The following is a 72,089-nucleotide window of genomic DNA, read 5'->3' as shown; positions in this document are numbered from 1 at the left end:
ATCCTCCGCTTTCAAAGATAGAGATTGCAATTAATACAAGGGTGTTATTGGCTGACCAAATAAGAAGAAAAAGATTTCCTAATTGATGTGTTCTTTTTTTCATTTGTTAAAATTCTATATTGCGACTTGCGAGTAAATAGACATCTATATTTATTTATTAAGAACTTAACTAATTCAACCACCGATTTATTTCACGTGAAATAAGTTCTTATTACTGAATAAAGTAATATTTGAAGATGTACCGTTGAAATAAATAAACAAGTGAATTGATATAACTACCTAAGTTGATCAAAACAGCCTCTGCTTACAGCATGTTTGGCCAAGCTTTTCTTCGGCCAAAAATATATTTTTTTCCCCATAAAATTAAGGTGTTTGGCCAAGCTTTTGAAAGGAAAAAAAAGGTACTTTTAAAAAGAAGCAGAAGCAAAAAAAAAAAAAATAGTTTCTCTCCAAAAACAATTTTGAAAAAAATACACTTAGAATCAATTTTAAAAGCTTGGTCAAACACTAATCGCTACTCATAAGTGTTTTTTAAATTAGTTAGTCAAACACAAACTCCTTCTCACCAAAAGCACTTTTGAGAAAAACACTTTTGTAAAAAATACTTATCAAAATAAGCTCATTTTTGCAGTTTGGCCAAACAGGCTATTAATCACATATACTAGCAACATGTTTGGTCAAACGTCTCCAAATGTAGAAAAAAAATGCTTTTCTTTCGAAGTTGAAGTGTTTGGTCAAGCTTTTGGCTGGAAAAAAGTGCTTTTGAGGAGAAGTAGAAATATTTTTGGATAAGCAGAAAAGGTATGTTCTCCCCTAAAAGCACTTTTGAGAAAAATACACTTAGAAGTACTTTTTAAAAGTTTGGCCAAACACTAACAGCTGTTCGAAAGTATTTTTCAAATTAATTAGCCAAATACAAATAATTTCTCGCCAAAAATACTTTTGGAGAAAAAACACTTCGCCATATAGCCTGTTTGGCTAAGCTTCTTTTTGGCCAAAAATTGAGGTGTTTGGCCAAGCTTTTGGAAGGAAAAAAAGTACTTTTGAGGAGAAGCAGAAACAGTTTTGGAGAAGCAGAAAAAAGTAGCTTATTTCCGAAAGCACTTTTTTGAGAAACACTTTTGAGAAAAATACACTTAGAAGCAGATTTTTAAAGTTTGGTCAAACACTAATTGATGCTCAGAAGTGCTTTTCAAACTAATTAGCCAAACACAAACTACTTCTCACCAAAAGTACTTTTGAGAAAAGCACTTTTAAAAAAAACACTTCTTAAAATAAGCTAATTTTTGTAGCTTGGCCAAACAGTCTAATATACCAGATCTTGTTAAGCAAACCAAATCCGCAGGAGATACACTATATCATTAGGTGATGAGATTAGGGGCAATTCAAATTAAAGGCAGACAAGTGGAATATGGATAAGGTAACATACGTGGAAAAAATGGCCTTTAGGAGTGTCCAAAGGTCAGTTAGAAACAACAATTAAGGGCATGTTAATGGCCGTGGACTTGTGGTTATGTTGCGAATAAGCAAAAAAATTAGTAAACTAATGGAGCTGTTAGAATTTTAATTATCGATAATCGAGATTATAATAGATGATTGTTTTTTATGATTAAAAAATGCAATTATGAAAAGCTAGCGGCGTATGCCGCAAGTGGCTGATATGCAGAATTTCTCCGCCGGTCTGAGCGAGCTTTCACCAGTTCTCTCCTCCCTAAAATGCTATTGACAAATTAATTATACAGTATTCATTATTATTGTATATATATATTCTTGAATCCTTAAAAAGAATATTATCCTTTTGTCCTTCCTCGTTCCATGCGCGCTACTATCTTTCTTATAAACTATACCCCACAATATAAGACATTATCCTCTGAAGTGTAGATCAATGATTTTTTTAAATTTATAATCATGTGATATTTAGAACTTAATTAAAAGACAGTCTAGTGCATAAGATATTTCGTGTTCAGGCAAAATCGAGAGATGGGTTGCTACCCCAAAGGGTATAATATATACATGTGTATACTATCCTTATACAAGCATTAATGACGACTTCCACGGCTCGAACACGTGACCCTATAGGTTAGAGTTGTTCAAATGCTCCCTTTCATATTTTGAAACTAATTGGTCGGACTAATTCTAATTCGTATAGGTTTTATTATAGGGAGAAACACTCCAACAAGACATTCTATGTTCTCAAAACTCAAATCGAGACTTTTGATTAAGGTGAAGCAACCCCATGGAATCCCTTCATGGTATTGAAGTTTTCTTTTTATTTACACATCCATATTATACGTCTATAATTAAAATATTTCTTTGTTCAGGCAAAATATATAAAATGCCACCTCAATGGGTGGGGGAAGGGGGAGAGAAAATGACTAATTTTTTATAATAAAAAAAAGAAAACAAATATAGAACAATGTAGATTTAACGCGCTCAGCCTTTTGGTTCACCACGTGCGTGTTACCTAGCCAAAATGGTGTGTAAAAGACATACTTTTAAAAAGTTTTAGTATGTGAAAATATTTCTATTGACAACAAATGTGTAATAGGAATTTTGTTACAAGTCAAGTGACATTTTATGTATTTGGCTTTTGTTTATGATATAAATAAAAAATAAAAAACATAAATTATTAACATTTGCTGCCAAAGACTAAATTGGCCCCGAGAGGATTTTTTTCAAAAATATGGGCAGGAAGGAGAAGATCTAGGCGCGCTGCTGGTATTGCTTAGTGGAGTTATTGTCTAATTTAAGAGTTGGTAAACAATAAGCTGGCTGTGGAATACTCAGACATTACCACATTGTTACATTCAGTACTAAATTTTTAATGGAACCTTTTACTATTGTAGTATGTACGTAACCTAAAGCACCGATAATTGATGGTTTATGTTCTTTAATATTTTTGTAGCATATTTGCTAATCTTTCTTCTTCCTTTAAAAAAAAAAAAAATCAGAACACTGATTTCTATTTTCACGTAGAAAGGTACATTTTTCTATAATACTGCGCGTTATAATATTTACAAAGAACATCTTCTAGTATAACATTTTAACTGCAATAAAACCAAAAAAACAACTAGGACCACTTATTCTCTGATTGAGCATGAGAACAACATGTTTTTTTCCTTTTCGTTTTCTAATAGTTTCATACTATTGCTCTGTTTTCTTCTTTTTTTTGAAAAATATGGAAGTTTATAGATGAAGCATATATAATAAACTAAGAAATTATTATCTACATAAATCACCAGTGTGCATGGTAGAATTAAAGAATCTGAATGACTAAAATTTATGTTAGAATACCGTAAAATGATTTTAAGATATGGGTACATCAAAATGGATGGGAGTTTTTTTTTTGTTTTTTTTTTGACAAGAGTGAGAAGGGTGGTGGAGGGAGGGTCATTGTCAAATGTCAAATGTCTTACCCCAAATTCAAACCGCACTAGGAAAAAAATACATGTTTTTTTGGGTAAGACCCATCAAAAAATGACACATAATGCATTTCGTTCATTAATCTAGACCAAGAGTCCAAGATATTTTTAGGTATATCCACTCTCCAAACATGTGGGGGACCTGCTACTAGTCTTGGTTTTAGGGTTGCCCATATTTCATGGGACCTCTCTTTATTTTCTCATTAATTTGGTTTCAAGAAGAAAAGCTGTTAATCCTTGGTTTGTAGTACTGGTTGCAAGCCTCCTTATTAGGCTTTTGGGCTTGACATTGGAAGAGGCTTTGGTCCATTTGCTTTAATTTTGTTGAATTAACCCAAATAGCCGTTTATCTAATCTCTTAAATTATAAATAGCCGAAAAATATATAGGATATGTAAAATTTAAGTACAATATATGTATAATTATATATAATCAATGTATGATTTATGTATATCAGCTAGAAAAAATAAATATTAAATCTAGCTCAAATGTTATAGTCCATGCTCAAAATATCAGTGTTACCGGGGGGGGGGGGGGGTTGATGTTCCTTGTGAATGGGTAATTCATCTCTTTCTATGATTATTTTTGAAAATTCTAAATTGAAAAACTTTTGGGATTAAGTGATACTCCATATCCATTTCTTTACGTACACAATGCATATGTAAATTAATGTAAGCACGTGCGAATTTTTTCATTAATTTATGAGTATTAGATTTAGGATTTTTGGAACATGGGATGTGTACCACTAAAAAAAAGGTACAAAAAAAAGTATTAAGTGACAATCAACCCTGATCTTTTGAATTGCATCATTTAAACTTTTTGGAGCATGCTAATAAATAATATTAAATTAATTTTGAAAATATATACATAAAATACTTAATTTGACAAAACAAACATGAGTTCACGTGCACCATCAATAAGTCATCAAATATACACAAAGGGGCTGTAGATCAATTTCAGTGAGTGTAATCACATTCATTACCCTTTTAATATGCTTATAAATTGAGATGTTTTGACCCAAGAAAATATCGGGTGCAATGATATTCATTACCATTAATGATAAAATCTTGAAGTTATACCTATTTGCACGTTGCAACTCCTATCAAAATAAGTAGGGCTGCTTTATGAGAAATAATGTGATATATCGATAAAATTTAGGACCACCATGAGGCAGTACCATATTAGTGGATATAAATATAGAGGACCATAATTGCTATAGATAGATGTAATAGACGGATAGACCAATCAATGAACCAACTAAAAAGCACATTTTTTACACTTAGGGGCCATTTAACAAGGTATATAAGATCAACACTGAATATCGTATTAGTAATGCTGGAACTAGTAACATCGAGATTAGTTATGTTGAGTTATTTCTTATCGACTGTTTGGTTTGCTGTATTAAATATAATATGCGTTGCAATTTTTTTTTAAAACAATTATTTATTTACAAAAATACCCTCCATATTCTTTGGAAAAGAATTGAAAAAAAGGTTTAGAGCAGGCTGTTCTATTTTTATACATGCTTATTCATATATTAAAAATCATGGTATGGCTAATACCATAATTTGTTATGTATAAGAATAATACTGAATATTGTGTATAACTAAATAAAGATATGAGTTATTATACATAACTTGAAAAACACAACTAAATAAGAGATTAATAATATCAAAACTAATAAATATATTACGTCATACCAAACAACCCCTTAATATTAGTTTGTTCTTGTACAAAGAAAATTATTTTGATAAGGTAATGTGGTAGGTTGTATCGGGGCAACTAATTGGTGGATCTATTTTAGGTATCTTCCTCCCTATTTTAGTTCATATTTATCGCACCTTCGAAAAAGCAAGATTTTTTTTATAAGCAGAGAATTAACATGAAAAATATAAGGGTCAACACAAAATCTGAAAAGTAATACATACACATTTAGCATAAGAATAAAAAAACTAATCCAAAAACTTAAGAGGTCCTCCAAGTGTTCCCATAAGGAGAAAAAAGGGAAGAAGAAACATGTGAAATGTGGATGTTTTGACATATTAATACTGCTATATCTTTCGTGCTAGAGTTTTTTCTCTTTGTTTACACTGGACAGGTAACTAGTTATAATAATATTACATTGGTAATATATATGTACCATTTCCTTGTTGAGAATATTGAAAATGTTTTGCAGCACGGGAGCAAGAAAAAATATTAAATGGGATAATGATAAAACCTAAAATAAAAGTAAGTACTCTTTTGAACAACATTAAGACCAGAATGTCAAGAAGATAAGAACGAGTACGATTATTACATACATGATGTGGATGCCGTGCTAGATACGTGCCGCCATGTCAGCATATTTTTGTTTATCTAAATTAACATAATTAACTAAACAACACGTTGATTTGAAAACGCTAAAACAAATGAAGAAGAAGATTGTGATTGCTTTACTCAATATCGTTAGGCCGTCCCTTTTCCTTTTCCTTTTTGAAAAATGGCGTTCCATTACAACGCATGAAACTAATTAACGATGTTTATGCGACACAATAAATATATATATGGTAATTCAAATATATATATAATTTTTTTTAATACATATTTATAGAATCTAAACAAAAGCTATTAGGGATGTTCAAAACTGAACCGTAAAAGTGACATAATGGCTTATTGGTATCGGATTATCAAATTAACGGTTGGTAAATGGATTAAAATTCTATAATTAACGATTTTTTGGTTCATCATAACATATTTTGGGGTAGGACTAGGCAGATGTTAGATAGTTTAATATCTTTCTGCTGAAGTTAATCATTTAACTTGATAACTGAAGCAAAACTATATTCAAAATTTACGTTAACTGAACTTTAGATAGTTTAATATCTTTCTGCTCAAGTTAATATAAGCAAAACTATATTCAAAATTTACGTTAACTGAACTTCTATTACTGATTAAGGATCCCCAATTTGTATTTTAGCTTGTAAAAGAATTAAAAAAGAAGAAACTACTATTATCAATAAGAGCTTTATTAGCGTATTTGGAGTGTGACAAATAAGAGTGTGACAAATAATTGCTAATTCGATATAAATCACGCCCAACATTCACAAACCTATAACAAATAAGTCAAACGTTAAATGTAACTATTCACCCAATCCATCGCATAACGATTAAGTACTCCTAACAGTTTTGCACTATATCATCATTACAAATATTGAAACTTAGAGTTGTAGGGCTTAACCCTAGAAAGGGAGCCCTTGCAAAAATTCTCAACGGCCAAGGCAAAACCAAGGCCGAAGAGGGGGTTTGGAAATAGTTTTCAACCAGCAGTAGACGCGCCTCGGTTAGAACCTCACTAGCTGCGTCATTGCCCCAAGCGCAAAGATGCCTTACCTCTGCCATTGGCCTTGGCTTATATAGGCCTAGCTTCATCCATTTTCTTATACAATACCGATATGGGACGCTGGCAATTTCCCAGACAAATTCAGCATTATTAAATCTAAATCACTTCACCTAGTTGAAAAAGGAAAGTATATATGGTCTTTTAATTGCCAGAATTTCTATACTTTGCCTTCACGTTTTGGATTAACAGCAATGCTCTGAACAACTAAAAATCATCTTTTGCTTATGTTGATGTCAATAGCTTCAAATATTTCCTTAGCGTCTTGTAGCTCTATCATATTTAGATCTTACAAATCCTTTCTATACACACATAGAAACATTAAGTTTCAGTTTCATTTGGATTAAGAATTAAGTCTATTTTTTTCTTTAATCCAAGATAAGAAACATTTATTAAATTATTGTCAATCAGAATTCTCAATCAATTTTTAACAAACTCAATAGAAAGAATTGATTATGTTAAGTTTGGCTCGACTGTCCTCACACCTTAATCTACTCGGTCAAGGACAAGCATGGTGCAGCTCATACAATTATTTACGAGGTGGCCAATTTTCACCTTTCAATCTTTCCAAAGTATTTAACTCATAGCTGTTTGACTCAAAAGATATCGAAATCTTTTTGAACAAATTAATCAGAGAAGATGAAGGGGTAAATCTTAGTCAGACATAATTAATTCCATATCAAAGAGCTAGTAATATGGATCGCATACAGGATAAAAGAGATGTAAATGATCTTATTGAAATTTACTATTGTGTCTCCCATCGATCGATGGGGGATAACTTTACATGTTCTTCTATGGATTACTTCCTTCCTATCAAGAATACAAGAAGAGAGCTTCAGAGAGAGAAAGGAGGGAGCAACCCCCTTAATCGAAGGTTTTCCCCTACTATATATAGTCAAGTCACCCTTGTCCTTTACTTGGGCCGACGCCCTCTTGCCTCCAATATGTCTCGCTCGTCCCTTTAGGCGCTGTTTCTTCCGACTCGACGGATGTTGGGAAAGAGATGCAGAGTGGGCTACGCTATCTTTCACTGCCCAGTCACCTAGGCGGGACATTGGTTAGTTTAGTCGTGACGGTCAGATTTTGACCAATACAGTTAGTCCCTCCGTCTGTCGGGGTCGTCCCCTGTCGGGCTCGGCACACGGATCATGATTACTACGAGTTCGTGCGAAATCTGACTTCTGGCTTTTCATTCCTTAGTTACATTCCTTGGGATTTTGGAGGGGGGGCGGCGTTCTTTCGATACCCATGGACCGTTGCGGCGATTTTGGAATCGAAACGCTGTTTGGTATCAAAGCGTTATTTCGTGGTTACCGCCATTATGACATACGTTCCTGGGGAACTGAAACGTTTCGTTCCCTATCAGATTTGATTAGCGACTCTTGGGTTTCGTGCTCGGGGAATGTATGTCTCTTATAAATAGAGGGAGCTTATCATTCGATTGACACATATCTTTACCTTTTACTCGAGAAAATTCTGCAGATATTCCTTCTTTCTGACCCTCCAAGTTTTCGTTTACCCTTAGTTAACTGAAAATCTCCGTCCTTTCTTTACGTTGTCTTTCTGTCGCCTCATCTGGGCAAAAATGGCTGGTGATTCCCCTCGCACCGATCTTCCTGCCAGTGTTCCGGCACCGGAAAGTGTTGTTCAGGCCACCGGAGGGATAGATGCGGTGGAAGATGAGGAGGTCCCGTCGGTGGTTGAGATCCTGCCTCACCCTGGGAGGGAGTTGACCGACTTCGGTACTCGCGCCGGGGTGGAACTGGAACCTGTCCACTCCATTATGAGAGAAAGGGACATTGCAGAGTTGAAAGAAAGGTGGGGAATCCCTAATTACGTTGATATGCGGCCGGCGGTGGGGAACGACATAGTTCATTTCGACCGCCCCTAGTATTGTGTGTTCTACACCTACCCCTTTCTTATTAGGTATACACTTCCTCTTCCTTTGTTGGTGGTGGATTTTTGCCATTTTTACGAGGTATGCCCCCCCCCCCAACTTTAGCCATATTTGGACAAGTTATTCCTTATCCTGCTTAAGTTCGCGGAACTAGCCGATCGTGAGGTCACTTTGGGCCATATGCTCAGCATCTTCTCCCCTCAACTTATCCGCGGTTCGATCCATATGTACCCTCGAGGGTCAAAGAGTCTGGTGGTAAAGATGGATGACAGGACTAATCGTTGTTTCTACGAGAACTATTTTTACGTGCAGACTGAGCACATTGTGGTGGACCCAACGGGATTCCCTAAGAAGTGGAAATTTGCGCGTGAGTTTTTATATTTTTAGTCGGTGAGATGCCCGACTGTTTTCTGTTATGGTACTAAACTTTATCATGTCTGTGCAGCTGAGAAATTGCCCCATTCGCCTGTCGAAGGTATTCACGAATGGGTGAGTGCCATTCTTCCCCATACAGTGGGGGTTCGCACATGGTCGATCTTTTATGAAAGGTTCGGATGTAGGCTTCTTACAGGTGAGATGACGTTTCTGCTTGCTATTTTTCCTCTTTTTTTACTTAGCTCTTATGTGTCATTTGTCAATGTTAGGGAGAGTGCGGAGAGAAAGGGCTCCTCCGTTAGCTTTTCGTCAGCTGGCCTCATTTACTCACCCTGTTCCGGTACCTATCGCGTGATCTTTGTCGAGGGCTACTTCAGTTGAGTCTGCAGCCTTGGTTACTCCTGCGAGGGCTTCTCAGGCCGAAGTCCCGACCCGCATTGCTCATCCAAGGGGTGAATCTTCATCTATTGGGGAAGAGGAGGGGCCATAGAAGAGACAGCGAGTGGAGTTTGAAACTGCGCCCCCAACAGTGATTCATCTAGACGACTCTCATATGACGGGATCTGGAGAGAGGGTTGTCATGGCTTCCCCCACAGGGACGGAACCAGCCGTTACCTCGACTCAATCAGAGATTCCTACCATTGTTGGTGGTCAGCAACCTGTCATGGCGGAAGATCAGACTTCCAAGCCGCCGTTATAGTTTCAGACGTACCTTCCTCCTCTACAATTGGTCGTGTTTCCTCTTCGGCTGCCGAAAGAGGGAAAGACGTGGTGGTCGACGATTACGAATCCAAATTGGACCTCGACCCTGACGATGTCAGGATGTTTAAGGAGGGCCTTACTCACTCGGTGGTTCTTGCGAGAGGCTCGACTCGTATTCTTGAGATCCCTTCGGATACTAATCTTTTGGGGGACACAGAGGATCTGGTGCCGCAGTTCAGCATATTATTGTCACACCTCCTTTTTCGCCCGCGCCGCCCGCAAAGGGGCGCAGAAGGGAGTTTTTTCAATTAAAGGACAATCGAAACGGGATTTATTTATTTATTTCAGAGTCGCCACTTGGGAGATTTATGGTGTCCCAAGTCACCGGTTTAATCCCGAATCTAGGAAAAGAATGACTCTATTTAACAGTCCGCGAACCAAAAATCCGGATAAAGAATTCTGTTAACCCGGGAGAAGGTGTTAGGCATTCCCGAGTTCTGTGGTTCTAGCACGGTCGCTCAACTGTTATATTCGGCTTATTTATCTGATTTTATAAGTTATGCACTTATATGCAAGTTATAACTCTATTACCGCTTTTTTTTTTTTTTTATTATTATTATTATTATTATTATTATTTTTAACAAAAGAATTGCAACATTGTGAAAATGTATCTCGAACCACATCACAATCAATGTACCCGTGGTTATCGACATGTTTCGACTCCATCGAGATTTGGATTTGGGTTACATAAATGCACACCCGTATTTAAGGAAATAATTTATTAAAAACGCGCCTTAAGCGACTAGCGTATCATTATTTTGGGTAAGGCCGTGAAATTTTGTTAAACGGCCCGTCCCAAAGTCTAAGTAATTTTTACAAACACGTATAAAGGGCCCCACAGTCTATGCATTTATTTGGCAAGGCTCATCTTGTTTATTTTTAAAAGGTTAATCCTAAAGTGACTATATTTTTCTATTAAATTCGTCTCTAATATAAAAGAGAAAAATCCTAATTAATTACATGCTTGAAAAAGGGCGTAACATATTAATCGTTAGACTAAGACAAATGTTAACGGAAAGGAATATTACTAAAAATTGAAATTATAAATAAAATACAGAATCAACAAATAATATATTCAAAAGGGACTAATTATCCTATAACTAGTTTAAACTCACATTGTTAGATGACTTGAACCGTTGGAATTAATTATTTACAAATATTTGAAACTAGATTTAGCCTTAATCACTAATGCTTATTCGAAAGTTTATTAAACTTAAACGTTATCTAGTCTTGTTTGAACTCAAATTATGCCTTAATGCCTAATTCACGAAATTAGTTCAAATTCATGCCTTAACTAAATTTAGCTACATGTTCACGATTAACCTATTGTTGACAATATTAAAACCTTCATAGCTAGTGAATTAACCAGTTTTGCCAAGCCGATTCACTAAAGACCAACTTATGTTATTTTTCTCTTATTCCAATTATTAAACAGTTTGACAGTAATTAGCATGCTTAAACATATACTACCTAATAACCAAACTAAAGCAGAGTATTATTTAGTACATCACTACGAGATGCCTAGTTATGCAAAACGACAGAAATTTATAGAATAATAATACATGAAATAGCCTAAATACAATCAGTAAAAGAAACAAAGAAAAAGCTAAATTAAAACTTCAAAATTCCATTCTTCATATGTATTCATGCTTTCAGATTTCAGCTTACAATATCGACAAGGTTACAGCCATATACCTGGTATTGGAAGTAAAAGAAGAGGAAGGTCAGCAGTAGCAAAGCAACAAGAACAGTCAACAACATCAGTAACAAATTGAACACCCAGGGACAGATCTTAAAACCAACAGAGATGATTCCACAACCAGTAACAGATTCAAGAATAAACCAATAGCAAACAATACCAGAAACCCAAGCTGAAACCCAAGAATTCAATGAAACAGCACTCCAGAACCAAAAGAAAACTCAAGAAGACCAATCTGAAAATCAGTAGTACCAAATGCAAACCACAGAAGCAGTAACAATATTCTGATTCTCAGTAGTAAAGAAAGGCTTTACTTTTAGTTTTTAATTCTCAAAGACTGAATTTTTTATGTTCTGACCAATCCGTTTTCTTTTCAACTTAAGCTCTGAATTTATGATGATCAAATCCCCTCCTTAATTATGTCCAAGTCTGCTCTATTTATGCCTCATAACAGACCCCTTAAACAATTAATAAAATAATCCACTTTCTCTTACCAAACCCACTACTACATAAAAAATACAATTGTTATTTTATTTAATCAACTTTTCTTGAGCCCCGTAATCCCACTATGTCTTGTTCCCCATTATTGATTAAACAAATGCATTATTCCCCACTATCACATGTCTTGTCCCCCACTATATTAAACAAATACATTATTCTCCACTAACATATGTCTTGTCCTTATTTAATTCCCTTATTTCCCTACTACCGTATGCTTTGTCTCATACTATATTAAACAAATATATTAATTTCCCACCATTATGTCTTGTCCCCCACTACGTATTATTTTATGTTTTATTTTAATATTATTTAATACTTAGCGGACATAGCACTCATTATTTTTAAGACTCATTAAAAATCCCGAAAATGCCCTTGAAAATACTGCAATTTATCATTCTACCCCTAAAAAATACTGCAATTTACCATTCTACCCCCATCAGCTATAACCAATTCACCTAATCAATCTAACCAAAATACAGCAGCTATAGCCAATTTCTAATCAGATTTCATCAACAAATTTAGGCTAGAAACTCAATATTTTTGACTGAACAATATTTTTAACAACAAACATACTTTCAGATTCAATAACAGTAACAAATTAAACATAACAAACAAGTAGATTCAAATCACTAAACTCAATAATCAATTGAACTTTAAATTAAATCTAACAACATGATTAAACTAAACATTTCTATATTAAAACTAAACAAGAACATAAAACAAACTGAAGAAATAATCAAGAAATGATAACAACGAACAAGAAAAGAATCAAACATATACTGATTTCAAATACGAGAATATCAAACAAAATACGGACAAAAATGAAACTTAAACCAACTAACCGAAAATGAACAACGACGAACTCGAATAGCAACCTCGATGTACCGGATCTCAACTCAATGAAAACCCACCTTCTCTTTTAACCTCGACGAACTTAGAACGACAAACGACGACCTCGACGGATTGAACCTGAAGAACGACGAGACAGCAGCTGAGTTTCCAGGGGTGGTCGTTTGACGATGAAACTGGACGTGAGGGAGGGTCGTACTGGTTTTTCCGGCGTGGCTGGGGTCGACTTGGGTGGTCGACTGAAGGAGCTGCTGGTCGTCATGGTGGTTCGTCGACCGGTGAAGCAGTAGCAGCCATGGGATGGGTGAAGACGAAGACGAAGAAACAACAACCATGGTTGTTGGTCGTTCATGGTGGTTCGTCGACTTGGATGTGATGAACTTGGATGTAACAGAAGCAATGGCGGGTTTGGGTGGTGTTCATGGCTGGACGTAGCAGAAGCGTTGGTGGTCGCTTGGACGTGATGAACTGGGGACGAAGAATAAGAAGAAGCAGCGATGGTGGTTTGGGTGGACGACGCAGGCAGCAATGGAAGGTGAAGCAGCAGCCATGGTGCTGACTGGAGCTCGACGTAGCTGAGATGAAGAAGAAGAAGCAGCAGGGGTGGTCGACGAGAGGGCAACTATGGTTGTTTGGACGTTGGATTTCAATGGCGGACAGGGAGGGTCGTTGGTGGCGATGGCCTGGTTGAACGTAGAGTGGGGTGTTTGGACATGAGGATGGAGATGACGAGGGGGTGGTTTGCTGGGTTGGGGTCAGCCATGGGATCTTGGGACGAGGGGAAGGGGGGGTGGTTTTTGGAGAAGAAGAAGAAAAGAAGGGGGGGGGGCGGGTAGCTTTTAGGGTAATGAAAAAAAATGAAAATGGGGGTTGGGATTAGTTTGGATTATGGGTCGGGTCGACCCGGTGGGGTTATTTGATTTGGGCCACGGTTGATTTAAATTAGAAGGTGGCCCAATCCGATTTTCTTCCTCTTTTATTGCTTCTTTTTTTCTTCTTTTATTTTTTCTTAAACTAAAACTAAATTCTAAAAATCCTAAATTATCATATAGAACTAAATTAATTTATAAAAGTGCAAATTAACTCTCAATAACAATTAACACACAATTAAATAGCAATTACGATAAAATCACACAATTTGGACATTAAATGCTAAAAATGCAACGTACAATATTTTTATGATTTTTTGTTCTTGTAAAAACAAACTTAATTGCTCCTAATTGTAGAATTAAATCCTAAATGCAAATGCGATATATTTTTGTATTTTTTATTAATTTAACAAATAAACATGCATGGACAAAATACAAATAATTATAAAAAATGCCACGAAAATTCTCAAAATTACACACAAAGGAAAATTGTTTTATTTTGATTTTTTTGGGAGTATTTCTCTCATAGGGCAAAAATCACGTGCTTACAGTTATGCTCCGCAGCCGAGAATGCAGCCCTTTGGTCCGTTCCTGATGTTGATTTGATGGATGAGGTGGCCGCTATGGGCTTAAGGGTATGTCATGCTTACTTTCGCTTTTCCCTTGCCTTTCTTGATGATACGATTTTAACCCGTCTTTACATTTTTCTGACGTATATGGTGGAAGTGGAAAGCATTTGCAGGGCCAACATTCAGGCCAAGATTTTCTTGAAGATGTTAGAGAAATATCGTTGCTACCGCAACAAGTGCCGCGAGATGCATGAGCGGCTGAAGACAAACCCCGATAATCGGGCTCTTGGTGAGGAGTTAGAGAAAAGGGACCAAGAGTTGATGCAAGCTATCCGCAGCAGGAGTGTGCTTGAGGAGCAACTTCGAATGAAGGATGAGGAGCTCTAGTTGGGCAAGGGAGTCGCCACAGAATGTGAGCATCTACAGGAGAGATTGAGGTCAATGCAGTCAGAGATAGATCAAAACTTGATCAAGGTCAAGGCGATGAGCGTGGAATTAATGAGGAAATTAACAGCCCTAGAGAACAAGGTCATTGGGTTGGAGAGCATCGAGAGTGATTGGTCCGCGGCTTCGGCGAGGGCGGTATCCCTGGATAATACCATCTGCGTCCTCCAGTCCAAACAAGAGTCGGAAAGAGCGACGGCTACCCTCATGGAGGCAAGGCTCGAGGAGTGCATTAGCGAGATTGATCAAGAGGCATCAGTTCTGGGAGATCGGGTCGTAGCACTGGAAGCAGAAAATGGGTGACTGTTGGCTCACTTTGAATTTTCCTCCACCACCGTTCCCCGCCATATGCACGAGCTTTGGGTTTATGCCGAAGCCCAGCGGGATATATATAAGAGTTTGTGGGAGGCGGGTACTGTGACTGAGGCTGCATATGAAGAAGCGCGAGTGAAAGCGCGGGAGGCTCGCGTCAATTTTGGGTATGATGTGGCGACGCCTGAAGCTAATGGGGGTGCGGATGATGATGAGGGAGGACTTTTTGGAGATGGTTATGGTGATGGCGACAATGACGCCGAATGAAGAATGTTGTCTTTGCCTGTTCTTGCTTTCAACTATTTTTTTTAGTTGTTCGTCATCTATTGTCGTTGTTTCTTTCCCCTTTCCTTTTCATTCTCTTTTTTTTCTTTTATTACTGGCTCGGGCCATATGTAAGCAGCGATAGTCCGCGCAATGACTTTGTATAAAGAAGAGTTTTTTCTTCGTTTTTGCCTTGTATTTCACCTTTATTTTCACTGTTTATGGCTTTGGTGTGAGATAGATGCCTGTATGGCGAGTCCGGGTTTTTCTTTTCCTTTATACCTCTTGACGGTTTTGGCCTTAGAAATATTTTTGATTTCCTTTTGGGTGATGGCCCCAGGCCTCAAAAGGTATTATTTCGAACTAATCGAAATAGTGACCCGTTAACATCCGATCGAGGTCGAACTTTTCTCTATCTGGCGAAGGCCCTTGGCCTTAAAGTGTTATTTCAAACATATCGAAATAGCAACCCATCGTCGCTCGATCGAGGTCGAACTCTTCTATTTTTTGCGAAGGCCCTTGGCCTTAAAGGGTGTTATTTCGAACATATCGAAATAGCAACCTATCGTCGTTCGATCAAGGTCGAACTCTTCTCTTTTTGGTGAAGGCCCTTGGCCTTAAAGGGTGTTATTTCAAACTTATCGAAATAGCAACCCGTCGTCGTTCGATCAAGGTCGAACTCTTCTCTTTTTGGCGAAGGCCCTTGGCCTTAAAGGGTGTCATTTCGAACTTATCGAAATAGCAACCCGCCGTTGTTCGATCGAGGTCGAACTCTTCTTGTTGGCGAAGGCCTTGGCCTTAAAGGGTGTTATTTCGAACTTATCGAAATAGCAACCCGTTGTCGTTCGATCGAGGTCGAACGTTTCTCTTTTTGGCGAAGGCCTTTGGCCTTAAAGGGTGTTATTTCAAACTTATCGAAATAGCAACCCGTCGCCGTTTGATCAAGGTCGAACTCTTCTCTTTTTGGCGAAGTCTCTTGGCCTTAAAGGGTGTTATTTTGAACTTATCGAAATAGCAACCCGTCGTTAGTCCCAGTTTTTGGAGAGTCAAATATCTTCTGGGAGAGTCCCAGTCCGTTTGACATTTCTCGCAACGGCGGGTGCAGCGTCGGAGAATGTGAAACGTTGTTGTTTCACTTAGGTTCGTTCTGCGCACATATTGTAGTTTCATTGTCTGAATCTCGTCTTCCGGCTTAGAGGTATCACCGGCGGGCGATATCACAGTTGTTTTGCAGTAGTTTTTTGTCCTTTTCACCGAGGTGTTTCTTTATTCGTTCGCCTGCGCGACCTTTGTGTCCCTACTTGAGAAGGGAGCAGAAGGTAAGTTAGAGTGATACTTTCCTTGCCCCCGTCCGATGGTCCGATGGAGGAGAACAGGTTGGTAACTTTGTTCATCTTATTTGGCATATCAATGGTTGATGGCGTGAAGATTTCTAAGTTTGGTAATTTTGCTCGGCTCTCCTCCCCCGCCACACTATGCATTTGTCTCGCGTGGGTTGGGTTTTTCCTCGCGCTCCTTTTGGTGGGTGATCGTATTTCTTGTCTTTGATCTGGGAGAGACTAGGAAATTTCACTAAGAAATCCCCATAGACGCCACCAAATTATTTGACTCAAAAGATATCGAAATCTTTTTGAACAAATCAAACAGAGAAGATGAAGGGGTAAATCTTAGTCAGACATAATTAATTCCAGATCAAAGAGCTAGTAGTATGGATCGCATACAGGATAAAAGAGATGTAAATGATCTTATTGAAATTTAATATTGTGTCTCCCATCGATCGATGAGGGATAGCTTTACATGTTCTTCTATGGATTACTTCCTTCCTATCAAGAATACAAGAAGAGACCTTTAGAGAGAGAAATTAAGGAGGGGGCAACCCCCTTAATCGAAGGTTTTATCCTACTATATATAGTCAAGTCACCTTTATTCTTTACTTGGGCTGACGCCCTCTTGCCTCCAATATGTCTCGGTCATCCCTTTAGGCGTTGTTTCTTCTGACTCGACGGATGTCGGGAAAGAGACGCAGAGTGGGCTATGCTATCTTTCACTGCCCAGTCACATAGGCGGGACGTTGGTTAGTTTAGTCGTAACAGTCAGATTTTGACCAATACAATAGCTAATGGTGATAAACTTTAGACAAAATGCTGATAAAAATATATGAAGTTCAGACATACATGTCTACAATCCAAACTTCAATCGCGTGTATCTGGAGTCTTGCTATGGCAAGCCAAATATCAATCATGAATATTTAAAGTATTCTTGCACAAGCATTATGCCAAGCTTCAAACGAGTATGTAGAAATCTTGCTTGCACAAGCAATATATTAAAATTCATGTAAACTTTGTAATTTCTGACGTGAATTTTACAACTTCCATCGCATATGTCGAAAGTTGTATCTGAAGTGGCTAAACTTACAAAAACTATAAAACCTCGGTTATGCCTTAAATGGAGGGTCCCCAAAATAGGGTCTCTCTGCATAGAAATGGCGTGGGATAACCACTTTTTAAAGTGGTGTTTACTTTTTATCCAACATTTTTAATGCTTAGCAATAGTACCTACTAGTTTATTAAAATTAATATAAAAATACCGTGTTACCCTTTCTTCTATCTCTTTCATGTATATTCTTGGCACCAAGTTTCTCATTCTCGTTCCTCAGTTGTGTGTTCTCATGGCGTTCGTGATGAGCTAGGGCAAAATAATGAAAACAATGTCGTTGTAATAGTTATTACATTGAACGTTGGCATTTAATGCTATTTTTAATTTTGCGTTTAGAAAATTGATGCTAAAACAGAAAAGACTAGCTAATTACCTTCATTTGAGTATGCTTGTTTCGAACTAAAACTTAATTTGCAAAGGCTCTAACCCTAATCTTTTCCCCCAACTCTTTCCTTTGTTTATCATATGGACGAGGGCATTCTTTGAAAAACCTGTCAAATGACCAATTGATTAATTGAAATAACAACAACAATGTCAACAAACCCAGTATAATCCCACAAGTTCAAAAGTTAAGGACACTTGATCCTGAACTTACAATTACAAGTTCAAAAGTTAGGATAATATGTCGTGAAGTCTTGAACTTAGACTTTAGCTCGAAAGTTAAGGACAATAGGTCCTGAACTTAGACTAAGAAGCCCAAAAGTTAAGGACAATAGGTCCTGAACTTACAATTACAAGTTCAAAAGTTAAGGACAATAGGTCCCGAAGTCATGAACTTAGACTAACAAGCTCAAAAGTTAAGGACAATAGGTCCTCAACTTAGGCTAAGAAGCCCAAAAGTTAAGGACAATAGGTCCTGAACTTACAGTTACAAGTTCAAAAGTTAAGGACAATAGGTCCTGAAGTCCTGAACTTAGACTAACAAGCTCAAAAGTTAAGGACAATAGGTCCTGAACTTAGGCTAAGAAACCCAAAAGTTAAGGACAATATGTCTTGAACTTAGACTAACAAGCTCAAAAGTTAAGGACACTTGATCCTAAACTTACAGTTACAAGTTCAAAAGTTAAGGACATGTAGTCCTGAAGTCCTGAACTTAGAGTTCCAAGTTCAAAAGTTAAGGACATGTTGTCCTGAACTTAGAGTTACAAGTTCAAAAGTTAAGGACATGTAGTCCTGATATCCTGAAGTTAAGTTCAAAAGTTAAGGACATGAGCAGAAGGGTATTTTCGTCCGGGCAGTTAAAGTTTATTAAAGTAGTGACTAAAGACTAAAGACTTTTTAAACAGTGGCTTTAAAGTAAATACATGTGTTATTAGTGGCTAACCGTGCACTTCCCCCCCTCTCTGCACTTTCCCCGCCTACCACATTACCTTGGCCCAATTGTATAGTCTAGAGTAAAAATTGTGTGGGGTAGCCACTTTTTAAAGTGGTATTTACTTTTTATCCAGTATTTTTAATGCTGAGCAAAAGTAGCCACTAGTCTATTAAAATTAATATGAAAAGATAGTGTTACCTATTCCTTCCCAAACGGAAATACGCTTTTCTTCTCGTTGCTAAGAGTAGCAGAATGGTAAACCCAAGATGACTTTACTACCATCAATGGAAGAATTTGAGTACTCAGCTTTGTGGGTATTGCAAAACTGACTTTTCCAAAACTTCCTTGGCCAACAGCTTCACCACGAACCCATTCCATGAGATGAAATTTGGTATTATTTTAGGTTTTTGTTTGGGTAGAAGAATGTGAGAGAACAGAGTAGGCCGCAAGTCACAACACTCTGTTTTAACCCATGTTATTTATTTATGTGGGATAGTTTTCCTATTTTTGTTTGGTTTTAGTTCCAAGTTCAAAAGTTAAAGGACATGTAGTCCTGAACTTAAAATTACAAGTTCAAAAGTTAAGAACATGTAGTTCTGAACTTAGAGTTTTAAGTTCGAAAGTTAAGGATATGTAGTCCTGAAGTCCTGAAGTTAAGGACATGTAGTCTTGAAGTTCTGAACTTAAAGTTCCAAGTTCAAAAGTTAACGGCATGTAGTCCTGAAGTCCTTAAAGTTCCAAGTTCAAAAGTTAACGGCATGTAGTCCTCAAGTCCTCAAGTTAAGTTCAAAAGTTAAGGACATGTAGTCCTAAAATCCTGAACTTAGAGTTACAAGTTCAAAAGTTAAGGACATGTAGTCCTAATGTCCTAAAGTTAAGTTTAAAAGTTAAGAACATGTAGTCCCGAAGTCCTCAACTTAGAATTACAAGTTCAAAAGTTAAGGACATGTAGCCTTGAAGTCCTCAACTTAGAGTTTCAAGTTCAAAGATATTTTCGTTCGGACAATTAAAATTTATTAAAGCAATGACTAAACATATTTCAAATAGTAAATACATTGTGTGATTACTGGGTAATCACCCAAAAGCATCCACATGCCTTCCCAAAGGTAAATACCAAATCCATCAAAGCCCATATAGAAACGGGGAGATTATCGGCGACGGAGATTGATCGGAACCTGGGAAATTGGCAAAAATGCCGAAGAAAATGGGAGTGAACAGCAAAGCCGAAGAAGCTAGGTCTCGGAAGAGCGCCGCGGAATCGGAACGCAAAGAGCGTGAATCTCGAGAGAAAGAAGAACAGTACTGGCGCGAAGCCGAGGGAGCTAAGTCACGCGCCGCGAAGAAACGCGAAGAAGAAGCTGAGAAGCGCGCCGAGGCAGCTGCCAAAAAAGCCGAGGTGCGTCGGCTTGCCGAGCTGGAAGAGAAAGAGCTGGAGAAGTCAATGAAGAAGCCGGATAAGAAAGCTAATCGAGTCGCCATTCCGGTGCCAAAGGTAACGGAGGCGGAACTCCGGCGGAGAAAGGAGGAGGAGCAAGCGGCTTTAGCGAAGAAGGCGGAGGAGGACAAGCGGAAACAAAGCCGTATGGCTGGGGAGGACGAGTATGAAAAATTAGTACTTGTAACAAATACGAATCGGGATGATTCGATTGTAGAGGCTAGTACTGTGGAGGAAGCAATTGCTCATTTGGCTGTTACTGATAATTTGCCTGTTGATAAACATCCTGAGAAGAGACTCAAAGCATCCTTTAAGGTATTCGTCGATATTTGTTATTGATTGAATAATTGTGTTACTAGAGGCTGAAATATAGTGGTTTTCAAGTATGATTTTGATTCTTCATAATTGGAAGTTTTCTACTTAAAAATTCCGACTTGGTGGTAAAGTTTACACTTTGTATTAGGATATGCTAATAAATTAATAATGTAGCACATTTATGTTTTGTTTGGTGATCGTTGTGGTACTTCATATTTGTAGGCTTTTGAGGAAGTTGAGCTACGTAGGCTGAAGGAGGAGAAGCCAGGTTTGACGCACACTCAATACAAAGACTTGATTTGGAAGCTATGGAAGAAATCTCCGGATAATCCTCTGAACCAGGTGTTTTTTGTGTTTAAAGAATTCTGACTAATTGGATAAGATATGTGGTCTTTAATGTTGGAAAGTCTTTCTATTAATTCATTCTGTAAGTTTAGAATCCTGAATGATGTTTATGCTTCATGTCCTCTTGCTGACGTTACAGCTGAATTGTCTCTTCTTGATTTATTTTCGTCTTCCTGAGCCGAGGGTCTATCGGAAACAACTCTCTGCCCCATCGGGGTAGGGGTAAGGTCTGCATACACACTACCCTCCCCATACCCCACTTTGTGGGATTTTACTGGGTAGTTGTTGTTGTTGTCCTCCTGTGTATATCTTGTGAGTACATGAATAGTGCAGTATCTCTGTAAATGCACATTTCTTGATGAATTCTAGGATCCCATATTTTGCTTGCTACCTTAAACTATCAGGATTTTGGTATTAACAGTGAGGATAGAAAAATCGTGCTCTGTAGGATTTTAAAGAAATGTGCTTTATTGCTTTTCCTTAAGAAGCATCAATTTTCTTTTATGATGGTGGTGTTTGGACGCTTCTCAACTATTCCACCAGATACCACCAGGTATCTCCCACTAGGAAAGGTACCCAGTAACTCTGGCCGTCAAGCTTAGGCAGATAAGAAGAAATTACCTAGTGATTTTTGTCTCGGGAGTTTCCAAGGTTTGCACCCGCTTCGTTGACTGCCAGGGTACACTCGTACTCGTTCCTCTCATTTTCTTCGTTCGATGGAACTTTTGTTGTGCTTAGGCTCTCTATACTTCATATGTGCTTGCCTATCTTTCTTTATATTTGTCTTCATAAGTTGCGGGTATCTTCAGGCACATTATATATTCATGAAGAAGCCCCATTACAGCCCGTCATAGAGGTGTATTTATTAGTTGTTGCCTCGTCGACTATTTCTTTAGAAAGATGATTTTTGCTAGTAGGCTGGAAATGAACATAATTTTAAACCTCTTAAAGTTTCTGATGTAGAATTAAATGTTTGCTGGTGAATGAAAACGGATCTTGTAACTGATAAATTTCAGTTCGTATATGGAGAAGTGTGGTCTGTTACATAATTCTAATCTACACCTGAAATTTAGAAGAGTCATTTTAAGGATATGACATTTCTAGGGATAGGTCAATGTAAATTATTTTGATAATAATCAATCTAAAATTTTAATCTGTTTAAGGAAACAAGAAATCTTGACTTTAGGCATTTCACTGTCTTACTTTGTGAAGAGGTGGACACTAAATTAAGTTAACTTTCTTCTTTGTCAAGAGTGTTCCAATTTTTGGTCATTCTGTATTGACACTCAATTTTGTTTTTCTACCTTGTTAAAATGGTCGTCTTGGGGCTTAATAATGTAGTTGGAGGCCTGTAAGGTTCATCCGTTCAAGTAACTTCTCCGTGGTCCCTTTTTAACGTCAGTACGTCACTGTCCAATTTAGAGTATTATTTTTTGGGCTGGGAAAAATGGTAAATTATCGATCTTCAACTTATGTGAACAATTGTCAATGCAGCTTTGGTGCGTCCATTTGTTTTATTACCAACTTGTGTGTTTCCTTATTTTTTATTTTATGTTTTTCTGACAATTCTGCCTTCTTTTTTTCAACCTTTTAAAGGTTTAGTTCAACACCTCAATTTATCCTCACCATTGATTCAAATAGATCCTAGCCATTATGTTTTCCTACTTCCAGTTAATCATTGCACAAAATATTACACATAATAGGTTTTCAAATATGTTTAGGTTGATTGAAGTTATGAATTACATTATCTCGTTATGATACATAGCACTCATAATTTTTGAACCATAGATGACTAGGAGAAACGCTTATAATTGTTTCCTGCTTCTGGTTATTCACCTCATGAATGTGCGTGAATAAGATGTGGCAAGTCGCCATAGCAAGTGGTTAATCCCTTCCCTTTCAATTTTCTGTTAGTTGACTAACTGAATTAGTGGAAGGGGCTTAAAACAAACTTTAGACGTTCAAGCGGATAATGCTTCAGACAGTAGTCAGAGAAAGGGCTCATTGACTCAGAAGTTTGAGGCGCTATGGTGTCCCAGACCCTCTTTTAGTTCTTAAAAAAATGTGTTTGCATTCTTTGCTCATATGACCTGTTATTGAGCTGGATATGCTGTGGACAGACTTCTAAATCACGACTTTATGCTGTTTGAGTTTCTCCCTTTAAATCAGTTTGTCATTTTATGGACCTGGTATTAGATTCTTTCCATGGCGATGATAGGGGTATTGCTGTTTGCCAGACTCTTCGAAATGTCAACTATGGCACATTTTTGTTTATTCTGATTTGAGATATTTACTGTGACCTTTTAATTCTATATGCTTCAAACTTCAAAGTTCGCATTATTACTTTTTGTGCTTTCTAGAAAAGAATTTGTTGAGAAATTCAATGCGGCCTCTTTGTTATCAAGTAAAGAAGATTGACTTGCATTTCCATCTTCTTGGCATAAGCAAAATGCGAAGTTACCTCCTTTTAAAGATGGGAATATCTCTCTGCTGGTTGATTTCTTGCTGCATTGTTTGAGAACCTGTATGAAACTGTGTAGGGGTTATAGGATACTCAAGTAGAGCACCTTCTTTTAAAATGTTGGCTTCTTTTTTCCCTCAATTGGTTGCCTTCGTCTTTACAAGCGGCCTTGTAGTGGTTAGTATTATGTGTAAGGATACTGCAAGAGCTTTGCTAAATCTCAGTCAGTTTGTGGTCATGGTCGGAACTATAAGATTATGTCGTAGTGGGAGCTATGGATGCATTAATTGTTTAACGAGTTGGGTTTTTGTCAAGTTCAACTTCCTGTCTTTTCAACTTCATGCAGATAGCATCTTCTAGTTGTCGCCTATGGTAGCTAACTTCATCTTAATCTTGTATGCAGATTGCAGACAAACCATAAGTTCTTTTCCTGTATAGGGCTGGAGTGTCTGCTTGAGGAGTATGTTGGTGGTATGTCATCTGATCTGAGTTGATGTTGACAAAGTCTTCTGGCAATAGACATTTGCAATGCATGATTCTATTTGGTTGAAGTGATGACACTTCTTAATTAAATCACTTTAATAATGTCCATTCTCTCCTGTATTCGTATTAACTGTCTACACCACGGGCCCATGATTTACTTCTAAAAAATAAAGTAACTAGTTTATTCAACAAGCTTGTACCCTGTTGAGCTGCCAAAGGGATGAAAGGAGAAAAAGTTGTCAAATAAGTGTGTGTGTGTGTCCCATGGCTGTTAATGACAAAGTTTAACAAAGCAAAAAGGCCATATACAACTATTTAGTGTTTACATACTCTTGATTTATATGATGTTTATGTTACACTTGGACATCAGCAATGTTTACCACCAAAAGAGCAACAACAATGATATTGAATCAGTGGGTTAACAATTTATTCTCTATTCGGGAAAGTTTTGATTACACTGAATCAGTTAGTTAACTAATCTCTATTAGGAATCTGTCTTTTTTATTTCCTTCGACACTATTGTTCACTAAGGCCTAAAGAAGTTGGCGTCCAATCCATCAACCACCAGATTCCATAATGCACCAGCTCTTGTACAAAAACACCCAAGAAACATGTTGAAACGCCACATGAAGCTTTTCGTGTTGGTTTTCTGATTGAAATCCACATAAAACAAGGGTAAACCAGAGCCAATGACAACGTTATGCCACCCACAAAGGCAGCCAGACTTCCCAAAAATGGAAACGCCACCGATAATAAAATATGTCAATCCGCCGAAGAAGGGCTTGATGCATGATCTGAGCCACCTCGGGCACGCCTTGTGCTGCCTACTTACGTATATTCCTTCCAAGTTGTCGAAGACAATCATGGCATAGATTTGGAAGGTGCATAAGCGATGGATCACCACCATCATGTATATTATGCCTGCTACCCACTTTGATGTGCTCTCTTGGTGGTACTTGGCAATTGCAGCTATAATTCCATTCGCAGGCATCTGCAAACCATTATAATGTTAGTTCTATGAGAAAAATATTAGGGAAAAGTATAGCTGCTCTTAAAATAATAGTCTAATTTTTTCTTTTATTTTTTGGTATATGTATATACATACATACATTTCTTTATGTTATATACAAAACAATATATAAATTTTATACACTTTTGCAGCTAACGGATGTAAATAGTTTTAGCCACGGGATAAAAGTGATCTTTGCCCAAAATTCTCGTTGATTTACCATAGCCCAACCCATCCCTATCATCAGCGGCGAATATAGGATTTGATGAGCATGGGTGCACCACTAAAAAAAGTAGAAAAAAAATATATTAAATGGGAATTAATCCATGTTGCTCACAGTAAATAACCCATTATTCAACCAAGTGTACCCTTCAACCTTTTTGGAATATGGGTGCCAACAGATAATATTAGACAAATTCTAAAAAATATGTACATAAAATATCTAATTTTGTGATGAGATCATGGGTTCACGTGCCTCTTAATTGGGGCTATAAATCCGCCCTTACCTATCATCCAGTGCCTTCAAGGTGCCTGCTTAGAACTTACTGACTCTAAATCTTGGATTCACGTATGTTCATAACTTCATATCAATGTTTTATTTTTATTTTCTTGCTCAAAATCGGAAAATTCAAAAAGAAGATAGTCCTAAAATGGTTTACCAGATTCCCATAAGCCCAATATCCTCCAACAGCCAAGGGAAATAGACACATAGCAATTAAAGAGTATGAAGATATAACTCCTCTCCACATACTAGTGCTTGTGAGATTGTGTACGATCAAAATTGTATGCCTCCAATTTATTGGCTTGTGGGTTCATTCTAGGCCCAAGTCCGGGTGAGGTCGAGTTTGAAACCGGATGACCAAACTTGAGCTTGAAGACAAATTGCGGTGCCCGGAGATAGGAGTTCGGGGAATACCGGGGCCAAGTATGCTCGATCCCGAAATAGTACCGTTATGGATTTGTATCAGAATGAGCTAGGTTCCTGCCACGTCCCCAAAGTCATGGCACAAATCCCAGAATAGGGTCGTACGATTCCGTACTAGACGGTTAGACAGTTGTACCAAGAATATTCCTTATTTAGGGTTCCCCTATTATATAAAGAGCACCCCAATCATTTGTAACATTATCTAATTATTGAGAAAAGAATATACTCTCTACCTTTTTGCCTATTGTTCATCAACATTGTCCTTTAGCTCTACTGTTCATCCTTTACTTTCCTTATTTAATTGTTTCTATTGCTCTAAGCCTACCTCGAGATCACTAAGCTCGAGGCTACTGTTGTTGAGTAACTCTGGTTTGATTACTCTTCTCTTTCATTTCTACTTCATATTTCTTGATTATTAATTGGTATTGAACTAAATCACATATCTTTAAAATCATAAATCAAATTTAATTGTTACTCGCATTTTCGAGGTAAACAGTTGGTGCCCACCGTGAGGCTAAAGATAATAGTGATTATTTCTTTACTGATTTTCATTACACACGTTTTTACGCTTGTTCTTGTCAAGATTTTTGATTCTCAGGCTGAAACATGTCTAGCACACAAAACGCACATGTTCATGACAATGAAGGTCTTGGAGAAAACAATAGTATAGAGGTCGATGTACCACCAATAAACCCTGAGAAAGTGCCAAATATGGAGGCAGTCGATATCAGTTCGCATAATGCTCTAAATGCGGATTCAGGCACAGACCCCGTAGGGAATGAACGCAGGGAAGCCCGATCTGGTGGCCAAGGAGCACGAGGAATGAGAGATGGGGGAATCAGCCTCCAAGTGATATTCGAGATGCTGCAAGCTCAGGAAATCGCCATCGCTCAACTTCAAAGTCAGAATAAGACTCCGAGTGTAACTGAACATGAAAATGCTCGACATATTGAACCGACACTAGAGAGGTCAAACCGAAATAATTCGGGGACTGACCCCACCATTATGAGGATGCTGGAAGAGCTCGCCAAGAGGATCGAATCTATAGAAAAGAAGATTGAAGAAAATGACAAAAAAATGGAGACTTACAACTCTTGTGTTGATCAAATACCGGGGATACCTCCGGTCTTGAAAGGTTTAGATGCTAAGAAGTTCATACAAAAACCATTCCCCCCGAGTGTGGCTTCGATGCCCATGCCCAAGAAGTTTCGTATGCCCAATATACCCAAATATAACAGGACAACCGACCCTAACAAACATATTACTTCATATACTTGTGGGATCAAAGGAAATGACTTGAATGACGATGATATCGAGTCAGTGTTATTGAAAATGTTTAGGGAAACGCTATCAAAAGGAGCTATGATTTGGTATCACAACTTAGCCTCCAACTCTATTGACTCGTTTGCTACGTTAGCAGATGCCTTCGTGAAAGCACACGTTGGGGCCATAAAGGTGGCAACGAGAAAATAAGACGTCTTTAAGATAAAATAAAGGAACGACGAGATGTTAAGAGAGTTTGTTTCTGGTTTCAGATGGAAAAAACAAAATTACCACCGGTCTCCGATGACTAGGCAGTACAGGCCTTTATGCAGGGTCTAAATGAAAGGAGCTCGATCGCGTCTCGACAGTTGAAATAGAACTTGATCGAATATCCAGCCGTGACATGGTCGGATGTGCACAATCGTTACCAGTCAAAAATCAGGGTCAAAGACGACCAGTTGGGAGCCCGCTCGGGCTTAGTTCATCCTAAAAAATTTGCAGCCAAACCCCGAGGGACACAGATCGAGAATCAAGATTTAACAAAGAATGATATCAGCCATATGCCGATCGAAGGAACTACGGCCCGAGCCGTAATGCTCCTCGGAGTGATCAAAGAAATGATCGAGGTCAAAGTTCTCGAGGACTCATGAGTTAATGGGGGTTCGATAAGCATACCGACCCCACCGAGGCCCCTCGATTATCAGAGTACAACTTCAGCATAGATACATCAGGAATTGTCTCAGCTATTGGGAAAATCAAAGACACCAAGTGGCCCAGACCAATGCGGACCGATCCTTCTCAAAGGAACCCGAACTTGATGGGTAAGTATCATGGCACACATAGTCATAGAACAGAAGATTGCAGGCAGCTAAGGGAAGAAATGGCTCGATTGTTCAACGAGGTCCACCTTCGAGAATTTCTAAGTGATTGAGCTAAGAATCACTTCAGGGAAAGGGATGCGAGGAAAACTGAGCAAGAAGAACCACACCATGTAATTCACATGATCATTGGTGGAGTCGATGTCCCTCAATGACCTATGTTCAAGCGCACCAAAGTATCAATCACCAGAGAAAAATGGACTCGGAGCTATGTGCCCGAGGATGTCTTATCATTCTATGACGAGGAAGTAGAAGGCATATCTCAACCTCACAATGACGCTCTGGTAATCTCTACCTTTTTGAATAAAATTCAAGTTAAATGTGTTTTAGTGGATCCAGGTAGCTCAACAAACATAATCAGATCGAGAGTTGCGGAATAACTCGGCCTACAAGGTCAGATTGTACATGCATCCCGGGTTCTAAATGGCTTCAATATGGCAAGCGAAACAACAAAGGGAGAAATTATCTTGCTAGTAAACATAGCCGGGACCATATAAGATACGAAGTTCCATGTCATCGAGGGTGACATGAGATATAACACACTCCTCGGGAGACCGTGGATACACAACATGAGGGTAGTGCCTTTAACTCTTTACTAGATGATGAAGTTCCCAACAGAGGAAGGAGTAAAAACAGTCTATGGGGAGCAACATGCTGCAAAGGAGATGTTTGCAATCGAGGAAGTGGTGCCGACTTCAGAGCCTTCGACCTCGGAGAAATCAAGCATCGGAGGTAAACAAGCGGCCAAATAGCAATCACCGCCTCCAACCCCGATGGAATTGGAACAATAGGTAATCGAAGACGAAGATGAGGATTTCCTTACTACCTGAACCTTCATCATTCCCGAAGAATCTATTGCAACCAAATCAACTATCGAGGAGTTGGAGCAGGTCATTTTAATCGAATATATGCCCGAGAAAAAGGTATATCTAGGAACGGGATTGACCCCCGAACTCTGGAAAAAACTCATTCAATTTCTTATTGATAATATGGATTGCTTTGCTTGGTTCCATTCAGATATGATAGGGATTCCACCGGAAATCACCATAAATCGGTTAAGCATTGATCCCAAGTTCAAACCGGTAAAGCAAAAAAGGAGGCCTCAGTTCGAGGTAAAGCATGGTTTCATAAAGGACGAGGTAACCAAACTTCTTAAAATAGGATCTATACAAGAGGTAATGTACCCCGAGTGGTTAGCCAATGTAGTTGTAGTTCCTAAAAAAGGAAACAAACTTAGAACGTGTGTAGACTATAAGGACTTGAACAAAGCATGTCCAAAAGATTTTTTTCCACTGCCCAACATCGATCGTATGATCGATGCCACGGCCGGCCACGAGATCCTAACTTTTCTAGACGCCTACTCGGGGTACAATTAGATTCAGATGAACCTGGGTGACCAGGAAAAGACTTCATTTATTACTAAATTTGGGACTTATTGTTACATGTAATGTCCTTCAGACCAAAAAATACAGGAGCCACATGCCAACGCCTAGTTAACAAAATGTTCGAAGAACAATTAGGCAAAACAATAGAAGTTTATATTGATGATAAGTTGGTTAAGTCCCTGTGCGCAGAGAACCATTTAGTTCATTTGCAGGTTTGCAATTTTAAGGAAATAAGTTTAACCCGGAGTAATGTGCCTTCGGAGTTGACTCAGGTAAGTTCCTAGGCTTCATGGTGTCAAATCGGGGTATCAAAATCAATCCCAATAAGATCAAGGATATCGAGGATATCACGATCGTGGATAGTGTGAAGGGCGTGCAAAACTTACAGGACGAATATCTGCCTTAGGTCGATTCATTTGGAGGTCGTCGGATCGGAGTCACCGATTCTTTTCCTTGCTCAAAAAGAAAAAGGATTTCACGTGGACCCCAGAATGTCAGCAAGCCTTAGAAGAATTAAAGTGATATCTGTCGAGCCCGCATTTGCTTCACACCCCGAAGGTAGATGAAAAACTTTATCTATACTTAGCAGTGTCCGAGATAACGGTAAGTGGGGTACTAGTTCGAGAAGAGCAAGGTATGCAATTTTTTGTTTATTACGTAAGCCGTGTAAGCACGTAATTTTTGACCCGCGCAAATTTTAAAGTTAGTTTTAGTATTTTAATATTTTTAAAATATTTACTTGAATTTATTTTAGTATAATTTTAATCTTTTACTTTTAGTCCTAAGACATAAAAAAATAGTTTTATTTATCGTGTTTATCACTTTTCTATATTTTTATCTTTAGTTTAAGATCAATTCGTATATTTTTATTCATGGTATCTTAATTTTATCATGACTTTAGCCTATTTTCTTTACTTTTTGCTTTATTGTTATAACATTTAAAAATACAAAAAAAAGTAGTTTCATTTTAAAATTTTGTTTATATACTTAACTAAGTTTAATTAATATTTTGGTAAGATTTTTGAGTTTGTCTTTGTCCAACAAGAAATTTATAGGCCCAAAGGTGTGAGTCCATTTTCTTTTAACTTAAACCCAATTATTCTTAGCCCATTCTTCCCAACCCATTAGCCCATTTATGTGCAAGATTTAATCCTGACCATCTATTTCCTTCTAATCCAATGGCCATCATCCCTTCTCACCTTCATATAAAATACCCAATTATAGAAACCCTAAAAAAAGGTTTTCAATTCCTAGTCTTGAAAAAACAAAAAAGAGAGCAGCCGCCGCCATCCGAGCACCACCCCGCCCAGCAGCACTCTCTTCACCAACGCCTCTAGCCGCTGAAAATTTTCCAAGAACAGAACAACCGCCCCTGCCAAATTCCATCAGCGCCGCACCTATCGCTGTTCATCTTCGCCTAACAAACTCACAAAGGTGAAACCTTAATAAAATATTCAGATGCAAGTTACATGTACACAACCCCATTTGCACATGGTCTAAGAATATAATGAGCAACCAAAGTTAGCACCAAGTCTTGATTCTGTTGCGTCTCGGTTTTCTTCCTTGTGAATTCAGCAAATTTATTTTCATTCGCCGTGGTCGAGATGCAGTCGAGATCGAGGTTGTTCGTTGAGGTTCCAATCACGGTCTAAAATTAGATCCGGATTTCTGTTTGGCGAAAACTCTTCAAGGTTTATTTCTTACTTTCTTTCTTTTATTTTTTAATATATTTTGAGTGACTTCATGATTTATTTAAATGAGTTGATGATTTCTTTTAACTTTTGTTTGCTTGAGATAAATCGAAATGAATGTTAAATGAGTTATTTGCAGTTTGTACTCAACTCTTGACACTCTTCTGTTATAGTTCAAGTCACATGAGTAGATAGTAAAAATTAGGAAATTAAGAATTAAAAAAGAAAGTAAGGTTTGATAAACTATTTTGGACTACTAAACTATATGGATCGTGGGTTTGTAGGTAAAAATTGAAAGTATATTAGGCTAAAATAATATTGAGTTCAATGATAATTTCAGTTGTATTTTTTGTTTGGTATGTGACATTTTGATTGACATATGGTTTAGATCTTGTTTGTTGATAGGGTTTTTAAGACGCTAGGAGTATGTTTAGGCCGACCACTGGGGTAGGCAATATTAGGACGTTTCATTAGTTTTGAGGCGAGAGGTCGTTCCCTTAGTTAAATTTATCCGGGGAATGCCCCGAAGGATTTGTATATATCTTTATCCGGGGAATACCCCAAAGTATTCTATAAATGGAGGCCAAAAGTAGAAACTTGTAGTATTTTAACTTTATTTTCATTTTTCTTTTTCTTTATTTAGGTGGGGACGACCTCGAACCTCTTGTGTGTTTATTTTCCTTTTCTGTGTTATTACCTCAATTGAACAATTTAAAAGCCGACTTGATCACGCACTCAACCGTACTAGTTACGGGACTTGGGGAGTGCCTAACACCTTCTCCCCGAGTCAAATGACCCCCCTTACCCGAATCTCTGGTGCAGACTTAGTTTGGAATCCAAAGTGTTTTAAAGGAAAAATCATTTTTACAAAAAACGGTGACCTGACACACCGAAACCAATGTCAGGTGGCGACTCTGAGTTATTTTCTTTTGAACATTATCTTTTGTCACTTTCAAAATTGAAAAACTCTTTAAGCTTTACTAAATCTTTTTATTATTTTAAGAGGGTTAGTGAAGTTTGGTTAAAAAGGGGTGTGACATCTCTGGCGACTCTGCAGGTTCGAGCTGGTATTTGATCTTGTTGGCTTTTAGGATATTCAGTTGAGGTGTTTATTTTCTTTATTTTCTTTGTTTATTAGCTTTGTTTGTCTTATTTCCTTGTTTTGTTGGTTATTTGTTTATCGCTTTTCTTAATATGTTACTGTTTTATAAACTGTCATCATGTGCATAACCATGGGTCTTCTTTCTGCAACAAGTCTCGGAGTACGCGTCGCATGCACGAACTCTTTGTTGAGTCACCCTTAATTTAGGAGGGGGGCCGTCGGACGTAGGGAGTGGGTGGAAAGCTTGAGCAGCCACCATCGACCATACGCTCCCCCGAATTGCCTTGTTAGTGAACCCCAAACTTAGGTAAGCCTTTAGGTCATTTTTATTTGCATCATGTCATTTAGACCTAGTAGGGCTCGGTCCCAAGTACCGTGTCCCTTTGTAGGAAGCCTGTCCAAATTTTGTCAAAATGGGCTCGTGGCCCAAAATGACAGTTAATCATCCTATGTGCTAAATGTTGCATCTGTGAGGGTAAAAGGGTCATTTGGAGGACCGATGTCTTGGAAAGAAGGGTGAAAAGTGAAGCTAGTAGGGCCCACTCACATTTTTCTTTCATAGTTTTCCAAAAATAAAAAAAAATTGAAAATAGAAAATCCAAAAAGATTTTACACTTTTTCATTACTTTCCAAAAAATTCAAAAAAAAAAAAGAGAAAAAGAAAATCCAAAAAGATTTACATTTTCCATCATTTCTCAAAAAGACAAAAAAGTATAGTTTTCCAAATTAGTTGCATTTTTTAAAAAGGCTTTTTCCCATGTCCAATCTTCCCGAACTACGCATACCTGATTCTCGTCTCTCGAGGCGGGATACGTAGGCAGCCCATATAGGGTCCGGTCTTCCTAGTTAGTCTTAGGTTCTTGGCTTCGCGGGGTCTTAGCCAAATCTTGCATGTCTAGCCACTTTTGGCCACATCGGCCATTGTTGCAAAATGGGGTCATTTTTGCAAAAGTGGTTCGATTACCCCATGTCCTAGGGTCTTGAGTTTATAACTCGGTGTCCATCCATGTCGTGTTTGCGTCCCTAGCCACATTTGGTCACATCGGCCATTTTTACAAAAAAAAGGGGTCCATTTCCGCAGGGCAATTTTTAAGACCATGATTGTCGGGATATTAGAGTCATGTAAGCTTTAAATGGAGTATTTCTCATGCATTAGGGGTCAACTTTCTCAAGTTTGCGCAAATAGCCACTTTCAGCCACTTAGGCCATTTTGCAAATATAGCCAAGTTGTGTCCTGCATTTGTCCACTAGGAAATGTGGTTGGGTCACGTAGTGTCCCGAGTCGCTAACCATGTTTGCTTCATTCAGGTATGGACCCGCTGATTCGATCCAAAGTGCTGATGGTAGTAAAGATTCCTAGGAAGTTGATCAAGTGGTGGAAAATGTTTTCATCGTTAGAGCAGCATGAGTTAATGCAGAAATTGGGCACCCTAACTTCCCTTCTTGATATCACACCCCGCCCAGACTTAGTGGAGGCGATGCTGACTTATTGGGATCCGCAAAATTTGATTTTCAGATTTGGAGAGTGTGAGATGACTCCTACCTTGGTGGAAATGTCTGGTCTCACTCGTTTAAGCTATATAGGCAAGGACATGATACTTCCCCGAGACCACTCTAGGACAAGATTCCTCAGCGACCTGGGTCTGAAAGATAATAAACATTTAAAATGTCTCGAGCAGTCCTGGATATCCTTGGATTATTTGTTTGCTAGATTTGGACCACAAGATAGTTTTGATGTCTTTTGGGATGAGTTATGCACAACCAAGGCAAAATGGCAAAGACGTCGCCTCGAAGCTTTCAGCCTTGCTTTGTTGGGATTATTGGTTTTTCCATTAGATAAGAGGCACATTAGCACCCGTCTGCAGTCAGTGGTAATGGCACTATTTCATGAGAAGCAACGCAAAACTGTTACCGTTGTGCCGATGATCTTAGCAGAGTTGTACCGAGCCCTGAGTGAGGTTAGGGGAGGTGTCAGATATTTTGAGGGAAGTAACCTTTTGCTACAGCTGTGGATGATGGAGCATTTGCACACTACTTCCTTACTTTGTCCCATCGACCGTGCCTTGAGGGATCGGGTGGTATGCATCGAACGTAGGATGAAATCTCCTAAGTTTACGTACCCAGTAGGCGTCACAACTTGGATTGAGTTCCTCGGTTTGAGGACAAAGGGGAATGTTTTGTGGGCTTACCTTTGGCTACCTTTGGATGATATTTTGGTAAGGTGCCTCATGTAGCCTTTCCTGATGCTGATAGGACTCAAGTGTGTCAGACCGTACACTCCCGTTAGGGTAATGCAGCAATTGGGCAGAAGACAAGAGGAGTTTCCAACTTTGAATCTTCGGAGGAACATCATAAATTTTAGCAAAAAAGCGGCTGATAAAATCAAGTATGTGCAATACTGGAACAATGCAAAGAGGATGAAGAAAACTACATTAGTAGAGGACGTCGGCAGGCCCGAGTGTACTCATGAGTACTTGATTTGGTTACAGTCCGTCCAACTAGGGGTCAGCACCCCATTGCCAGCCCAACTCAAGGGTCGGGCAGTTCAGACAGATGATTTTGGGGGGGCATCGGACCAAGATACCTGGGATAATCTTGAGTTGATAAAGTCTCAGTTAGCGGGATTGGCAGCAAACGTGGAGCAGCATAGCCAGTATTTGTTCAGGGTCGGCCTTCAGGATGCCGGGGCACACGCCAGGGCTTTTATTCCCAGCGTTGGTGTTTCTATACGAGGCATGTTACAGAGTTTGAGCATGAAAGACAACCTAGGACCATCCCGGTCAGGACAGTCGCATTCAGGAGCAGCTTGAGGAGTCATTCTATTTAGGTGTTTTGAGATTGTCGTATGTTGTCTTTTACTTTCGTGTCTTGTCTAGAAGTACTGAGTCCTTTAGGTAGTGTTAGAGTCTGTCGTAGTGTAGTTGAGTCTGTCATGTCTTGCATTATCGTATTTCCCTTTGTATTTTAATATTGAAAAGTTTTAAATGAAAAATCCTAAAAAGATTTTGTTTTCAGTTTATTTTCCACCATTTCTCCAGAACTACGCTTGGTCTGATTCATGAGGGACATGATACGTAGGCAACCTACATCGGGTTCGATCAAATCATTTTTGGTTCAAAATAAAAAGAGAAAGAAAAAGAAAAGAGTGATAAAAGGTATTGGAAAAGAAAGAGAAGAAATGATTAAAATAAGCAAATTGAGATGATGCCATATGACCCTGTGACCCTCAAAGCCATTTTAGAACCGTTAATTATTGCTAGGTGCATTGCATATAAGGTGATATTATTATTTGATAAATTCTCTAACGCTAACATGGTGGTTTTGTGTTGTTGTCCGCTGTTATCTCTATTAAGTTTCAGGAAGGTGGTTAGTTTGTTGGCATCCTGGCAAGTCATCCATACAACACCCGATCAAAGCATCAAACAGTTATGGCTAGCAGGGAAACAGACACTGGAGTTGTAGACCCACCAAGGGAGATTGTTGAGTCGGAATCAGAACTGCAAAAGGAGGTCCGGAGGTTGAAGCATCAGATGACAGAATTGTATCAAGCCTGGATTAAGGGACATCCTCCACCCTCGTTCCCTATCAACTACACAGAAAACCCTGCTTCCATTCCACCACTCTCTCAATCCCAGATGCCCAATACCATTGATCTTTCCCCGCAACACGCACCTGGCTTTACCCCTTACCACAACTACCCCGACACTTCAGCCCAAACTGTTCATGCTCCGCCAACCAAAACAACCTCATACCCTGCTCCGACATTTACTCCTATTTTTGTACCCCCTCCACAAGCTACCCTCCACCGATCCTCTAGTGAGCCTGCATTCCCCGCTAAAGATGCCCACTACTATGCACCATAGCCCACCTTCGAAATCCCAGATCCTTACTCTTACACTCCCTAATTTGAGCCTCATGTTGAAACTGACAAACCACCCAAGAACGCAGAGCAAGAAGAGATGTTTAGGAAGGTACAGAGTCTGGAGAAATCATTGAGAATTATGCAAGGGCTGGGAAACCAAGTGAGTGTGGCCTATAAGGATTTGTGTTTGTTCCCCGATGTCCAATTGCTTGCCGGGTTCAAGATGCCCAAGTTTGACTTGTATGACGGACATGGGGATCCTATAGCTCATCTGAGAGGTTATTGTAGTAAAATGAGAGGCGCTGGGGGAAAAGATGAATTACTTATGGCATACTTCAGCCAAAGACTGAGTGGAGCATCTTTAGAATGGTACACCCGCCAGGATGCCAGCAGGTGGTATACCTGGGACGATATGGCTCAGGCCTTTGCCCGGCACTTTCAGTACAATATAGACATTGTTCCAGACCGCCTATCTCTGACCAAGGTGGAAAAGAAACCCAGTGAAAGCTTTAGAGAATATGGGTTCCGATGGAGGGATCAAGCTACACGAGTCAATCCTCCGATGGAAGAGGACGAGATGGTTAAATACTTTCTTCAAGCCCTGGAGCCCACTTACTATGGCCACTTGATCTCAGCCATTGGTAAGTCTTTTAATGATGTGGTGAAGATGGGAGAAATGGTGGAAGAGGGGCTCAAGTCGAGTAAGATCGTGAGCTATTTTGCTATAAAAGCAACCACCCAGGCAATCCAGAGTGGTAACGGAAGTTTGCTAGGCAAGAAGAAGAAGGAAGATGTTGCTATGTTTGTCTCCGGATCATGGCATGGCCAGAGGGGTTCACCTCATCAGTACATCCATCCTCGACCCCAGCCCCAAGCCTACGCCCAAGCTCCATATAATCCACATCAACATTACTTTTCCCCACAAAACCCCCAATACTCAGCCAGGCCATCCCAATACCTTGTTCACCACGCACAGTCATATGCTCAACCCCCTCATTACCTGTAATGGCGTGCTCTGGCTCCGTAGAATATCTACCCAGCTCCATAAAATACCTATCCACCCCCACAACCCTATCAAAACCCCACTGGTTCAAATTTTCGATCAAGGCCAGAGTATAGGAGAGAGAGGCAGCAGCGGAAACAAACTTTTACCCCACTTGGAGAGTCCTATGCTAGTCTGTTTCAAAGGTTAAGGCAGTTCGACGTCTTGAGGACGATTGAGTCAAAGATACCAAATCCCCATCCAAAAAACCTCGATTATTCCCTAAAATGCGCCTATTGTTCTGATGCTCCAGGGCATGACATAGAGAAGTATTGGCATTTGAAACGGGCAATCCAGGAGCTTATTGATACAAACCAAATTGTATTCCAAAGCCCAGATGCGCCAAACATCAACCAAAACCCTTTGCCAGCCCATGCAGAGACACACATGATTGAAATAGTTTACAAGGACGGGGAGCCCAAAAAGTCTTCTAAGTCCGTCATGATGATTCGGGCCAGTGAAAGCAATTTGGTTAAAGCTCCAGACTCTACCAAAGCAATGCCCTTGACAGTTGAAGGGATGACAGAAAAGCCGAGCTCACTCAATTCAAAACCACCAATGTTGGTTGTGAAAGGGCTGTCGAAAGATATCGGGGCAAGGCCGGAAAGTTCAAAAGTGGTAGTACCAGGGATTTCAAGTAAGCCTGTCATAGTTGTGAAAGGGGCTCCTATTACCCCTATCATCATTAAACCAGTAACCCAGCTGCCAGTGGTGGATGCCAAGGCTGTTCCGTGGAACTATAAACAAGTGATAGTGACATACAAAGGAAAAGAAATAGAGGAAGAAGTTAATGAAAATGGAGGATTGACTCGTTCTGGGAGATGTTTCACCCCAGAGGAATTAAGGAAAGCCAAGCCACTCAAGGATAGCCCAATGCTAGTAAAGAAATTGGTCACCGAGGAAGAGGCTGAGGAGTTCCTGAAAAAGATGAAAATACAGGATTATTCCATTGTGGAGCAATTAAAGAAAACACCAGCTCAGATTTCTCTTTTGTCTTTGTTGATACATTCAGATGAACATCGCAGGGTCTTGATGAAGATTTTGAATAAGGCACATGTTCCTGATAAGATCACAGTGAACCACTTGGAAAAGATAGCTGGCAAGATCTTCGAAGCAAATAGGATCACTTTCTCGGACGATGAACTTCCCATGGAGGGTACAGAACATAACCGAGCTCTTTATCTCACGGTGAAGTGTGAAGATTCTATTGTCTCAAGGGTTTTGGTTGATAATGGATATAGTGCGAATATTTGTCCCCTGTCTACTCTGCAGAAACTGAAGATTGGCACCGAAAGAATCCACTTGAACAGTGTGTGTGTTCGAGGCTTTGATGGGGGAGGTAAAGATTCTATTGGAGATATAATGCTCGAATTGTCAATAGGGCCTGTTGAGTTTACCATGGAGTTCCAAGTGTTAGATGTGGCTGTCTCCTACAATCTGTTGTTGGGCAGGCTCTGGATACATGCTGCTAAGGCAGTCCCATCTTCTCTGCACCAAATGGTGAAGTTTGAATGGGACAGGCAGGAAATAGTTGTGCACGGTGACGAGGACTTGTCAGCTTGTAATGACACAATTGTTCCGTTCATCGAAGATGAAGATGATAAGGGACCTTGGGTCTATTAGACTTTCGAAACAGTGTCCGTTAAGAAAATTCCTAAAGGAAAATGCATTCCGGTTCCTAAGCTATCCTCCGCGTCCGTCATGGTTGCGAATGAAATGTTGAAGAATGGTTTTGTGCCGGGCAAGGGTCTGGGCTCATCTCTGCAGGGTATTATGCATCCAGTACGCCCCAGTGGGAATCTTGGTACATTTGGTTTGGGATCATGCCCACAGAGAAGGATGCGAAAAGGCTTAAAAATCTGAAACAGAAGGTATGGTCGCTCCCCAAGCCCGTCCCGCACATCTCTAAGTCTTTTGTCAAGCCAGGAACCGAAAAACCTCCAACCTCCTCAATCCCAAAACCTGTGGTCGATGTTGATGAAGAACTGATCAAGAGGTTCCAAAGTCTGTTCGAAGAGGTCAATATGGTAGAAGTTGGTGAAGGCTCTAGTAAAGCAAATGTGCAGCTCGTTGGCCCAAACGTGAAGCTTAGCAATTGGGAATCTACTCCTCTCCTCACCAGGAAGGAGTTTTGGTAGTTTGCTTTGTTTTCCTTTCTATTATCTGGGTTATTCCAGGGTTGTAATCCAGATTTTTAGTTTTGCTTGTTTTGATGTTCAAACCCTTCTATCCTTTTATTTTCAATGAAATGCAATTTTCCGTCTTTTGTTATTTCAATAGTGTTTTATTTTGTTCTTTTTTCTTTTGTACAGTTCTTTTTATGCTGGTTGCAGTGACATGACATGCGTGAAGAGTTTTCAGCCGAGTCTTAAAAGCCAATCTAATTCTGAAATAACAATCCAAGAAATAGAATATGATGAAGAAGCAGCATTTGAGGAAATCAATAAAGAGCTAAAACAATTTGAAGAAAAACCAAAGCCTAATTTGAGTGAGACTGAAGCAATCAATTTAGGTGACCAGGATGATGTTAGGGAAACCAAAATAAGTGTCCATTTAGAGCCGCAAGTTAAGGAGGCAATAATCAAAACACTGTTTGAGTACAAAGATATCTTTGCATGGTTATATGATGATATGCCGGGCCAGAGCACTGATCTGGTAGTTCATAAATTGCCAACTGATACAACATTCCCTCCTGTCAAGCAAAAGTTGCGAAAGTTCAAGACTGATATGAGTGTGAAGATCAAAGAAGAAATCACAAAGCAGCTTACTACAAAGGTCATTCGGGTCACTCGATATCCCACTTGGTTAGCCAATGTTGTGCCAGTACCAAAGAAGGATGGTAAGACCAGGGTTTGTGTTGATTACCGTGATCTTAACAAAGCAAGCCCAAAGGATGATTTTCCATTGTCGAACATTCACATTCTGATCGATAATTGTGCCAAGCATGAGATTGGGTCTTTTGTGGACTGTTATGCGGGATATCACCAGATCTTGATGGATGAGGAAGATGCAGAAAAGACAGCGTTCATCACGCCATGGGGAACATATTGTTATCGGGTAATGCCATTTGGTTTGAAGAATGCTGGGGCAACTTACATGAGGGAGATGACCACCATATTTCATGACATAATACACAGGGAGATCGAGGTTTATGTAGATGATGTGATCATAAAGTCAAAGAAGCAGTCTGACCATGTCAAGGACTTGAGAAAGTTTTTCCAAAGGCTCCGCAGATACAACCTCAAGCTCAATCCAGCGAAATGTGCATTTGGTGTCCCGTCTGGGAGACTGCTAGGATTCGTGGCTAGTAGACGCGACATTGAGTTAGATCCGTCAAAGATCAAATCCATTCAAGAGTTAGCGCCGCCAAAGAACAAAACAGAGGTGATGAGTTTGCTTGGAAGGTTAAATTACATCAGCAGGTTCATTTCTCAGCTCACGACAACCTGTGAGCCCATCTTTAAGCTACTGAAGAAGAATGCTGCGGTCAAGTGGACTGACGAATGTCAAGAAGCATTCGATAAGATTAAGAGGTACCTATCGAATCCATCTGTGCTGGTCCCACTAGAGCCTGGAAGACCTTTAATTCTCTATTTGACAGTCTTGGATAATTCTTTTGGCTGTGTATTGGGTCAACATGACATCACGGGAAATAAGGAGCAAGCGATCTATTATCTCAGTAAGAAGTTCACTCCCTATGAGGTTAAGTACACTCTACTTGAGAGGACATGTTGCACCCTGACTTGGGTTGCACAAAAGTTGAAGCATTATCTGGCGTCCTACACTACTTACCTCATTTCCCGCATGGATCCTCTAAAGTATATCTTTCAGAAGCCTATGCCCACGGGAAGACTGGCAAAGTGGCAGATTTTACTTACTGAGTTTGACATCATCTATGTGACTCGGACCGCGATGAAGGCCCAAGCCTTGGCCGACCACTTGGTTGAGAATCCAGTGGATGATGAATATGAGCCACTGAAGACTTATTTTCCTGATGAAGAGGTCATGTGTGTTGACGAGGTTGACTGAGATGAAAAGCCAGGTTGGAAACTCTTCTTTGATGGAGCTGCTAACGTGAAACGTGTCGGAGTAGGGGCTGTACTTATATCTGAAACAGGGCAACACTACCCTGTAACAGCCCAGCTTCGATTTTATTGCACCAACAATATGGCCGAGTACGAAGCATGCATCCTAGGTTTGAGGTTAGCTGTAGACATGGGAGTCCAGGAAATACTGGTTCTGGGAGATTCAGATTTGTTGGTTCATCAGATTCAAGGATAATGGGAGACTCGAGATTTGAAGCTCATACCATACCGACAGTGTCTGCATGATCTTTGTCAACGGTTCAAGTCGGTTGAATTTAGACATATTCCCAGGAGTCATAATGAGATTGCTGATGCATTGGCCACTTTAGCGTCGATGTTACATCATCCGGACAAGGCTTATGTCGACCTCGTGCACATCCAAATCCATGATCAACATGCTTATTGTAATGTGGTGGAAGAGGAAATCGATGGCGAACCTTGGTTCCACGATGTCAAAGAATACATCAGGTCGGGGGTATATCCAGTACATGCTACAGGTGACCAAAAGAGGACCATTCGATGTCTGGCTAGTGGATTTTTCTTGAGTGGAGGAATCTTGTACAAGAGGACTCCAGATTTAGGACTGTTGAGGTGTATAGATGCTAAAGAAGCTTCAACTATCATGGCCGAAGTGCATTCTGGAGTTTGTGGGCCGCACATGAACGGGTATGGCTTGGCAAAGAAAATACATCGAGCAGGTTATTATTGGCTCACCATGGAACGAGACTGTATCAGTTTTGTTTGCAAGTTCTCAGGACCCTCATGGATAATGAGATTTAATTTAAAAAAAAAAAGTTTCAGGACCCTCCTGGATAATGGGATTTAATTTTAAATTTTCAGGACCCTCCTGGATAATGAGATTTAATTTTTAAATTTTCAGGACCCTCCTGGATAATGAGATTTAATTTTAAAAAGTTCTCAAGACCCTCCTAGATAATGGGATTTAATTTAAAAAAAAAAGTTTCAAGACACTCCTGGATAATGAGATTTAATTTTTAAATTTTCAGGACCCTCCTCGATAATGGGATTTAGTTTTTAAATTTTCAGGACCCTCATGGACAATGAGATTTAGTTTTTAAATTTTCAGGATCCTCCTGGACAATGGGATTTAGTTTTTAAATTCTCAGGACCTTCCTGGATAATGGGATTTAATTCGAAAGCTTTTAGGACCCTCCTGGATAATGAGATTTAATTTTAAAAAGTTCTCAGGACCCTCATGGATAATGAGATTTAATTTTAAATCTTCAGGACCCTCCTTGATAATGGGATTTAGTTTTTAAATTTTTAGGACCCTCCTGGATAATGAGATTTAGTTTTTAAATTTTCAGGATCCTCCTGGATAATGTAATTTAGTTTTTAAATTTTCAGGACCCTCCTAGACAATGGGATTTAGTTTTTAAATTCTCAGGACCCTCCTGGATAATGAGATTAATTCGAAAGCTTTCAGGACCCTCCTGGATAATGGGATTTAATTTTAAAAATTTCTCAGGACCCTCCTGGATAATGAGATTTAATTTTAAATCTTCAGGACCCTCCTGGATAATGGGATTTAGTTTTTAAATTTTTCAGGACCCTTTTGGATAATGGGACTTAGTTTTTAAAGCTTTCAGGACCCTCCTGAATAATGAGATTTAGTTTTAAATTTTAGAGGAGGTTTAATTCGAAGTTTTCAGGGCCCTCATGGATAATGAGATTTAGCTTTTGAATTCTTAGAGCTCTATAGGTAACATGATCCGATCAACACTCACAAATATGCCCAGATTGGGCAGAAAAATTGCTTTTGTTTTGTCTGTTTTGTAGCAATATCAGGCGCCCACCTGGATAATGAGGGAATACAATTCAAGTTTCTGGTAATCAGGTGCCCACCTGGATAATGAGGGAATACAATTCAAGTTGTCGGTAATCAGGCGCCCACCTGGATAACGAGGGAATACAATTCAAGTTTTAGTAATCAGGCACCCACCTGGATAACAAGGGAGTTCATTTCAGAGCTGCTTCAAGTTGCAAATTCAAGAAGCGTCAGGAGCCCGCCTGAAGAACATGGTCCATTTTTCAATTGCATATTAAAGATCAAATAGAGACTCAAGGAAGATTCAATACAAAGAGTAGATATGATCTTGTATTTTTCTTTCACTTCGCTGTAATTTTTCTTTTATTTTGATGTAATGGCAGGAACAGCGGGCTGGAACCTCGACGACACTTCACTCGACTCTCCACCTCGGTACTCCATCATCTTTCTCCTTTCTGAACTACACATGGCCTGATTCCTTTATAGCCGAGGATATGTAGACAGCTTAGATACCAGGGCTCGGTCACAATCTTTTTAGCTACCTTTATTTTCTTTTGAATAAGCGTCGGGTCATAAATCAATTACGTTGCTTATTGTTCTTTGCTCCGAAAACTCTTCGTGTTTCCAAGCAAAGAGGGGCAGTTGTAAGCACGTAATTATTGACCCGCACAAATTTTAAAGTTAGTTTTAGTATTTTAATAGTTTTAAAATATTTACTTGACTTTATTTTAATATAATTTTAATCTTTTACTTTTAGTCCTAAGACATAAAAAAATAGTTTTATTTATCGTGTTTATCGCTTTTCTATATTTTTATCTTTAGTTTAAGATCAATTCATTTATTTTTATTCATGGTATCTTAATTTTATCATGACTTTAGCCTATTTTCTTTACTTTTTACTTTATTGTTATAACATTTAAAAATACAAAAAAAGTAGTTTCATTTTAAAATTTTGTTTATATACTTAACTCAGTTTAATTAATATTTTGGTAAGATTTTTGAGTTTGTCTTTGTCCAACAAGAAATTTATAGGCCCAAAGGTGTGAGTCCATTTTCTTTTAACTTAAACCCAATTATTCTTAGCCCATTATTCCCAACCCATTAGCCCATTTATGTGCAAGATTTAATCCTGGCCATCTATTTCCTTCTAATCCAATGGCCATCATCCCTTCCCACCTTCACATAAAATACCCAATTATAGAAACCCTATAAAAAGGGTTTTCAATTCCTAGTCTTGAAAAAAAAAAGAGAGCAGCCGCCGCCGTCTGAGCACCACCCCGCCCAGCAGCACTCTCTTCACCAACGCCTCTAGCCGCTAAAAGTTTGCCAAGAACAGAACCGCCCCTGCCAAATTCCATCAGCGCCGCAGCTATCGCTGTTCATCTTCACCTAAGAAACTCACAAAGGTGAAACCTTAATAAAATATTCAGGTGCAAGTTACATGTACACAACCCCATTTGCACATGGTCTAAGAATATAATGAGCAACCAAAGTTAGCACCAAGTCTTGATTCTGTTGCGTCTCGGTTTTCTTCCTTGCGAATTCAGCAAATTTATTTTCATTCGCCGTGGTCGAGATGCAGTCGAGATCGAGGTTGTTCGTTGAGGTTCCGATCATGGTCTAAAATCAGATCCGGATTTCTGTTTGGCGAAAACTCTTCAAGGTTCATTTCTTACTTTCTTTCTTTTATCTTTTTAATATATTTTGAGTGACCTCATGATTTATTTAAATGAGTTGATGATTTATTTTAACTTTTGTTTGCTTGAGATCAATCGAAATGAATGTTAAATGAGTTATTTGCAGTTTGTACTCAACTCTTGACACTCTTCTGTTATAGTTCAAGTCACATGAGTAGATAGTAAAAATTAGGAAATTAAGAATTAAAAAAGAAAGTAAGGTTTGATAAACTATTTTGGACTACTAAACTATATGGATCGTGGGTATGTAGGTAAAAATTGAAAGTATATTAGGCTAAAATGATATTGAGTTCAATGATAATTTCAGTTGTTTTTTTGTTTGGTATGTGACATTTTGATTGGCATATGGTTTAGATCTTGTTTGTTGATAGGGTTTTTAAGACGCTAGGAGTATGTTTAGGCCGACCACTGGGGTAGGCAATATTAGGACGTTTCATTAATTTTGAGGCGAGAGGTCGTTCCCTTAGTTAAATTTATCCGGGGAATGCCTCGAAGGATTTGTATATATCTTTATCCGGGGAATACCCCGAAGTATTCTGTAAATGGAGGCCAAAAGTAGAAACTTGTAGTATTTTAACTTTATTTTCATTTTTCTTTTTCTTTATTTAGGTGGGGACGACCTCGAACCTCTTGTGTGTTTATTTTCCTTTTCTCTGTTATTACCTCAATTGAATAATTTAAAAGCCGACTTGATCACGCATGCAACCGTACTAGTTACGGGACTTGGGGAGTGCCTAACACCTTCTCCCCGAGTCAAATGAACCCCCTTACCCGAATCTCTGGTGCAGACTTAGTTAGGAATCCAAAGTGTTTTAAAGGAAAAATCATTTTTACAAAAAATGGTGACCTAACACACCGAAACCAATGTCAGGTGGCGACTCTGAGTTATTTCCTTTTGAACATTATCTTTTGTCACTTTCAAAATTAAAAAACCCTTTAAGCTTTACTAAATCTTTTTATTATTTTAAGAGGGTTAGTGAAGTTTGGTTAAAAAGGGGTGTGACAAGCCGAACTCTAAGAGATGCTGAAACTAGGTACCCTCACTTAGAAAAATTAGCACTTGCATTGATAAGCGCATCTTGAAAGTTAAAACCATAAATTTAATGTTATCCTATATGTGTATTAACCACTTACCCCCTTCGAAATGTTTTGCATAAGCCCGAGCTATCGGGCCGATTGGCCAAATGGGCCGTCGAAATTAGCGAGTACAATATCGAATATCAACCCCGAACGCCTATCAAGTCTCAAATCTTAGCTGACTTCGTGGCCGATTTTACGCCGACCCTCATACCCGAAGTGGAGAAAGAAATCCTGCTGAGTTCGGGTATATCATCGGGGGTATGGACCCTTTTCACAGATGGTGCCTCGAATGTAAAGAGGTCTGGGCTTGGCATTGTCTTGAAGCCACCCACGTATGATACCATTAGTCAATCCATCAAAACTCCAAGATTAACAAACAATGAGGCCGAATATGAGGCCATGATTGCAGATCTCGAGCTATTTAAAAGCTTGGGAGCAGAAGTCATCGAGGCCAAGTGCGACTCTTTACTGGTGGTAAACCAAGTAAACAAAAGTTTCGAGGTTCGAGAAGATAGAATGCAATGGTACTTGGAAAAGCTACAAATAACTTTGCACCGCTTCAAGGAGTGGACTTTGAATCATGTGCCTCGAGAACAAAATAGCGAGGCCGATGCACTTGCTAATCTAGGATCCTCTGTCAAAGAAGATGACATCATCCCGGGGACTGTCATCCAATTATCAAGGTCTGTGGTTGAAGAGGGTCATGCCGAGATAAATTCAACAAGTTTAATGTGGGACTGGAGAAATAAGTATATCGACTATTTGAAGAGTGGAAAGCTCCCATCGGACCACAAGGAATCGAGGGCCCTACGAACCAAGGCTACTAAGTTTGCATTAGATGAAGATGGAACATTGTATCGAAGAATATTCGATGGACCATTGGCGGTATGTTTGGGGCCGGGGGACATCGATTATGTTCTTCGAGAAATCCATGAAGGCACTTGTGGGAATCACTCCGGCGCTGAGTCTTTGGTTCACAAAATCATCAGAGAAAGTTACTATTAGGATAACATGGAAAATGATACTAAGGAATTTGTCAAAAAATGTGATAAGTGTCAGCGGTTTGCACCGATGATCCATCAGTATGGAGAATAACTCCATTCAGTCCTATCCCCGTGACCTTTCATGAAATGGGGAATGGACATAGTTGGACCCTTACCAATGGCCCCGGGTAAAGCTAAGTTTATTTTATTTGTGACTGATTATTTCTCTAAGTGGGTGGAAGCATAGGCCTTCGAGAAGGTCCGAGAAAAGGAAGTTATTGACTTTATTTGGGACCATATCATATGCCGATTCGGGATAGCTTCCGAGATTTATGTGACAATGGAAAGCAATTCATCGGAAGCAAGGTAACTTAGTTCTTCGAAGCACATAAAATAAAGAGGATTTTATCAACACCGTACCATCCGACTGGAAATGGACAGGCCGAGTCAACAAACAAAACTATCATTCAAAACTTGAAGAAAAGGTTAGACGATGCAAAGGGAAAGTGGAGAGAAGTTCTACCTGAGGTCCTTTGGGCGTATCGGACAACATCAAAGTCTAGCACGGGGGCCACCCCATTTTCTCTAGTATATGGTTTCGAGGCCCTCATCCCTGTCAAGGCCGGGGAACCCAGTTCCAGGTTTCGACATGCATCGGAGGAGTCAAACCACGAGGCCATGAATACTAGCCTCGAGTTTTTAGATTAAAAGCGAGAAACAGCGCTTGTTCGGATGACCACACAAAAGCAAAGGATCGAAAGGTAATACAATAGAAGAACCAACCTTCAACATTTTGGAATCGGGGACTTAGTACTCCGGAAAGTCACCCTCAATACTCGAGACCCAATTGAAGGGAAACTAGGCCTGAATTGGGAAGGACTGTACCGAGTCCTCGGAGTTGTCGGTAAAGGATCTTACAAACTTAGCACAATGGAAGGTCAATAACTGCCAAACAATTGGAACATATCATTACTCAAATGATACTACTTTTAAGGTACGACTTTATCCTTTTTGTCCATTTGAGTTTAAAACTATCTTATTACAGATTTTCGATTGAAGGCATACGATCTCGAAGGCATTGCTTTTCGCACGAAGGCCTTAGGTTTTAAAGCATGCGTTGCACTATTTTCCCTTAGATCGGATTTTGTCCCAAATGGGTTTTGCCGGCAAGGTTTTTAACGAGGTAACAACTATGTGCTACCGAAGGAAAACTCAAATAGTATCTAAGGCTTCTTTTCAATCAACCTCGAATACTGGGGGGCATCACCCTCAGATGGTTATATTTTGAGGAAAATACTTCACGCCTAAGAGGGCCTCGATAGGAGAACTTTGTAATGGGCCAAACGGTCAAATGAACCGTATCCATGTAGAATAGTCGAGCCTTGACGGTAAAATATGTATGCATGTATCAATAATTTGAAGAAGTATTTTGGCTGTTTCAAAAACACTTTGTGTCTCAAAAAAGTTTACTATCATACGAGCTTTACATTTACAATCCTACGGGAAGCAGCTCAAGAGCCAAAACACAAATGCACCCCTAAATACTCGGGGACTGTCATCAACAGTCAATACATCCGAGTCATCGAAAACTCGGACTCATAAGACCTCAAAGAGGCACCCCCTCGAAACAAAGGCCAAGGCCAATATACTCGGGGACTAACTTTTCGAAAAGTTATCGGGAAACATGTCCAAGTGACATACCCGAAGGCTACGACCATATTAAAGACTACGGTCATATAAAGGCTACGGCCAAAATAATGCGGCTTGGAGACGTCCGAATTCCGCCATAAATTAAAGGCCTTCGAACATTGAAAAATCGGTTAAATCAGGCTACCCTCGGCAAAAGCAAAATATAAAGGGTTTCGATAAATTCAGCCCTCAAAAAATATAAAGGGCTTCGATAAATTCAGCCCTCGAATAATTTAAAGTCTTTGATAAACATCAGCCTTTGAAAAAACCTCAAGAGGTATTCGATTATTATTGCACAAACAAGTTACTAATAAGGTATGCGTCGAACCCTCAAAAAACCCGACGGGTACAAAAAACACATGTTAAGGCATACAAAATTTTTACTAAGTCTTTTAGACTAAAAGAGAGAAAAAGTCAGGTTGGAAAAACTTCTTTGATGGAGCTACTAACGTGAAGGGTGTCGGAGTAGGGGCTGTACTTATATCTGAAACAGGGCAACACTACCCTGTAACAACCCAGCTTCGATTTCATTACACCAACAATATGGCCGAGTACGAAGCATGCATCCTAGGTTTGAGGTTAGCTGTAGACATGGGAGTCCAGGAAATACTGGTTCTGGGAGATTCAGATTTGTTGGTTCATCAGATTCAAGGAAAATGGGAGACTCGAGATTTGAAGCTCATACCGTACCGACAGTGTCTGCATGATCTTTGTCAACGGTTCAGATCAGTTGAATTTAGACATATTCCCAGGATTCATAAGGAGATTGCTGATGCCTTGGCCACTCTGGCGTCGATGTTACATCATCCGGACAAGGGTTATGTCGACCCCGTGCACATCCAAATCCATGATCAACATGCTTATTGTAATGTGGTGGAAGAGGAAATCGATGGCGAACCTTGGTTCCACGATGTCAAAGAATACATCAGGTCGGGGGTATATCCAGTACATGCTACATGTGACCAAAAGAGGACCATTCGACGTCTGGCTAGTGGATTTTTATTTAGTGGAGGAATCTTGTACAAGAGGACTCCAGATTTAGGACTGCTGAGGTGCATAGATGCTAAAGAAGCTTCAACTATCATGGCCGAAGTGCATTCTGGAGTTTGTGGGCCGCACATGAACGGGTATGTCTTGGCAAAGAAAATACTTCGAGCAGGTTATTATTGGCTCACCATGGAACGAGACTGTATTAGTTTTGTTCGCAAGTGTCATCAATGCCAGGTACATGGTGATTTGATTCATTCTCCCCCATCTGAGTTACACACAATGTCTGCACCTTGGCCCTTTATTGCTTGGGGCATGGATGTCATTGGACCAATTGAGCCGGCAGCGTCAAACGGGTATAGGTTTATTCTGATGGCCATTGATTACTTTACCAAGTGGGTCGAAGCTGTAACTTTCATGTCCGTAACCAAGAAGGCGGTGGTGGATTTTTTCCATTCAAATATCATTTGTCGGTTCGGAATTCCTAAGGTGATCATCACAGACAATGCTGCTAATCTAAACAGTCATTTGATGAAAGATGTATGCCAGCAATTCAAGATCATGCGTCGGAACTCCGCTCCATATCGCCCCAAGGCAAATGGAGCTGTTGAGGCTGCTAACAAGAACATAAAGAAGATACTTCGTAAGATGGTTCAAGGTTCTAGGCAGTGGCGTGAAAGGTTGCCTTTTGCCTTACTGGGTTATCGCACTACTGTTCGCACTTCAGTAGGTGCAACTCCTTATCTGCTGGTATATGGAACTGAGGCAGTTATACCTACAGAAGTTGAGATCCCATCCCTTCGGATCGTTGCAGAAGCTGAAATTGATGATGATGAGTGGGTCAAAACCCAGCTAGAGCAGTTGAGTTTGATTAATGAGAAAAGGTTGGCTGCAGTATGTCATGGTCAATTGTATCAGAAGATAATGAAAAGAGCATATAACAAAAAGGTGCGTCCTCGGAAATTCAAAGTGGGCCAGATGGTATTGAAACGCATCCTTCATCATCAGGCTGAAGCTAAAGGTAAGTTCGCCCTAAACTGGCAGGGGCCATTCATCGTGACAAGAGTGTTGCCCAATGGTGCTTTGTATATAACAGACATAGAAGGCAAATGTGTAGATATGACTATCAATTCTGATGCAGTTAAGAGGTACTATGTATGATTTCTCCGCTTACTTTCAGTTGTATTTTGTACTTGGCATGTTCAAAGTTGAAATGACGAGGGCATTTTATTCCGCTACCCAAACACTTTCACCCTTTGTTACCCCTTTTGAGCTTTATTTATTTTCCTTCATACCCCTCTTTCGGAATCAGTAACAGAATTAGAGAACGAAAAAAAATGAATGAATGAATGACAAATAAGAAGAGTGAAAAAGAAAGAAAAAGAAAGAAAGAAAGAAAAAAAAAGAGAAAATAAAAAGAAAAAGAAAGAAAGAAATAAAAGAAGAAATAAAAAAGAAAAGCAACAAAAACAAACAACGTCCTTTTGAACTACGTTCGACCTGATTCCTTTTAAGGATACGTAGGCAGCCTTACGGTTCGGTCCCATCAAAATAGAAATTAAAATTCCCCAGACCCAAAGAAACTGGGGCATAAGTTTGGGTTTTGAAAAGATCTGATTTCAAAAGTTGTAATTTTAACCCCTTTTCATCTTAAATTAGTTTGAGTCTTCATGCCACCTTTTCTTTCTAACCCTGTCCAAAAGCCTACATTACGGTCCAAAGAAAGACCTTCTGATCAATCTTTGAGGATTCCACGTCAAGCGAGATAGAGGTATGATTTGCATCATGGGTAACACTCTGATCATGGGCACAAAGGAAAATTGAATAAATGAGAGAGTCTTATTGGTGAAAACCTTCACGGGCACCGTAAGGAGATGGTGAGCTGAGAGAAAATTTAAAATGAGAGAGTCTTATTGGTGAAAACCCTCGCGGGTACCATAAGGCGATGGTGAGTTGAGAGATGAACAAATGAGAGAGGCTTGTTGGTGAAAACCCTTTGGGGCACTACAAGTCGAACGAGGCTCATGACTTTACATAGAATTTGGATCGGTGAAAGCCCGGTTTGAAGTCTGAAGACAGGACATGAACTGAAAATATGATTGGGTGGACGGATTAGGCTGATCAATCCGAAATGCATGTCATGATCATTGGAGTTGGCTGCTTCCCTCAGATAAGTCCTCTTTTTTCATTCTTCTTCATATAGTCATCTGTGCTCAAAATTTTCCTTTGTTCCTTTTGTCAAAGATCATTTCACTCTGCTCTTTGAGTCTATCTTTATGGGTCTCTTTTGAGTTAGCCCTTGTTGAACAAGTAGGAAAGGATTTCAAAGCCTACTAGCAGCTTCTAAATTGCACAAAGCGGAGTCCGGCCAGACACATCACAATTGACTTGATTTAGAATAAGCAGTATGGTGATAACTAAGGTTCAAGCAATCAAGTGAATCTTGAATTTTGAGAAAATACAAGGATTCAACAACTTTCAAAATGAAAACACAATGTAACAAGTGAGTGTGAGAGATTCAGGTCATGTAGAGGTTTTGTGGTCCAGTTCCAATCAAAAGGTCAAACAACTTCTTGCTAGCTCGAAGCACCTAATCAGAATGAAGCATGGTAGTGGCGGAAGCAGACACTCAACAAAGATGCCACAAACTAACCACCACGTTTTCAAACTAACAAGATTTTATTTGTCTGAAACAGGGGAAAGAAATTTTTTAAATCCACAGGGACCTCCCATGAAAAAGCATGGTTCGGGGAGCAAGAAATTATGTTCAGAATCCTCAAAAAGGAGAGCCTGACTCAGGTAAGTTCATTCTCAGTTTTCAGGACCTTCCTGGATAATGGGATTTAACTTTTAAATTTTCAGGACCCTCCTGGATAACAGGATTTAATTTTTTTTTTAAAAATATTTCAGGACCCTCCTGGATAATGGGATTTATTTTTTAAATTTTCAGGACCCTCCTGGATAATGGGATTTAATTTTAAAAAGTTCTCAGGACCCTCCTGGATAATGGGATTTAATTTTTTTTTAAAAAGGAAAAAGTTTCAAGACCCTCATGGATAATGGGATTTAATTTTTAAATTTTCAAGACCCTCCTAGATAATGGGATTTAATTTTTAAATTTTCAGAACTCTCCTGGATAATGAGATTTAATTTTAAAAAGTTCTCAGGACCCTTCCGGATAATGGGATTTATTTTTTTTTTAAAAAAGGAAAAGGTTTCAGGACCCTCCTGGATAATGGGATTTAATTTTTAAATTTTCAGGACCCTCCTAGATAATGGGATTTAATTTTAAAAGGTTCTCAGGACCCTCCTGGATAATGAGATTTAATTTTTAAATTTTCAGGACCCTCCTGGATAATGGGATTTAATTTTTAAATTTTCAGGACCCTCCTGGATAATGGGATTTAATTTTAAAAAGTTCTCAGGACCCTCCTGGATAATGGGATTTAATTTTAAAAAAAAAAGTTTCAGGACACTCCTGGATAATGGGATTTAATTTTTAAATTTTCAGGACCCTCCTGGATAATGGGATTTAGTTTTTAAATTTTCAGGACCCTCATGGACAATGGGATTTAGTTTTTAAATTTTCAGGATCTTCCTGGACAATGGGATTTAGTTTTTAAATTCTCAGGACCCTCCTGGATACAACAATAACAACAACAACAACAACAACAACAACAACGACCCAGTATAATCCCACAGGTGGGGTCTGGGGAGGGTAATATGTACGCAGACCTTACCCCTACCCCGAAGGGTAGAGAGGCTGTTTCCAGGAGACCCTCGGCTCAAAAAAAGCAACAGGAGCCGATATATTAGTACCATAAAAATGCATAATAAAATAACAACAATATAAGAGATATGAAATACAGAATACGAAATACGAAATAGATGGCTGGTATAGTAAAACTAGCAGGTAAAGCCCTGCATCAATAGACGACCAATGACATTCTTAGTCTAACTCCTAACTGGCTAGTCTCACTCTATTGTGCTGTAGAAATATTCACAACTTTCCCTAACCTACAACCTTAATGCTCGACCTCCATAATTCCCTGTCAAGGGCCATGTCCTCAGTAATCCTAAGTCGCGCCATGTCCTGTCTGATCACCTCTCCCCAATACTTCTTAGGTCGCCCTCTACCTCTCCGCGTGCCCACTACAGCCAGTCGCTCACACCTCCTCACCGGTGCATCAGTGCTCCTCCTCTGAATGTGCCCGAACCATCTGAGTCTTACTTCCCGCATCTTGTCCTCCATGGGGGCCACGCCCACCTTCTCTCGAATATCTTCATTCCTAATCTTATCCATCCTTGTATGCCCGCACATCCACCTCAACATCCTCATCTCTGCTACTTTCATCTTCTGGATGTGTGAGTTCTTTACCGGCCAACATTCAGTTCCATATAACATGGCAGGCCTAACCACTGCTCTATAAAACTTACCTTTTAGTAACGGTGGCACTTTCTTGTCACACAAGACTCCCGACGCTAACCTCCACTTCATCCACCCCACCCCTATACGGTGTGTGACATCCTCGTCAATCTCCCCGATCCCCTGAATAACCGATCCAAGGTACTTGAAACTACCCCTCTTGGGAATGACTTGAGAGTCAAGCCTCACTTCAACTCCCGCTTCCGTCGGCTCAACTCCAAATTTGCACTCGAGGTATTCCGTCTTCGTCCTGCTCAACTTGAAACCTTTAGACTCAAGAGCATGTCTCCAAATCTCTAGCCTCTCGTTGACGCCGCCTCGTGTCTCGTCAATTAGAATAATGTCATCAGCAAATAGCATGCACCATGGCACCTCCCCTTGAATATGATGAGTCAGTGCATCCATCACCAGGGCAAATAGGAATGGGCTGAGCGCAGACCCTTGGTGCAACCCCGTAATAACTGGAAAGTGTTCAGAGTCGCCTCCTACTGTCCTAACCCGAGTCTTAGCTCCATCATACATGTCTTTAATCACCCTAATATAGTTACTCGGGACCCCTTTATCCTCTAAGCAGCTCCATAAGACCTTCCTAGGAACCTTATCGTACGCTTTCTCCAGATCAATAAACACCATGTGGAGATCCTTCTTCTTATCTCTGTACTGTTCCACCATCCTCCTAATAAGGTGGATAGCTTCTGTGGTAGATCGTCCCGGCATGAACCCGAACTGGTTGTCTGAAATAGACACCGTCCTTCGCACTCTCATTTCTACCACTCTCTCCCAAACTTTCATGGTATGACTTAGTAATTTGATGCCCCTATAGTTGTTACAGCTCTGGACATCACCTTTGTTCTTATACAACGGGACCATTGTTAAAGCTTTTAGGACCCTCCTGGATAATGAGACTTAGTTTTAAGTTTTAGAGGAGGTTTAATTCGAAGTTTTCAGGGCCCTCATGGATAATGGGATTTAGCTTTTGAATTCTTAGAGCTCTATAGGTAACATGATCCGCTCAACACTCACAAATATGCCCAGATCCCAAACTGGGGCAGAAAAATTGCTTTTGTTTTGTCTGTTTTGTTGCAATATCAGGCGCCCACCTGGATAACGAGGGAATACAATTCAAGTTTCTGGTAATCAGGCGCCCACCTGAATAATGAGGGAATATAATTCAAGTTGTCGGTAATCAGGCGCCCACCTGGATAACGAGGGAATACAATTCTAGTTTTAGTAATCAGGCACCCACCTGGATAACAAGGGAGTTCATTTCAGAGCTACTTCAAGTCGCAAATTCAAGAAGCGTCAGGAGCCCACCTGAAGAACATGGTCCATTTTTCAGTTTCATATTGAAGATCAAATAGAGACTCAAGGAAGATTCAATACAAATAGTAGATAGGATCTTGTATTTTTCTTTCACTTCGCTGTAATATTTCTTTTATTTTGATGTAATGGCAGGAATCGCGGGCTGGAACCTCGACGACACTTCACTCGACTCTCCACCTTGGTACTCCATCATCCTTCTCACTTCTGAACTACACGTGGCCTGATTCCTTTATAGCCAAGGATATGTAGGCAGCTCAGATACCAGGGCTCGGTCACAATCTTTTTAGCCACCTTTATTTTCTTTTGAATAAGCGTCGGGTCATAAATCAATTACGTTGCTTATTGTTCTTTGCTCCGAAAACTCTTCGTGTTTCCAAACAAAGAGGGGCAGCTGTAAGCACGTAATTTTTGACCCGCGCAAATTTTAAAGTTAGTTTTCGTATTTTAATATTTTTAAAATATTTACTTGACTTTATTTTAATATAATTTTAATCTTTTACTTTTAGTCCTAAGACATAAAAAAAATAGTTTTATTTATCGTGTTTATCGCTTTTCTATATTTTTATCTTTAGTTTAAGATCAATTCGTATATTTTTATTCATGGTATCTTAATTTTATCATGACTTTAGCCTATTTTCTTTACTTTTTTACTTTATTGCTATAACAATTTAAAAATACAAAAAAAGTAGTTTCATTTTAAAATTTTGTTTATATACTTAACTAAGTTTAATTAATATTTTGGTAAGATTTTTGAGTTTGTCTTTGTCCAACAAGAAATTTATAGGCCCAAAGGTGTGAGTCCATTTTCTTTTAACTTAAACCCAATTATTCTTAGCCCATTCTTCCCAACCCATTAGCCCATTTATGTGCAAGATTTAATCCTGACCATCTATTTCCTTCTAATCCAATGACCATCATCCCTTCCCACCTTCATATAAAATACCCAATTATAGAAACCCTAAAAAAAAAGGTTTTCAATTCCTAGCCGCCGCCGTCCGAGCACCACCCCGCCCAGCAGCACTCTCTTCACCAACGCCTCTAGCAGCTGAAAATTTGCCAAGAACAAAACAACCGCCCTTGCCAAATTCCATCAGCGCCGCACCTATCGTTGTTCATCTTCGCCTAACAAACTCACAAAGGTGAAACCTTAATAAAATATTCAGATGCAAGTTACATGTACACAACCCCATTTGCACATGGTCTAAGAATATAATGAGCAACCAAAGTTAGCACCAAGTCTTGATTCTGTTGCGTCTCGGTTTTCTTCCTTGCGAATTCAGCAAATTTATTTTCATTCGCCGTGGTCGAGATGCAGTCGAGATCGAGGTTGTTCGTTGAGGTTCCGATCATGGTCTAAAATCAGATCCGGATTTCTGTTTGGCGAAAACTCTTCAAGGTTCATTTCTTACTTTCTTTCTTTTATCTTTTTAATATATTTTGAGTGACCTCATGATTTATTTAAATGAGCTGATGATTTATTTTAACTTTTGTTTGCTTGAGATCAATCGAAATGAATGTTAAATGAGTTATTTGCAGTTTGTACTCAACTCTTGACACTCTTCTGTTATAGTTCAAGTCACATGAGTAGATAGTAAAAATTAGAAAATTAAGAATTAAAAAAGAAAGTAAGGTTTGATAAACTATTTTGGACTACTAAACTATATGGATCGTTGGTTTGTAGGTAAAAATTGAAAGTATATTAGGCTAAAATGATATTGAGTTCAATGATAATTTCAGTTGTTTTTTTTTGTTTGGTATGTGACATTTTGATTGGCATATGGTTTAGATCTTGTTTGTTGATAGGGTTTTTAAGACGCTAGGAGTATGTTTAGGCCGACCACTGGGGTAGGCAATATTAGGACGTTTCATTAATTTTGAGGCGAGAGGTCGTTCCCTTAGTTAAATTTATCCGGGGAATGCCCCGAAGGATTTGTATATATTTTTATCCGGGGAATGCCCCGAAGTATTCTGTAAATGGAGGCCAAAAGTAGAAACTTGTAGTATTTTAACATTATTTTCATTTTTCTTTTTCTTTATTTAGGTGGGGAAGACCTCGAATCTCTTGTGTGTTTATTTTCCTTTTCTGTGTTATTACCTCAATTGAATAATTTAAAAGTCGACTTGATCACGCACGCAACCGTACTAGTTATGGGACTTGGGGAGTGCCTAAAACCTTCTCCCCGAGTCAAATGAACTCCCTTACCTGAATCTTTGGTGCAGACTTAGTTTGGAATCCAAAGTGTTTTAAAGGAAAAATCATTTTTACAAAAAACGGTGACCTGACACACCGAAACCAATGTCAGGTGGCGACTTTGAGTTATTTCCTTTTGAACATTATCTTTTGTCACTTTCAAAATTGAAAAACCCTTTAAGATTTACTAAATCTTTTTATTATTTTAAGAGGGATAGTGAAGTTTGGTTAAAAAGGGGTGTGACAAGCCGAACTCTAAGAGATGCTGAAACTAGGTACCCTCACTTAGAAAAATTAGCACTTGCATTGATAAGCGCATCTCGAAAGTTAAAACCATAAATTTAATGTTATCCTATATGTGTATTAACCACTTACCCCCTTCGAAATGTTTTGCATAAGCCCGAGCTATCGGGCCGATTGGCCAAATGGGCCGTCGAACTTAGCGAGTACAATATCGAATATCAACCCCAAATGACTATCAAGTCTCAAATCTTAGCTGACTTCGTGGCCAATTTTACGCCGACCCTCATACCCGAAGTGAAGAAAGAACTCCTGCTGATTTCGGGTATATCATCGGGGTTATGGACCCTTTTCATAGATGGTGCCTCGAATGTAAAGAGGTCTGGGCTTGGCATTGTCTTGAAGCCACCCACGTGTGATACCATTAGGCAATCCATCAAAACTCCAAGATTAACAAACAATGAGGCCGAAAATGAGGCCATGATTGCAGATCTCGAGCTAGGTAAAAGCTTGGGAGCAAAAGTCATCGAGGCCAAGTGCGACTCTTTACTGGTGGTAAACCAAGTAAACAAAAGTTTCGAGGTTCGAGAAAATAGAATACAATGGTACTTGGAAAAGCTACAAATAACTTTGCACCGCTTTAAGGAGTGGACTTTGAATCATGTGCCTCAAGAATAAAATAGCAAGGCCGATGCACTTGCTAATCTAGGATCCTCGGTTAAAGAAGATGACATCATCCCGGGGACTGTCATCCAATTATCAAGGTCTGTGGTTGAAGAGGGTCATGCCGAGATAAATTCAACAAGTTTAATGTGGGACTGGAGAAATAAGTATATCGACTATTTGAAGAGTGGAAAGCTCCCATCAGACCACAAGGAATCGAGGGCCCTACGAACCAAGGCTACTAAGTTTGCATTAGATGAATATGGAACATTGTATCTATGAATATTCGATGGACCATTGGCGGTATGTTTGGGGTCGGGGGACACCGATTATGTTCTTCGAGAAATCCATGAAGGCACTTGTGGGAATCACTCCGGCGCCGAGTCTTTCTTTCACAAAATCATCAGAGAAAGTTATTATTAGGATAACATGGAAAAGGATACTAAGGAATTTGTCAAAAAATGTGATAAGTGTCAGCGGTTTGCACCGATGATCCATCAGTCTAGAGAATAACTCCATTCAGTCCTATCCCCGTGACCTTTCATGAAATGGGGAATGGACATAGTTGGACCCTTACCAACGGCCCCGGGTAAAGCTAAGTTTATTTTATTTATGACTGATTATTTCTCTAAGTGGGTGGAAGCATAGGCCTTCGAGAAGGTCCGAGAAAAGGAAGTTATTGACTTTATTTGGGACCATATCATATGCTGATTCGGGATAGCATCAAAGATTTATGTGACAATGGAAAGGAATTCATCGGAAGCAAGGTAACGGAGTTCTTCGAAGCACATAAAATAAAGAGGATTTTATCAACACCGTACCATACGACTGGAAATGGACAGGCCGAGTCAACAAACAAAACTATCATTCAAAACTTGAAGAAAAGGTTAGACGATGCAAAGGGAAAGTGGAGAGAAGTTTTTCCCGAGGTCCTTTGGGCATATCGGACAATATCGAAGTCTAGCATGGGGGCCACCCCATTTTCTCTAGTATATGGTTCCGAGGCCCTCATCCTTGTCGAGGCCGGGGAACCCAGCGCCAGGTTTCGACATGCAGCGGAGAAGTCAAACCACGAGGCCATGAATACTAGCCTCGAGTTATTAGATTAAAAGCAAGAAGCAGCGCTTGTTCGGATGACTGCGCAAAAGCAAAGGATCGAAAGGTACTACAATAGAATAACCAACCTTCGACATTTTGGAATCAGGGTCTTAGTCCTCCGGAAAGTCACCCTCAATAATCGAGACCCAATTGAAGGGAAACTAGGCCCGAATTGGGAAGGACTGTACCGAGTCCTCGGAGTTGTCGGTAAAGGATCTTACAAACTTAGCACAATGGAAGGTCAACAACTGCCAAACAATTGGAACATATCATTACTCAAATGATACTACTGTTAAGGTACGACTTTATCCTTTTTGTCCATTTGAGTTTAAAGCTAACTCATTACAGATTTTTGATCGAAGGCATACGATCTCGAAGGCATCGCTTTTCGCATGAAGGCCTTAGGTTTTAAAGCATGCGTTGCACTCTTTTCCCTTAGATCGGATTTTGTCCCAAATGGGTTTTGCCGGCAAGGTTTTTAACGAGGCAACAACTATGTGCTACCGAAGGAAAACTCAAATAGTTTCTAAGGCTTCTTTTCAATCAACCTCGAATACTGGGGGGCATCACCCTCAGATGGTTATATTTTGAGGAAAATACTTCACGCCTAGGAGGGCTTCGATAGGAGAACTTTGTAATGGGCCAAACGGTCAAATGAACCGTGTCCATGTAGAATAGTTGAGCCCTGACAGTAAAATATGTACGCATGTATCAATAATTTGAAGAAGTATTTTGGCTATTTCAAAAATACTTTGTGTCTCAAAGAAGTTTACTATCATATGAGCTTTACATTTACAATCCTACGGGAAGCGACTCAAGAGCCAAAACACAAATGCACCCCTAAATACTCGGGGACTGTCATCAACAGTCAATACATCCGAGTCATCGAAAACTCGGACTCATAAGACCTCAAAGAGGCACCCCCTCGAAACAAAGGCCAAGGCCAATATACTCGGGGACTAACTTTTCGAAAAGTTATCGGGAAACATGTCCAAGTGACATACCCGAAGGCTACGACCATATTAAAGACTACGGTCATATAAAGGCTACGGCCAAAATAATGCGGCTTGGAGACATCCGACTTCCACCGTAAATTAAAGGCCTTTGAACATTGAAAAATTGGTTAAATCAGGCTACCCTCGGCAAAAGCAAAATATAAAGGGTTTCGATAAATTCAACCCTCGAAAAATATAAAGGGCTTCGATAAATTCAGCCCTCGAATAATTTAAAGTCTTTGATAAACATCAGCATTTGAAAAATCCTTAAGAGGTATTTGATTATTATTGCACAAACAAGTTACTAATAAGGTATGCGTCGAACCCTCAAAATACCCGACGGGTACAAAAAACACATGTTAAGGCATACAAAATTTTTACTAAGTCTTTTAGCCTAAAAGAGAGAAAAAGTATAGCCACTTTAAAGGCCGAACCCGGCCCAACCTAAAGAGCCTAAGGGCCGACTTAAAGAGCCTAAGTGCCGATATATAAGAGCCTAAGGGCCAACTTAAAAGAGCTTAAAGGCTAAAAGCATATAAGAGTCCAAGACCTCCTTCTCACTCAAGTCGGACCCAAGAGTCCCATTGTTATGAGTTCGCATCGAATTTATTTAAGCTTAGCTCGAGGATTATCTAAAACCTTAAGAGGTATTATATTGATCAATAAAAACCTAAGAGTTTATCATATTCTGAGTCCAAATCAATTCAAATCCCAAACTGAAATGAAAAGGTTCTTTTGTATTTCCAAAGAGACGCTTACAAAAAATATTTACAATACCCATGAGGGGTCCTTACACAAAAACAAAATAAAGAAACCTAAAACTACTCCGGAGCCGCATCTTCGGCAGCTGCATCCCCGGGAGCCGCGCCTTCAAGAGCTTCATCTTTGAGGTATTCTTCTTCATCTTCCCCACTCTCAGAGGGACTGGCTAAATCCTCGTCATTAGAAAGCAAAGTGGTAGCCTCTTCTTCCAAAGCCTTTTCCTTTTCAATATCGGCCGAGAAGTCGAAGCCGCGAGCATGCACCTTCTCGAGGGTCTCCCTCCGAGACTGTCGCATGGAATGGTCGAGTGCACATGATAACTTCAGCCGTAGCAGAGATCTCTCTTAACCGGTTGTTGACTACCTCGACGTCGGCTCGGTAGAAAGATGCAATTACCTCAGCGTCAGATTTGGCCTTGGCCAGCTCAGCAGCGGATTTAGCTTTAAGCTCCTTGATTTCGCGGCCTCAAGCTAGGGTATCCTCCTTCACACTTTGAAACTGGCATTCGAATGAAGCCAGCTACTCTCAAAGATTTTCTTTCTCTGAGGCGAGATTGTCCGTGCCTTGCCTCCACCCCAGGGTCTCGGCCTCTTTTATCTTTAGCTCCTCTCGAAGTTGCTCCACCAACTCACCCTTCTGCTAAAACTGTGAAATTGAAGCATCAGTCATCAAAACAAACAAATACACGACAGAACCTCAAAGGCTATATTACCTTTTCAACGAGCTCGATCCGTTCTTGACAAGCCTTCGTCAATTCAACTCGGAGATCACTGATCTCCCCCTCTTTCTTGTCATAGAGGATTTTAAGAATATCTCCCTCTTTCGACATTTTCTTAAGCTCGGCCTCACATCGAGCATGCTCAGTTCGAGACTTGAATAATGCTTTCTTATGAAGCACAATGGCCTTCACAAAAAGGGATATGTTAGATTCAGAACAACAAGGATAAAACGCAAGCGTGATTTCAAAAAGGCAAAAATTTACTTGTTTGAAGAGCCGTCGAGCCTCATCAAAAATAAAGGAAGCATCTGGGTCATGTCCATCCTCGATCCCAGCAAGGCACTCTCGAAAGATATCATGCCCTTCGTGGCTTGTTCCCACATCGGGAGTCTCCATGGCTTGGGCATCTCGAAACTGACCATCGGAAAAGATCGGGCCCTATGGTGAGTCATCTATATTGATTACCCCGAGCGGTTAACTTGGGATATTATCTTGTCTTTAAAGAGCCTTGTGGTTAGGCTCTTCTAGCTCATCCCCCAAGCGTCCCCCGAGGCAAGGCTCGCCTTTTTCACCTGATGACCCGGGGACTTTGCTCGAGGTCCCCTAAGAAATTTCTTCGATTCGAGGTCGAACCATCTCTGCCACCACAAGTTCAGCGGCCTTCGAAGCGTAAGAGCTTCCTCTTTCACGAGCTACCAATAGGCAATCGTCATCATCTTCTTCTTCCTGGTCCCGGAGGCGTTAGGCCATTTCTCGAGATAAGGTGACAGTATCAGCCTTAGGCTTTTGAACCATGTTTTTCTTCCGCTTTGGTGTATTTACAGGCGACCCCGCTTCGGCCGCATTTCGGCAGCTTCTCCGAGGCCTGCATAAAGATGAAGTAAGTATTGTGTTGAGGAACACAAGTAAGCAAACAAGAAAATTCACCGTGGTTTTTTGCCTCCCATCGGCCCTTGGCTAAATCGCGCCAGCAATGCTCTGCATATGAAGAAGTAGAGGCCAGTTTGCGTGTTATACCCCATATTTTCGTACATGAAAGTACGCCATATATAAACTAATAAGAGCTCGGAAGTAAGATGTTACATTCCACATTTTTTTGTACGTTAATGTTTTGTCGTAAGTTAATCGACGTAAGTTGGGGAATGAGATTATTTTTGGGATTTTAAGTATTATGCTATTTCAAATAAGTGATGAGTAAATTCATGAAGGAGAGAGGGTAAGCAAATCGAAGAAAATGAATTTCGTCGAAGTTGGCAACTTTGGATAAAAATACGGTCCGAGCTATTATACCCGGTATTTATGGACTAATGCCATACAAGGTACCATATGACCATGACAATATGATGTATAAAGTGTATTAAAAAGGAATAGTATTTAAAGTAATTTGAGACAATTCTTAATTATGTAGGTAATTAGTTAATTATTGATTTAATGGAAAATTAACCATGTAATTAAGGATTTGTGGATAATTGTAGGTGGGGACAAAGCCCCCCCACGTGGAAGCAAGTAGAGAAGAGTCTAATGACTCTTGATTTAGCTTCTGGATCAGCAAGACACATGGATATTGCATTTGGCCCTCGAAAACGTGGACGACATGACTATCTTAGTCATCTTTATCATTATGCTCAATTAGTCAACTTTACCATTATACTTAAGTAGTCCTCTTTACCATTATACTCAATTGGTATCAAAGATCCATTCTGGAGGAGATTTTGGAAATTCATATAAGATTTTATGCTACAATGGCAACGACAAATTCTTAGATTAGTAAAGAAATTCATACAAAATTGCATTGCGTAATAACAACGGGATTTTGCAATTCTAAAGGAGTACGGTGCAATCCTTCTCAAGAATATCATATGGATTTTCCCCTACTCCAGGTATGTTAAGGCTAAGCCCTTATTTCACTTTGCATGATCTCGTCATTACACAAGTTTGATAACGAGGCATAATGAACAATTCATATCCCGGAATTTACGTATATTTTTCTAGTCTTGCAAATTACGTATATTTTCCTAGTTTTATAAGTTACAATATTCTCCTTATCGGGGCTTCATATTCAATTGAGTATTTCATTATTCCAATCAAGAGAGCAGAGAGTTTATATATACACTATTAAAGTATTTTTATTACCATTGAGCTATAATCGATGGGCAGGCCCCTATTGGTCAACCTCTGATTAGATGGTAAGTTATATACCGAGCCTATTGTGGCCGAGCGCCTATGAGCGAGCCTAGTTGGTCGAGATACAAAGCCTAGTATGGCCGAGCACCTATGAGCGATCCTACTATAGCAGAGCAGTTATATATATATATATATATATATATATATATATATATATATATATATATATATATATATATATATATATCTATATAGCCTTATAGGGCCAAACAACTATTTTACTTACTATATTGAGAGAGTTGAGTCAGTATCAGCAAGTAAGCATATCTTTAGATTATCTTTGACTCCTAGTTACTTTCAGTTATTATATTATCAGCTTAGTTTCAACTTTCAATATATTGCCTTACATACTCGGTACATTATTTCGTACTGACGTCCCTTTTGTGGGGGCGCTGCATTTCATGTGTGCAGGTTCAGACAGACAGACAAGTAGACCTCCTTATTAAGTGTTGTCCGAGTTCAGCTTGATCGATAAGCTCCATGCCTTTTGGATTTGTCGGGTCTAAAACCTTATGTACATCTTGTATATATATATATATATATATATATATATATATATATATATATATATATGTTATGAGTTGGTCGGGGAGTTGTTCCGATCACAATATATCCATCAGTAGAGGCTTGTAGACATATCCTGTCAGTTAGTGCAGTATGTTGGGCTTGTATGACTTGTAGGTATATTTGGTTGGTTTCCCAGCTGTAGTAATGATGACGACTTTGTCAGCCCAACTTTATATTGATATTTAGTCAACATTCACAGTTGTCTTGCAATGTGACCCATGACCAAAGTATGACATCACATGTTCCGAGTTCTTTAGTATCAAGTCGGTACGCAAGGATAGGTGATGCACCAGGTGCCGGTCTCGCCCCCAGGTTCGAGGCGTGACAAAAGTGGTATCAGAGAAGTTCCATCCTAGGGAGTCTACAAGCCATGTCTAGTAGAGTCTTATTTATGGGTGTGTTGTGCACCACACTTATAAGCAAGAGGCTATAGGGCATTTAAGACTGTCACTCTTTCTTATTACTCTAGATCGTGTGGTAGAGCTCGCTTATAAGAATTCAAATTCAAAACTTCTATTTTATTCGTAATTAGATGATGCCTACATTCATAAAGGTGATCGATAAGAGATATAGCTGTGGAAGTGTTGAGTTAGAGGAACTCGATTTGCATCTTGCTTATGATGAGTAAATAAGAGGTCTTCAGCAGATCATGCATGTACTAAAAGTTGCACGGTTCTTGATAAGGAGCTTTTAGGAAAGAATACTTATCCATTCTTACAGTAAAAAGGAATAACAGAATCAAAAGTTGGACACGAGTTGCAGCAAGTAAAAGAAGCAAGGTGAAGAAGGGTACGAGGTACCCAATTACTAAAGATTATCATTATTTACCATTTAGGAAGGGAGATATAAGCATTTTGAATTTCCTTCAACAGTAATAGATGTACGTACAATCGGCCTCACCTATCTCAGTCATGCCCTATGGGAGCTAACAAATATGGTTTAAGATAAGGACAGGATAGAAGGATCCGACTAGGGTTAGAATAACCCAAAATGATGAATGAATGGTTTGCGTTAGTTGACATTTCCAAAGGATATTACAAAGGTGCTAATGTATCTCCTTGTAATATACCTATATGGTGCACTCTAAAATAGTACAGCTAGATATGAGTACTACAAAGACGTGCATTGGAATCCTAGAAACGGCAAATATTACATTAGTGTGACTCCCGTCCCTAGTAGAGAAAGAATGGTTGGAAATTCGAAGAGCCAATGGATGGAGCAAGGGGAGCTAAAAGCAAAAGAATATTTTGTTCGAATTTTCAGAATAAAGTGATAGATAGAAATATTAGCAGGGAAGTACGAAGAGGGATAATGAACCAATTTGAGTGAGATATGATACATGGATGGCAACGGTAGAGTGTTACAAAATATATAGTCAAATGAAGAAAGAGACGAGGGGTGATGGGCCTTAAGACAACAAAGAGTATAGGCCATACACTCACATTCTCATTTCGAGAAATAAGTTCATGACTTTAACGTGATTAAAAGAAGGAAAAGTTAGACCCCAGAGTAATAGGAATCAATATAGACCGGTGAACAACATAAACTAAACATGAAGTAGGAACTGAGTGATTTGATAATACCCAGCAATATGAGAATTTCAGATTGCATTCCGGCAATAATAGAATGGATAACAAAAGAAGATCCATGATGAATTAAGAGAATGGTCATTCAGGGAGATGCTTCCCTAAAGGAAGCAATATGAGCAAAGTTAAGCTCAAGGGACTGTACGTACCAGTTACACTAAGTGTCACCATCTCGAGTGAGGAGTTTTGTTATCCTTGGTATATAAGGATTACCGCAAGACGAGTAAGTGTCATTGATGATGTGAAAGGACGCCAAAGATAAAGAGGAAAAACATCTATAGATAGGTCGTCATAGCTCCAAGTATTAGTACTCCCAAAAGGGGGGAATATGGAATGATAAAAGAAGAATGCGATAAAAATGAGAAAGGGATGAGATTGCACTTATCCAAATGTTACATATATGCTATGATTCCAGAATGTTATGTAAGCACAACATCAAGAAAAGGAAGTAAGGGTTCTTGCCCGGAATGTTATTGATAGATAAGGAGCCAGTACGTGAGGTAAGTTAAGACGAGAAAATTACCCAAGAAAGAGTACGCGGAATATGGATATGAGAATGGGCCGACGAGTAATTAGTAGTTGATTCAGGAAGATCCTAGTCATGGCTAGACAAGAGGTTATAAACAAATCAGCAGATCATGCAAGATAAATGTAATAAACCCCAACATGGGGAATTTAGCCCCGCAGTAATGTCATTATAATACTTGAGATATATTCAAATAAGAGTCGAGTTAGTTAAAAGTGCCGTATGAGTATTATGAAGATAAAAGAAAGTGCCACTGGGAAGACAATCAAAATATCAGTTCAGTAGCAACCCTACAAGCACAGGGGCATGGAGATAAGCAACTACAGATGATTATAGGCAAGGAAGGAAATCAAAAAGTCCGTAATAAGCTCACAGCTTTACAAGAGTCAAGGATTCTCCCTAAGTACTACAACGAAAGACTAGCTGAGGAAATAAGGAAGAAGATTGCAACCTAAGCACAATAACCTAAAGAGGAAATGGTCGTGTAACAACAGTCTCACAAAAACATTGTAAGCACTCTAAAGGAAAGTGGCACCGACCGTGGATAATGAAAGTGAAGTAAAATTAAAGGTAATATCCGAGATCATATTAGTTGAACAAAAACTCTGGCATGTGTGGGCACTACGATAAGCTAGGTATGGACACAACAAGAGGGCAGAAAGACCAGGAAAAGTAATAGCTTTCGGTGAAAGAAAGCTAAGATGGAAAGAAATTATTCGATCAATGATCCAGAGTTGGTTATGTTATGAACTCACTTAAGGGTTCAGAGTTTTATACATGTAGGATATACGGTCGTAAGAGATTTTGTTATACGTTAAAAGAAAGAATTGAGTGCAGGTCATAGACGAAGGATTAAATTGTTAAAGAATTGAATAATGCATATTCCTCTACGCCCATGAAAGGCTAAACAGAATAATTAACACCATGAGCCACCGATTAGAAAATAGCTTAAGCCTACATAAAGGTTGATTAGATGAAGGAGGAAACTAAAGATTTACATCAACTAAGTAAATCAGAAGTTTGATTATTGAACCTAGAAAATTATGGACATAGTGATTGAGAACACTGCAGAGTTACTCTAAATATCAGATGTCCAGTTAGAAGAATATCAATCTCATAAGAAGTCAGTATAAGGCTCTCAATGAATCATGTAAAAAAGTGCAAATATTATAATAGAAGTTCAAGTTGTGGATGTGAATTACACCTATGAGGAAATGAGGTCATGAAAGGGATAGAAGATGTGATGCGAGATTTTAAGGTAAGAACGGTGAAAGTGAACAACGTACGAGATACTTAGATACAGAAGGTTGGGAATAGTCCATACTTCAGATAGAAGGCTAGAAGTGCTGGGATTCAGTATTGATAGCAGCGTCGACAGTGGCATATCTTCCAGCCTATGGTTTCTAGGTACCAAGAGATCTAGCCAAGAAAGTAAAGAAGAGTTAAAGATGATCTGATGTCTCGTTTGATGTTCTAGAATAACATAAGGGAATCTAGGATGAAAGGAAGTTAAAGGAAGGCTGCGAGTAGTATAAATAGATATATATGGGTCGCAAGCTAAAGTATAGTAGAGCAACAAGATGGTAGGAAGACATGAATAAAGATAAGAAAGGGTGAATGAGAAGGTGATGAGAATGGATAAGCCCTCCGGTTTAAGCCCACGAAAATAATAAAGAGTTGACTCAGTATAGCCTGAATGAGATCAAAGTAACCTATGACTAAAATGAGGTTGAATAATGATTTAACCTCAAGCTCAAAGGATCCTTCTCGGTATAGCATTTAGAAGAAATAGAATGCTGACCTGGTAATAAAATAATGGTATAATGGTGACAGATAAAAGATGATGTTTGGGCCTTTGATTGAATAATGATTTGAAGAAAATAAAAAGAGAAGGAGAAAAGATTTCGTAGACGACACGATATTAGAATACCCCCATAAGGTGAATCACATTGAGATACTATGAAATACGATTATGGAAATAAATTCAAATATTTCTCGATGCAATGTAAGCCCTAGTGGCAAGGTATTACATAAGAAGTTTCAAGTTATCAGTGGTATATTATAGATCAATATTGGGGAAAATCATAATGGATGGACAAAAGTCACAAAGTATGAGCTGAAATTAGGTCGTTATTCTTAAGAGGAATAGTAATGAGTAAGCATTAAAGGACTTACATTTATACATATGGGATAAACAACAAGAGTAAGCTGGAATTTGGTAGCATGCCTCAACAATGATAAATCAAAGTGAGAGTTATGGTATAATGTAACCTACCTAGGTGTAGTAAAATCATGCGGATAGATATTCGGGTCTATGAAAATTAGATGTAGCAATATTCGTAATTTCAATGAAGTACCAAGCAAAGAACTTCAGTATACCTACAAATGCCTAGAGGGACATTTTATCAAGCTCTATATGTGTTTGTAAAGTGAGGCTTAGAGATTGTCTAGAAGCTAGAGCAAAAAAAAGAAGGAAAGAGGAGTCGCATAGGCGCACTTACCAGGTCAGAGTCTGTCACGACCCGAATTCCCACCCTCGGGAGATGTGATGGTGCCTACTAGTACGAGCTAGGCAAGACAATTAATTGCATAATTTACCTTTTTACCCATTTTATATTCATTAACAATTTCGAAATAATAACATTTAAATAATAGAATTTAACACAAGCGGAAGAAAGAAACAACAAACTATCTGAACATGAATATCTAATACAACTGTTTGAGTCTCGACTACCAAGAACTGGTGTCACAGTTTCACAGACGGTCTAAGAATACTACAAATAAAGGGTCTGAAAGGAATAAATACAACATTGTCTCTAGAAATGCAAGAAAGAAACATGAATAGTAGATAGAAGGAGACACCAAGGCCTGCGAACGCCTGCAGGACTACCTCGGGTCGCCTGATGATCAAGGATCAGCAATCTCACTACGGTCCGAAGTAGTCCTGCAGGCGTTCGCAGGCCTTGACATCTTCTTCTATCTACTATTCATGTTTCTTTCTTGCATTTCTAGAGATAGTGTTGTATTTATTCCTTTCATACCCTTTATTTGTAGTATTCTTAGACCGTCTGTGAAACTGTGACACCAGTTCTGGGTAGTCGAGACTCAAACAGTTGTATTAGATATTCATGTTCATATAGCTTATTATTTCTTTCTTCCGCTTGTGTTAAATTCCGTTGTTTAAATGTTATTATTTCGAAATTGTTAATGAATATAAAATAGGTAAAAAGGTAAATTAGGCAATTAATTAGCTTGCCTAGCTCGTTCTAGTAGGCGCCATCACGACTTCCAAGGATGAGAATTCGGGTCATGACAAGTTGGTATCAGAGCTCTAGGTTACATGGGTCTCACAGTTCACAGACAAGCTTAGTAGAGTCTGAGGGATGGTACAGAGACGTCTGTATTCATCCCCCAGATGCTACAGAGTTAGGAAAAACTTCACATCCATTCTTTCCTGTCGTGCAATTTTTTTCTCTCAGTACTAAATTTAAACCTCTACTCTAGTCCTTTCGCGAATGGCGAGGTCATGTACTACTTCTTCGGCTAAGCATCAACACAGATCAGTGATAGATCAGCTATGTCTTCGGAGGCTTTGTAGAGGTTGGATAAGTTTCACCAAGCTCTTCACTACTTTCAGCCATGCATCTTCTGAGGATCCCCAAGATTTTCTAGGTAGCTATAATGAGCTTCTCAGGAACATGGGGATCGTGGAGACCAATGGGGTCGAATTTTGCTACTTTTTGCTTGTCTGGATCTGCTAAGACCTATTGGAGGGATTATTGATTGGCTATACCAGTTAGGTCATCCGCTTTGACTTGAGAATAGTTCACGTAGCTATTTCTGGAGGGGTTTCTCTACATCACTCAGAGAGAGGTCTATCGGAGGCAGTTTGAGCATCTCCAGCAGGGTTCTATGACTGTTACTCAGTACGAGATCAGATTCATCGACTTGGTTTGTCATGCTCTTATCATACTTCCCACTATAAGAAAGAGTGATGAGGTTCATTGAGGGACTCATCCAGCCCGCTCAGTTAGCTAGAGGTGGAGGTAGAGGTATTAGAGGTGGAGGTAGAGATGCTAGAGGTGAAGGTGCAGGTACTATTCTGGTTTGTGGTAGGGAAGCTTCGATTTTATTTTGCACCGTATCTGGTCATGCCTAGTGATTCATTGAGTGCTCCTATATATGTGTCTATGCCAATGGGTGATCCTATTGTAGTAAATCGAGTCTATCGCTCTTGTATAGTTGTGATTGGGGGTCTCGAGACTCGTGTAGATTTATTGCTTCTAGACATGGTTGATTTCGATGTCATATTGGGGATGAACTAGTTATCACCTTACCACACTATCTTGGACTGTCATGCCAAGACTATGACCTTAGCTTTATTAGGTTTGCCTCGTTGATAGTGGAGAAGGACTCCTGGTCATTCTACCCGTAGTGTTATCTCTTATGTGAAGGCTCGACGTATGGTCGAGAAGGGGTGTTTGGCCTATTTAGCATATGTTCGTGATTCTAGTGCTGAGGTTCCTTCTATTGATTCTGTGCCCATTGTTCGCGAGTTTCCTGAGGTATTCCCTTCAGACCTGCCAGGTATGCCCCTCGATAGGGATATTGATTTTTGCATTGATTTGGCTCCGGGCACTTAGCCCATTTCTATCCCGCCGTATCGTATGGCCCCGTCTGAGTTGAAAGAGTTGAAGGTGCAGTTGCAAAACTTGCTTGAGAAGGGTTTCATTAGACTTAGTGTTTCGCCTTGGGGTGCGCCAGTGTTGTTTGTTAAGAAGAAGGATGGGTCGATGAGAATGTGTATTGACTACTGGCAGTTGAACAAGGTAACAATCAAGAATAAGTATCCATTGCCGAGGATTGATGATTTGTTTGATCTGTTTCAGGGTCCCAAGGTATTTTCAAAGATTTATTTGAGATATGGCTACCATCAGTTGAGGATTAGGGCATCCGATGTTCCTAAGACAGCTTTTCGCACTCGATACGGGCATTATGAGTTATTGGTTATGTCATTCGGGTTGACAAATGGCCCAACAACTTTTATAGATTTGATGAACCGAGTGTTCAGGCCTTATTTAGACTCATTCGTGATAGTCTTCATTGATGATATTTTGATTTATTCCTGCAGCCGGGAGGAGCACGAGCAGCATCTCAGAGTGGTTCTTCAAACTCTGAGGGATAATCAGTTATATGCTCAATTCTCGAAGTGTGA

At 39.4% G+C, this 72,089-nt stretch overlaps 3 protein-coding genes and 1 non-coding gene across 4 annotated transcripts; 2 read left to right on the top strand and 2 right to left on the bottom strand.

The window, feature by feature from the left end:
• Positions 1-6,630: 6,630 nt before the first annotated feature.
• On the bottom strand, positions 6,631-6,783 carry LOC138884497 (U4 spliceosomal RNA). The gene has a single exon (XR_011404678.1). It is a non-coding gene; the product is annotated as a U4 spliceosomal RNA (small nuclear RNA).
• A 13,342-nt stretch (positions 6,784-20,125) lies between these two features.
• Positions 20,126-24,317, top strand: LOC104216434 (uncharacterized). The gene is made up of 3 exons (XM_009766468.2): positions 20,126-20,839; positions 21,062-21,181; positions 24,049-24,317. The coding sequence occupies exons 1-3, from the start codon at positions 20,282-20,284 to the stop codon at positions 24,064-24,066; spliced, it is 696 nt and encodes a 231-aa protein (XP_009764770.1). The 5' UTR covers positions 20,126-20,281; the 3' UTR covers positions 24,067-24,317.
• A 337-nt stretch (positions 24,318-24,654) lies between these two features.
• LOC104216438 (lysine histidine transporter-like 8) lies at positions 24,655-25,886 on the bottom strand. Its single transcript, XM_009766470.1, has 3 exons — positions 25,797-25,886; positions 25,358-25,420; positions 24,655-25,119 (listed from the first exon to the last, which is right to left on the bottom strand). The coding sequence occupies exons 1-3, from the start codon at positions 25,884-25,886 to the stop codon at positions 24,655-24,657; spliced, it is 618 nt and encodes a 205-aa protein (XP_009764772.1).
• Positions 25,887-36,535: 10,649 nt separating this feature from the next.
• On the top strand, positions 36,536-38,908 carry LOC138883978 (uncharacterized). Its single transcript, XM_070164707.1, has 2 exons — positions 36,536-37,076; positions 37,539-38,908. Exons 1-2 carry the CDS (start codon positions 36,536-36,538, stop codon positions 38,906-38,908), a joined length of 1,911 nt encoding a protein of 636 aa, XP_070020808.1.
• Positions 38,909-72,089: the final 33,181 nt, after the last annotated feature.

The sequence above is a fragment of the Nicotiana sylvestris genome, chromosome 12 (genome assembly GCF_000393655.2).
Source record: "Nicotiana sylvestris chromosome 12, ASM39365v2, whole genome shotgun sequence".
Lineage (NCBI taxonomy): Eukaryota > Viridiplantae > Streptophyta > Magnoliopsida > Solanales > Solanaceae > Nicotiana > Nicotiana sylvestris.
The sequence above is the reverse complement of the archived record's forward strand: the minus strand, read 5'-3'. Positions and strand labels throughout refer to the sequence as shown.

Coding starts and splice junctions, on each gene's coding strand:
- LOC104216434 (XM_009766468.2), top strand. CDS start 20,282: ATGCCGAAGAAAATGGGAGTGAACAGCAAAGCCGAAGAAGCTAGGTCT. Junction 20,840..21,061: donor GACTCAAAGCATCCTTTAAG/GTATTCGTCGAT, acceptor TCATATTTGTAG/GCTTTTGAGGAAGTTGAGCT.
- LOC104216438 (XM_009766470.1), bottom strand. CDS start 25,886: ATGTGGAGAGGAGTTATATCTTCATACTCTTTAATTGCTATGTGTCTA. Junction 25,421..25,796: donor ATTGGGCTTATGGGAATCTG/GTAAACCATTTT, acceptor TACTTTTTTTAG/TGGTGCACCCATGCTCATCA. Junction 25,120..25,357: donor TAGGGATGGGTTGGGCTATG/GTAAATCAACGA, acceptor AATGGTTTGCAG/ATGCCTGCGAATGGAATTAT.
- LOC138883978 (XM_070164707.1), top strand. CDS start 36,536: ATGAGAGGCGCTGGGGGAAAAGATGAATTACTTATGGCATACTTCAGC. Junction 37,077..37,538: donor ATCATGGCATGGCCAGAGGG/GTTCACCTCATC, acceptor CTGATGCTCCAG/GGCATGACATAGAGAAGTAT.